Source organism: Sturnira hondurensis, unplaced genomic scaffold (genome assembly GCF_014824575.4).
Source record: "Sturnira hondurensis isolate 20B ecotype Veracruz unplaced genomic scaffold, ASM1482457v3 Scaffold0017436, whole genome shotgun sequence".
NCBI classification, from domain to species: Eukaryota; Metazoa; Chordata; class Mammalia; order Chiroptera; family Phyllostomidae; genus Sturnira; species Sturnira hondurensis.
In genome coordinates this window covers 17,302,843-17,367,709 of record NW_028090067.1, presented here as the reverse complement: position 1 = coordinate 17,367,709, position 64,867 = coordinate 17,302,843, and the positions used below count along the sequence as shown (strand labels likewise).

Below are 64,867 nucleotides of genomic sequence, written 5' to 3'. Positions count from 1 at the left end.
TAGATCGCCTTGTGATTCCAACTGAATATTCAGTAACTGATCTCAACTTAAGATTTCACTCTTTTATACATAGTACGGGGGCAGCTCATTGACCTTCAAAGTTACCACGTTTGTAAGCTCAGTGGATGCGGTTCACAGAATTGCTTAAGTACCTGAGAAGGCTTGTCAGCCATTTATACTTGGGAAATCAAGCAAAGCTATTTTATGTAATAGATAATGAATTGTGAAATGCTTAAGGGGGTTTAAGTTGGTAAATGAAACCAAAATTAACCCAAGCCTCCTTAAAAGTGTTGGCTAAAATTTGTTAGACCTAGAATTAAAATAATTTATTTAAGCTGAAATTAAGAGGTTCAGAATGAACTAGGCTTTTTCCTTTTATGCATAACTTTAATAAATTGAATATTAATTATCAAAGCCCAAGCAAACATCTGAATAATCTTTTCTGCACACACACAAATGAATGTGAAGGGCATCAAAAAACATTCACATTAATGTGTTCATGTGTGTATGGGTTTCAGGTTATTTGAGACGGTCTTGTAACCTCTTATATCTGCTTATGTGGAGCCAAGAATACAACAAATCCCTCACAGGGCCCTGGGCTGGCTACCTGGTCCCTTTAAATTCACACAGGAACTGGGCCTGGGTCACGACGTCCTGCTCTACATGCCCATCACCGGCTGCAGGTCACACAGGACCTGCAGGAGAGAGTGAGTATTCCCAGCCTATATGGGATGAAGGTTGTGGCACACAGGGGCCCCAGAGGGACGTCCCGTCTCCACGTGAGAGACCATGGCAGCATGAAGGCCGCCCCTGTGGTCTGAGGCTGGGGCACACCACGACTCCTGCACCCTCCACGGCTCAGAATGTAAACATCAGGATGCAGTCTTCCCCAGGGAAGTCCTGAGAGCACCTCCTCTGGGTGAAGTCCTGTGCCCCAGGGCAAGACTGCCCCTCGGAGGAGAGGCCACCTCCGGGAAGGCCCAGAGGGAGTGGGGGGGCAGGGTGGGAGTGCAGGGAGACACGCACCCACCCCTGGGAGTCCTGACAGCCCCAGAGGTGGTGACAAGGTCGGGGACAGCCTCCCCAGCAGGGGGCCTCTGCCAGGCTGCTGGCCTCCCAAATAACTACCTAATTAGGCCAACACATTCTTTTATCTGCTGACTGGGGCCTACCTGCTCACCTGAAAACTCTAGACCCCTGGAAGATCCCTCCCAGTAAGGTATGGGGGGTCCCTGGTGCACCCCCAGCCCTGACGCCACTCCCCTCCCCTGGTACCTGGCTGCTTAGTTGGACACAGCACTTTCAGGGCGCTTTCTCCACTGGGTGTACATTTTGGAAGCAGGGCTCCATGAATCCATTAGAAGGACTCTCCCTTTCTGATTGAATCCCTGGAAGTCTGTCTTTTGAAACAGCCCAGAACTGTCCCATGTCAGTAAGATTCTGATTTTTATTATCACTTATTATCACTGATCTTTATTATTCACTCCTTGTCTCCTGCTTCCCTCAGGAGGCAGGAGACAAGGAGAGAAAGGCAAAGGTGATGTGACTGAGTGAAAGTTTCTCCTTCTCCAGCCAGGACTGTGGGCCCCTGGCAGGCGACACTGGTCCCCACTTGTCATCAGGAGCAGGGGATGAAGGCCATGATGCTGGGGAGAGCAGTCAGCAGCAGCGGCAGCCAGGCCTCTCTGCCCCGCTGGCTGGCCCATGGCTGCAGGGCAGGGTCCACACTGCCTGACGGACTCGCAGAACCGACCCAAGGAGCACTCCGTCTGCGCTTCGCTCTTTCTCCGATGCAGCCTCCCCCCACCCACCTGTCGGGCAGCCTAACCTTCCCTTGCAGGGAAAGAGTCTAGAGAGATTAACACCCCCCACCCCCGCCAACTCCTCCCCAAATGAAAAATATTTGTGAAAAAATAAAAAAGTCTTCCCAGCAAAACAGGAAGAGCAGGAAGAGGACAAGTTTGCACAGAACTGGCTCCTCTCCGCTGGGAGATGAAAGCAAACAGCCAGGGACTCTGGGTTTCTTCTCATCTGTTTTACATTCCCTAGAAGAGGGAGGGGTCACCAGTCAAGGGGGCCCACAGGAGACACAACGGTCCCCGGATTTTATCTGTGATTGCTCAGGAGCCGGTTCTCCCAACCATGGCCTTGAGCACTGCCATCTGCCCTGCTGGCCTCATTGGGGGCCACCAGTGTCCACAGCCAGACGACATCAAAGGCAGAAAGAAACCACTGCATTTGGGGGATGTCTCTGTGCAGAAGCTTAACATCTGACTAAGCGCCCAGGGGCGTGTCTTCCTCCTCCTCTGTTGGTCTCTCTGTTAGAGGGCGCCCCGGCTTGGAGATTCTAGACACAGCTCTTTCTACTCTTATTTACAGCTTTCTGCCTCCCTGGACATACCTGGAGGAGCTTTGGCCATGGCAGATTTGAGAAGCAGCCACCTCTAGGCACTCAGGACCTCTCTGACACCCCAAGGCTGCGCCTCTGTATCAAATTCACTCTACCAGGCCCCCTCTCCTCTTGTGGTGAGTCCCCCCACAGAGCTGCCATACTTCACTCAGAGTAAAGCCGACACTCTCCTTCATGACCCGTGGACCTGGCATGTATGCGGCGGCCCCTGCCTTCCTTGCAGACCTCAGGCTCCCAGAGACTCCTTTCCAGCCCCACTGGCCTCCCTTGGATGTGCCGAGCGTGCCCCTGCCTCAGGGTCTTTGCACGTGCTGTTCCTTCTGCTCAGAAAGCTCTTCTCCCAGACCTGTGCGGCTGACTCCTCCTCCTCCTGCAGGTCTCGCCTCGGATGTGGCTCCTCGAGGGACCTGCCCTGACCTAGCTGGGCACCCCGTCCACACCCCACATCCCTCTCTATCGCCCAGCCTGGTTAGTCTTTTTCTAACACTTACCTGGCCCAAAGAGCATCTTTCTGTTTTGCCTACTCATTGCCTGCTGCCCTCAGGAGAATCTACCCTTCCTGAGGACTGGCGTCTGTCTTTTCTCTGCCACATCCCCAGTGCCTAGAATCATGCCAGGCACACAGTTGGCACCCAGTAAATGTTGGGTGACTGGCTGCCCAGTGTCAGGGAATGGAAGGGCATGGGAGTCTCTGCCCTCAGGGAGCTCTTGCTAATCAAGGGGAGAGCAAGGACTGGACCGAACTCTCCTGTGTCACTGGAACTCTGCGAGCACCCAGGTGGGGTGAAAAGAGGCCGGCGAGTTGTGTCTGAGGGGCCAGATGTGAGTTCAACAGCAGAACATCCAGAGGCTGGGCTTGGAAACCCAGGCAGGTGCTTCCCAGGCAAACCAAGGGTGCAAAGGTGTGGAAAAGCTCATTCAGGAAAGAGCAGGTGGTTCCGTGAAGGAAGGGGTTGAGTTGGGGGGGGGGAGGGCGGCGCGGGCAGATGGGGAAAGGAAATGAGACCACCCGGTAGGCCTCCTTCAGGGGAGAAGGAGCTGGAGCTTCCTCCTGGAGTCAGCGGTGAGCCCTGAGAGGTTCTGTCCCCACGTCGGAGTCTTGTCTTGGCCCCTTCCCGTGCTGAAGCACCTCACACAGAGGAGTGACTCGGTCAGAACGTCCTTTCCAAAAGATCCCTCTGCCAAAATTGGAGCTCCCGTGTCCCGTGCCCAATTATGACCAAATTCGGGCACGTTTCCAAAAGACTCCACTGCCTTCCTTCTATAAATAGTCAGCTGTCCCTCGGGCGCACACAGTCTCACAGAGCGACAGTTCAGAGGGCACTGGACGTGGCTCAGTTCTTCGGGACTCGCATTGTCACCAGACTGCATGTCTTCATCCCTCTGTCCCTACTTTCATCAGTCCAATTACATTGCATGGCTGACTGGTGTGGCTCAGTGGGTGGGATGTCGTCCCCTACAGTGAAAGGTTGCTGGTTCGAAACCCAGACGGGGCACCTGCCTGGGTTGTGGGTCCAGCCCCTGTTCGGGGTGTGTGCGGGAGGCAGCCGATGGATGTTTCTCTCCCTCTCTTTGTCTCTCCCTTCCCCTCTCTCTCCAAATAAATAAAATATTTTAAGAAAGAAAGAAACAAGCGGTGTCCGTCAGGAGAAAACGTGAGTGGTGGAGGCAGAGGGATCAGCCAAGGACCTGGGTGGAAACGAGGCTGGAGCTTGCAGAGCCCACAAAGCGCCGTGTATGTGGCCCGGTGGGTCAGCCCTGGACAGCAGTATCTGCTCTCTGCCTAGACCCCCGGGGTCCCTTTGTCATGCCCCCACCTCCACCCCACCTTGTTCTTTTTCCTCCAACAGCCAGTTCCTGCAACTCTCCTCCCCAAGACCACCGGGGCACTGACGCCTCTCTGCACACGGAGGCAGGAAGCAGGCATGTGCCCACCCTCCCCTTGCAGCCTTTGACCAGGGCCTGCGCGTGGGGACAAAGACGGAGCAGTAACTTACACTCCAGAGCTCTCAGCGGGGTTAGGCTGGGTCCCCCAAAAGAACTGCACTGAGATGACACTCTGCTCTCCGCTTGGCTCCTCCCCTTTCTGGTCCTGCCTCACTCACCACTCCTTGTGCTTGTCCTCACTAAGTCGTGTGACAACAAGCACAGAACAGCTGATGTCAGGGTGTGTCGCAGTGAATGCACCTGCAGAACATCACTTTACGTTGTTTGAATGATGGCAACCAACGCAGAGACCTGACCGTCGGATCAAACGCACACTTGATGCCACCTCTGCTGTGTGACGACCCGCGCTCCAGGCCAACAGGACCCCAGACTGGGGGCAGAATGAAGGTCCGTGGCCTGTGCTTCTGAGTTCAAGGCGCTGCCTTTTGGCCTCGGGATGGGGACGGTCCACTTCAAGCCTCGAGACACAGCCTGAGTATGCCGAGAACACCGGGGCTATCATCTAAGCCTGCAACAAAGCCACTTCCCCTATATCCCTAGTCCTTCCCTGCCCCAAGCACAAGCAAATGCTTTCTATCCAAGGCCCCCGCTCCTCCCCCCACCCAGAGCACAGGTTTCAGTGCATTTATTCCTTCCTTCGTCCAGCAGACATTGATTAAACAAGTGCCCAGAATCCCACAGGTGCCCGGATGGAGGGAGCATCTGACCCCGAGGATCCCGTCAGCTCTGAGCATGACCTCTGTCCCTGCTGGAAACCCACTGACGGTACGTTATTCCAATAAAGGCCCTGAGTCCCCTTTTCAGTGTGACCTTGTCATTCCTCCTATCCAAGGTGGAGTCCGCTTCCCCATCCCTGAGTCTGGAACAGCCTTACGAGTTAGTCTTCTGTTGCTCTGCGACCAAGTACCACAAAATTAGTGGCTTAAAACAACACTCATGGATTATTTCCGTTTCTATGGTCAAAAGCCCAGAATAGCTTTCTTGGCCTCCAGTTTGCAGAAGGCTGAATTTTTGGCCTTCATACCCACACGAGCCTATTCCTATAATAAACCTCCCCTTGCGTATCACTATGTACAGGATACCGACTTGGTGCCTCGGGAGAACTCTGACCAGCACACCCAGACTCCCAAGGCACCCTCTACATCCGCTTGTGGTCCACCGAGTGACGCCGCCACCCGAAGACACCCACTTCCTGACCCCCAGAACTAGGAATATGGTACCTTACCCACCTTGTATAAATGTTAGGCTACAACGAAAGGGACCTCACAGAGATGATTAAGGAGAGCGTGTGGAGACCGGGAGATTGCCCTCGATTACCCACAGGGCCGCGTTGTAATCGCAAGGGTGCTTATGGGAGGGAGGCAGGATGTCAGTACGTGGTTCAATCACCAGTTCAAACGGAAACTGCAGCTAAGAGATCAAGAGAAGGCTGAGGCCTGAAAGCGCAGCGATGGAAGAATCAGGAAAGATCATCAAAAGCAAAGATGTGTCATTTGAGACCAAGGCTAAGATCATCCACACCCCCATATTCCCAATTACCATGTATGGAGGTGGAGGTTGAACAGTGAAGGAGGCATATAAAAAAATGTGATTCATTTGAAATAAGGTCCTGAAGGAGGGCCGCACAGAAAGATGAACAGATGGGTCGTAGAGCAAGTGAAACCTGAAACACCGCTGGAGGCAAAAATGACAGAAGCGAAGCCGTCCTGCCTGCTTTGGGCACATCGTGAGCAGGCAGGATTCTTGGGAAAAGACAGGCTGGGAGTAATATAAAGCAGCGGGAAAAGAGGAATACCAAATATGAGATGAATTGGCTCCATTAAAGAAGGCACGGGCATGAGTCCACGGGAGCTGGGGAGGGCTGCTGAGGACAGGACATGGTGGACGTGAGTCCTTCACAGGGTCACTACCAGGAGTCGGAGCTGACCAGACAGCACATCACACACACAATAGGGGTCGGTCAGGGGAAGGCAAAAGTCAAGACTGGAGTGATGCCGCCACGAGACAAGGAACGCCAGCAGCTTCTAGAAGTGGGATGAGGCGAGGAAAGGTTCTCCTCTGAGGCCTGGGAAGGAGCCAGCCCTGAGGATACCTCGACTTTCGCCCAGGGACCCTGATTTTGGACTTCTGACCTCCAGAACTGTAAGATAACAAATTCGTATTGTTTTAAGCCACTGGATTTGTGGGAATGTGTTACAGCAGTCACAGGAAGTTAACACCTCTGTATTCCAGCACTAGTCACCCCAGGTGGCAGGTGTCACCCTCGCTGGACCAGTGGCTCAAGCCTAGGCAACTTTGTTTCTGACCATGTAACACAAAACCTTAAAAAGAGCTCACAAAAGCTACCGAATGAACTAACAAATGGATTAATGCTTCTCAGCCTCATTCAGCCTGTCTCCCTCCGCCTGAAAACACCCACCCACTCAATAGCTACACAGCTCACCTGCCCATTCATTCCCATCACCCCAGGAGGGCAGCTCTATCCTTATGCCCAGGCCCACTCTGGGCTGGCCAGCAAACATCTATTTCTCAAGAGCCTGTTGATTTTCAGGGGTGAGGGGAGGGCAATTTCTTCCAAGGTAAAATAATTGGACAAATCTGCAGAGAGGCAGGAATGAGAATCGGAAATGTTGATATGGTTGACTTGAAACCACAGGAATTGGTGTTGCATCACAGAAATTAAAAATCATCCCGTCTGATAAACAAGGAATGAAAGCAAGAGACAACCCTGGCCCTCCCCACTTCCCTGTTCCGCCAGCAGCCTTCTCCGCCCGACCACAGCCACCAAAACGAGGGCAAAACCTTTATTTAATGACACCAAAAAGAGCTCTATTTTTTGTACCATTGTGGGAGAAAAGCTTATTCCAGATCGTGTGAATCACATGGTCCTATTTTGTTGAAAAGAAATAAATCAAATATATTTACTACTATATATAATGTGTGTGTGTGTGAGCATAGAATGGAGGCTAGAAGAAGCTTCGTGAAGATGTTAACGATTTTATGGAGGTTATGGACAGTTGCTTTTCTTCTTACATTTTTCTAATTTACAAAGAACAAGACTGTTGATGTAATAAAAAATGAAGTTTAAATAATTCAAAATAAAAGAAATGGAGCGTTTTGCGTGGCAGGGCTGCTTTGTGTCCTTTCCCAGACAGCCCAGGTCTCCCAGGCCCTCCCCAAATAGGAAGCTGGGGTCTGGTCTCCCGGTGAGTAATGGCGGAATCATTAGAGAAACTGCAGGCAGCAGGAGAGTGACGTGGCCAGGGGGCCTGGGAATAAGAAAACGCATAGACATGACCGTGAGGGTAGTTTCTGCCGCATAACCCAAGGATGACCCGCTTCGGGCTCAATGTGGAGTGTGGGTAACCCGTTCTTACCCCCGCGCCCTCACTTTCCTTTCCCCTATCACCACACCGATCTCCCTGCGGTCTTCGCCCAGCCTCCGGGGTGAAGGCAGGTGCCGCCCAAGATCTTGGCCTAGGAACAAATGCACCGGCCTTCCCGGGCCCTATTCACTGCATCCCCCACCTTTCCTGCGGTGGCGTTTTTGTTTTAATTCATCTGAACTGGTTACAAAACCACACTCCCACGAATACATAAATAATGGATGGGGCGGTGGCAGCGTTTTAAAGAAATTCCCGCAGGGCTTGGCAAGCAAGCATTTTTGCTGTATCATATTTAACTGTTTGCAAACTTCTGCTGGAAAGATGCGCAGAGGCTGCAGACTCCATTGCCTTCCCCGCCTGGGACCTGGTGAGACTTGCTGGGGTAGAGGGGTGGGTAGGGTTAAAAGGAGAGAGAAGTTGTCAGCTACCGGGGGCCAGGAAGATGGAGAGGGGAGTGGAAAATGTAAGACTGCAATGCCCGACTTCCTACGAGCTCGGAATCCATCCCCTCCCCGCCCTAGGCTCTGGGCCAAGGCTCCCGCCACCAGTGAGGCCCCTTTAAGAACCAGCGCGCGCCCCCGCCCGGCGTGTGCACACTTTCCCTAGCAACGGCCCCAGGGGAGGGGGAGGTCCTAGCAACGGCGCGCTCGCCCGCAGGGTCACGTGATGGCCCACAGCTGGAGCGAGAACGCGCGCTCGCCGCGCGTCCGTCCGTCGGGGCTTGAGCGCTGCGGCGCGTGCGCGAGCGGTGCAGCACCGGCCGCGGGAGCAGGGAGTATTATGGGCTGTGGGTGCCGCTGAGCAAGATGGAGCTGTCTGCAGTGGGCGAGCGGGTCTTCGCGGCTGAATCCATCATCAAACGACGAATCCGAAAGGTGAGCCGCCTCCCCGGACGAGACGCCTTGTCCGGCAGCTGTTGGTCGGGTCCGTGGACCGTCCCAGTGAAGCGGTCCCGCTAACCCCGGGTATCTTGCCACCCCCGCGCCACCGCCTCCTCGCGTCCCCGCATCCTCCCCACCCCCACTCTCCCGTTTTTTTCTTCTGTTTTTCAGGGACGCATCGAGTACCTGGTGAAATGGAAGGGGTGGGCCATCAAGTGAGTGTCCATTTGATGTGGAGTCCAGGGACGAGGGGGGAGGGGAGGCAACGGACACCAGGCCTTTTTTTCTTGGAGGGGGGAAGCGGGGGTGGGGGGAAGCACGTTTGCTCCCTTGCATGTGCCTCTACCTCTCAGGTTTTCATTTTTATTTTCTGCGTGTGTAACTCGGCAGGTACAGCACTTGGGAGCCCGAGGAGAACATCCTGGACTCGAGGCTCATTGCAGCCTTCGAGCAGAAGTGAGTTTGGGAAGCTGACAGGGGTGGCGGGGCCGAGGCTCGGCTGGGGCGCCGCGCGGGGAAACGGGAGAGCCGGGGAGGGCAGCACGGAGTGGGGCCCGGGAAGGGGCTCTTTGTAACCTTTTGCGTTTCTCCTCTGCAGGGAGAGGGAGCGGGAGCTGTATGGGCCCAAGAAGAGGGGACCCAAACCCAAAACTTTCCTCCTGAAGGTAACCTGGCCCAGCCCCAGCAGCCCCCTCTCGGGCCTCTAGCCCCGGCACAGCTCGGGGCCTTCTAGGGAGGGACAGATCAACGGCTACCCAGGCGGGTGGGCCTTTCCAGACGGGCCCCAGCTGGGCAGGGGCTGGTGGTGAGCCCACTAGGAGCCCTTGGCAGCGACCCCGGCCGGCTCCAGCTTCAGCAAGAGGGTTCTGGGAGTCGGAGACTAGGAGGGGGATAATTCTCACTGACAAACCAGGGTTTGGGGAGACCATTAGGGCTCCAGAAAGGGGATGGATGAAGCAGGTGGGGGCTGCCCACCTAGGCGGTGGAGGGGAGGTCGCTTCTGTATCTGAGAGCCCTCATCTCTCCCAGCCTTGAGCCATCTACCCTTGGGCTGTGCCTGGAATTAGGGGAGAGTGAATGTGTCCTCCTTCCTGGCAGGGAACAAGGAGAGGTATTTGGGGGCCACCTGCCTCCCTGCCCCCAGCTTCCTTCTCTCTCTTAGGATTTGTTCTGCATGCCTTCCCTTCTTACTGGAGAGGGATTCCACTTGAATTTAACCTAAATCACTTCACTTGGAGCTTATCACTTAGGCTAGGCCACTGGCTTCAGGACTCTGAGCCTCAGTTTCCCCCTACCTCAGGCTGTCTCTAGAGGCTGTAATGAGGATGGAGAGAGGGGGAGTGAAAGTAGAGCACATTAGCCTTGGCAAGGGAGGGAGACCCAGCTCCTGAGGAAGCCATCTTAGTTTGGGGGAGATTTATTTTATTTTGGTTTTTTTTTTTTTTTTTTGGTGAGAAAAAGCAGAGTCTGGAGAAGGGAGGGTGAGATTGCCGAGGCAGCAGGTAGGGCTGCAGGAGAACTGGGCGGCTGTAGTCTCCTGGTTAGCATTCAGATTGTCTCAGGGCCCTTCCCACCCTGACAGTTTGTGACTTTGTGGCAATTGGTACAGAAAGGGCAGTGAGGGCTCTGCAGGGAAGAGACTGTGCAGAATGCAGAAGCTCAGAATCACCAATGTATCCAAAAGGCTCAAAGCCCAATGAGACTGAGGTGGGCCTCTCCAGCCCCGCCTCCCTACCCAGAAGGACTGTGGATGTGTAAGGGTTTGCTTTGGACTTCAAGCAAAAGTGAAAGAAATTTTGGGTTCCAGAATTACATATTTCTGTGACCCTGACCCCCATCTGCACACATTTTAGGGGATCCATAAAGTAGCCTTAACCCTTGATGCTTTGGCGGGATTAGACGGATTAGCCGGAGGGCGGGTGGGTTGTGTGACAGCCTCTCTGCGTTGCTGGAGCACCCTCTAGCGGCGAAGCGCGTAATGACTCTAAGCATTGATTTCACGAAGTGCCTTTTTTTTTTTTTTTTTTTTTTTTAACGTTTCTAGTTCCTGAGCCTATGGGGCCTAACACAGAGCTGAGCCCCCACACGGATTATCTCCTGTAATCCCCTCAACAACCCTATGAAGTGTGTGGGGGGGGTATTATCCCCATTTCACAAATGAGAAAATCAAGTCCCAGAGAGGGGAATTGACTTACCTTGAGTCCCACCACCCAACTTCATGGCTTCATCCCGTCCTTTTCTTCACCCAATACCTCAGACCATACTCATCAGGTTCAGGGGCAAGGTGGGCAGACACACACAGGAAACCACGGGGTGGGGCTGGGGATAGAGGCAGATGAGAGGACTTTGGGTAGCAGGGATCAGGTTGCTCTCTGAGTCCCCGAGAGGCAATGTGTACAGTTAGTCAGTTGCCCTCAGCTAGCACTTTATGCTGGGAGCTAGTTTGAAGAGAGCAGGAGCCCAGGAAGTCCATTGCATTATTCCCATTTACAGACAGGGAAACAGAGGCCATGGGTGCAATGACTTACCCGCAGTCACAAGGAATCAGCAGCAGAACCCAGGTCTCCCACCTCCCGAGCTGTGTGCAGAGTCAAGTCTGTCACCTGTCGGAGCACCGTGGGCACACTGGCGGGATTAGACAGATTAGCTGGAGGGCGGGTGGGTTGTGTGACAGCCTCTCGGAATTGCTGGAGCACCCTCTAGCGGTGAAGCGCGTAATGACTCTAAGCATTGACCTGTGGGTGGCAGGCATGGGCCTACCTTCAAAGGAGCTTCAGTCAGGAGAAGGGAGGGAAGGAGGAGGGTTAAACCAGTCCCTTTTTAAGAAATAGATTGTACAGGGTGGGGCAAAAGAAGGGTTACAGTTTTTCGTGGGGAAAATAATACAAGAATTAATAAGCAATAAGACAGGAATAAACTCTGTTTCACAGACCCACAACTGTAAGCCTGTTTTTGCCCCACCCTGGATTTCGAGATGTGTGAAGGAAGACAGGTTTCATTGCAGTGAGGAAAGCATACATTAGAAAAAGCTTATTGCTCATAAACCCCCCCAGCCCCACACCATGGACAGATCTGGTATTTATTGAGTACTTGCTGCCTTCCAGGCACTGGGCTTGGCAGGCGCTGGTGGTCTTAGGGGCCCCTGCGGTGGGTCCTACTGTGATGGCACAGGTAGGGGAAGAGGCACAGGAGGCCCACCGAGCTGGGGTTTCATCCAGGATCTGATGTTTGCCCACGCCCCTGGTCCCATCCCCAGGGGCTGTCCATCACTGCTGAACTCTGGCAGGACGATCACGGAGGTCCAAGGACTCAAGCAGTATACAAAGGGAGTCAATGCTGATGCCACTGGGGGGATCAGGAAGAACAAGATCCCCTAAGGTCCAGCAGGGTTGACCCTGCTACCAGCCCTGCTCACCGTGCCAAGGAAGGTCTGGTGGCTTTCTCCTGCCTTTGGGAACAGGTGTAGGGGCACCAGTACCTGGCTGTGCTGGCTGGGAGCAAGAGGAGCTAGTAGCCCTGACAGGGACAGCCTGGGCACTGTGTGCTGCCACCTAGTGGCTGAAAGGGTTGCAGATCAAGCAGCCCCTTAAGTATGTGGGAGGGCCATGTGACATTACAGTGTTCTCCCACATTCTAAATGAAGTCATCCTTGCTTACTCAGGAAGTAAGTCAGCAAACACATCTTCTGGGGGCTGTGGTCAAATTCAGCCTTGTCTTACCTGAGGGACATACAGGCTACTTCCCAGGTACTGCTTAGGCGCCCCAGTGCCATTGTGAGGTAAGGCGAAGAGACCCCAAACCACAGGTGCCTCTCAGGGAGCTCACAGACTAGGGGAAAGTGTCCTTTTCTTGGCCATCATCATCTCCCCCCTGGATGGAAGCAATGGGTCCCTTGCCACACCAGGCGCCAAGGTGTCTGTAGAGTACAGGTCAGCCTCCTACCTCCAGCCGTTGCATTCGGTCCCCTGGCCAAGCAGCATCCTCTCACCGCCAGGTGCTCGGCCTCCACCATTTGTCTCAGCAGCACCCCTTTAGCAGGCCACCTGGGCTTCTGCGGCCACCTGGGGTGTGGTCGGACTCTGGAAGGACCTGGGCTTTGCTACTCCGGCTTCATCCTCCAGGATCTGCGCCCCTATTCGTGCTCCTCAGGCCCCACATTTCCTTTATTGCACCAAGTCCTCCTTCATCCTCACTGCCTGTTACTTGCCTTCCCCCAAGAACCTGTCCCCCTGGGTAGAGTCTGTGTGTTCATAGTTGTGGCCCCAAGCAGCCAGCAGGCCCTCATTAGTACTTTCATAGTGAAGGGCAATTCATAGGAGGAGGGCAATTGATGTGGCCTTGTGCACCTGGGGCCTCTGAGGGCTCTGCCACACCCCGAGTGTCCCCAATGCAGCAGCTGAGATGCTGCCCAGCCTTGGGGCTCTGCAGATTTCATTTCACACCTGGGTGTGCAGCTGGCTCGGGCCCCTGGGACGGTGTGTGGCCACCCACAGGCCTCGGCTGAGCTGCCCTGCCCCCACTGTTTTAGTGGAGAGAATATGAAGTGGTCCCAAAGATGGTGAGCATCTGGGAGGCAAATCCAAGCTGCAGATGCAGCCAGTTCAAAGGTGGAGAGACCGCAGAGCGTTTGGGATCCTGTAAATAAATCACTAGGGCTGAGGTGTGGGGTGGAGTGGGGAGGGGGCTCCCTCTCCTTTCTGTCCCCCAGAATTGGTCTGTGTAGGAGGGCCAGACTGGGCTCCTTCACAGCAGGATTGGTCAGGGGCTTCTGAGCAAAACCCCTGATTCTGCAGTGTCCCAGTGGTTGACACTCCTGTATCAGCAAGGGCAGCCACCGACCAGTCCATCTCCGTGGCCTGTAGCTGAGCTTGGGTAGGTAGTGTGGATCTTGGAGCTGGATTAGGGTCTCATTTTTCTCTGATCTCTTGCACCGTCTGAATCCGTTTCCTTTCCTCTCTAGCATGGGTCAAGAGCAACACTGATTTTCCTAGGTGCACTCAGGATGGTTTAATGAAACCGTTTGTGTGAGTGACTGGCACAGGGTGTCCAGAAGAGGGCAGTGGGAAGCTGAGTTCCCACCAACCCCCCCTCTCCTCCACAGGCCCGAGCCCAGGCTGAGGCCCTCCGCATCAGTGATGTGCATTTCTCTGTCAAGCCAAGCGCCAGCGCCTCCTCACCCAAGCTGCACTCCAGTGCAGCCGTGCACAGGCTCAAAAAAGACATCCGGCGCTGCCACCGCATGTCCCGCCGCCCCCTGCCCCGCCCAGACCCCCAGGGGGGCAGCCCTGGCCTACGCCCACCCATCTCGCCTTTCTCAGAGACTGTGCGCATCATCAATCGCAAGGTAAAGCCTCGGGAGCCCAAGCGGAACCGCATCATCCTGAACCTGAAGGTCATTGACAAGGGCACAGGTGGAGGGGGCCCTGGGCAGGGGGCTGGAAACCTTGCCCGCCCCAAAGTCCCTTCTCGGAACCGCGTCATTGGCAAGAGCAAGAAGTTCAGCGAGAGCATCCTGCGCACACAGATACGCCATATGAAGTTCGGCGCCTTAGCGCTGTACAATAAGCCCCCTCCACCTGGCCCCCTGCCGCCCCCGCAAGCCAGCAAGACCGACATCGCTGCCTCCGCCACTCCAGGGCTGCTTCTGCCTGCGCCTGCTGCCCCCTATGACGCCCGCAGCTCCGGCTCCTCCGGCTGCCCCTCACCAGCACCCCAATCCTCTGACCCCGACGACTCACCCCCCAAGCTGCTCCCTGAAACCATGAGCCCATCTGGCCCCGACTGGAGAGAGCCCGAGGTGCTCGACCTGTCCATCTCTCCCGAGACAGCAGCCACCAGCAAGCGGGTGCCTCCCGATGTCAGCACAGCCGCCAGTCAGGCACTGGCCACAGCCCCCGAGCCTGCCAGCACCTCCTCTGAGCCCGAGACTGGGGACTGGCGCCCGGAGATGTCACCCTGCTCCAATGTGGTTGTCACCGATGTCACCAGCAATCTTCTGACGGTCACTATCAAGGAGTTCTGCAACCCTGAGGATTTCGAGAAGGTGGCTGCTGGGATAGCAGGTGCCGCAGGTGGGGGCGGCGGCAGCGGGATGAGCAAGTGAGGGGGCTCCATCACGGAGGGGGCTTTGGGGGGGCCTCCTGCCCAAGGTCACACTCTTGCTGTCACCCCCACCCTCAGACACCTCCGCCTGTGCTTTGCTTGTTTCAAATGGCTGGTGTTGACCCCGGGGCGGGGCAGTTGGAGCCCTCTGAAGCCCAGTGGGGGTCAGTCCTGGACCAGATTAGGGCTGGGGTGGGACCAGGGCCCTGGGAAGTCCTCCCTCTTGCCATTTGGCGCCCTCCCCGCCATGCGCAGTGGGGCCCACTGGGCGGCTCCTGAGGAGTCTCAGCACCCAGGGTTCAGCTGCCCCTGCCGCGTCCCACCCTGTGCCCCCAGCTTGCTTCCAGCTCTCCCGCACAACATCTGATATCTCGGTGCTGGCCCGGCAGCCTCGGGCCCCCTGGAGGCCCCTCCCAGCCTTCCTGCTGTTCCTTGACTTCCTCCAGAGGCCTGGGCAGGAGGGGCAGGGATGGCAGAGGCCAGCCTTGGCCCCTCTCTGCATATCAATGAGGGTGGTCATGCCCAGAGGCAGGGGTCTTCTGCCCACTGTGGGAGGAGACCCAAGGGCCCCCTTAGGCCCCACCCACCTCTTCACTGGTTTCCATCTGGAAGGGGGGGGATGGGCAGGGAGCTCAGCTGGCCACAGCCTCCCAGCATCAAAAGACCCCCTTCAGTTCCCCAGCAAAGGTGCTACAAGAACCCGCTGTGGACCCCTCTAGCCATTCACCCGTGTCTGCCCCTGCGCGTTTGTACGTGTGTCCTCACGTCTGTGCATTGGGCACTGAGTCCAGGCTTTCCAGGCAGCTCCTTTTGGGGCTCCTCAGCGTGGGGTTGCCGAGGGTCCAGACCCTCCCTTGCTGTGAGTTGGGCCTGTGGAGGCCACCAGGCCAGTCCTCCTGGCCTGGGTGGGCCTGAAGGTTTTGCTGTGGAGGCCACTAGGCCAGTCCTTCCAGACTGGGTATGCCAGGGGCATGGCCCCCATGCCCTTCTCTTTTGGGGTGGTCAGCCTGACTGCCAGGCCTTTGGGGCTGCGCACATGGCATGGTGGGGACTGAGGCAGAGAAGGGACATTCCCACCCTGAGCTTCTGCCTTCCTCCTGCGTGTTTTTAGGGGAAGGAGGAGGCCTGGAAGTGTTCTTGAGGGTCTCCGGCTTCTCTTGCGCCCTCTCTCTTGCTTCTGACCCAAGGCTTTCTCCCAGCCCAGCCTGCTCGAGGCGATGGGAGGCCTCTGGTGCCCTGGGCAGCTTTCCTCCCTGTGCTGCCAGGGAGCGGAGGCATCCATGCCAGTGGCAGAAACCAAAGCCCCAGCTGGAGTCCAGGCACCGGGAGGACAGCCAGGCCGAAGTGGGGCGACTAAGCGGGGGCCTGTGTTCTTAAGGAGAGCGAGCAGGCAGGGCGGGGGTCTGCTGCGCAACAGCCTTGGGCAGCTACCCTAGGCCACCGCTGGTCTGGGTTTGGCATGAGTGGCACGCCCTGCCCGAAGCTCAGCGTGGCCCCCTGGTGTGTGCAGTGAGTGGCTCATCTCAGCCCAGAAGCATGGCCGCAAGAGGGAGGAGAAGACAGAAAGGGAATCCAATTAGGGAGCAGACTCCTTCGTCCTGAGTGTGGAGGGCCTTTCCCGACGGGTCTCCCCACCCCCGGATGAGGAATGAGGACCCTCACAGGGTTTGGGGGGCTGGCACTCCCGAACCCCCCCCCCGCACCTGCCCTTTGTGTTGGCTCTGTGGCCGTCCAAGTGCCAATTGGCTTCCCCCCAAATAAGGGCTGGTGTTTCTCCTCTGTGCCCAGAGGAGATTTCCCCCGACCCCTCGCCCCAGAGGCGTGGCCGCCTGGGTGCCAGTTACAGGTGTTTCCAGAGACCATAGAAATGTGTTTTCCTGAGAGTCCGTGTCAGTCGTGACTTTTTTTGTAAAGAAGTTGTGTTTTCAGAGGTGATTTTATGACAGGAAAGTGAAAGACTTAGTTTTGCAAAAAACAAAAAAAAAGAGGAAAAAAAAGAAATAGAAAAAATATTGTGGGGTTCCTATGGGGTTTGGGGGGAGGGAGAAAGCTATTTAAGAGAAAAAGTAGTGACGCAGTGATTGCACAGGCGAGGTGGCAGCGTCGGGGTGAGGTGGGGGCAGAGCCCAGCCCGGAGGGCGAGTCCGGGGGCTGTGGCCCGTGGCCTTGCTTCTGTGGTTCAGGGCAGCCCTCCTGCCCTGGGCCAACTCCACACCTGCCCTCCTCCCTCAAGGAAAGGGTGACAGCTGGTTCCAAGGGGGCTAGCCAGGAGCTATGGGGACCAAGCCACTGGAGCTAATATTTGGGGAGGCGGGGGGTCAGCAGAGGCCCCACTGGCGCCAGGGTGAGCTGCTGGTAACTCTGTGGGAAGTCTGGTGAAATAGGTGCAGTTGGGTTTCTTGCTCTGCTCCTTCTCCAGCTTGTGGGCCACCTGGTCCCTACAACCGCCACCCCATGGAGGGCTTCTCCCTCCCCATCACCCCAAAGACCATGACACCCCAGGGTTTCCATGGCTGGGTAGTGGATGCAGGCTGCAGGCAGACAGAGCTGTGGACCCTGGGGGACTCTTAGGTGGTGACCCTCTGGACTGGGGGTAACCGTGGGCAGGAGGGAGTCCCTGCCCCAGAGCCCCAGACTTGCAGCCCCTCCTTGGCACTCTCGGAGACAGGCACACTGCTCCTGGATGGGCGGCCCCCTGCAGGGCCTGAGTGGGCACAGTGTCGCCAGCAAGCAGAGCCCCCCCCCTTACCTTTCTCCAGAGTGGCTTGGAGCAGGGGCCCAGAAGCGCCCCTCCACACACACACACTCTTGCACGGATCTGCCTCCCGTGAGCCCTTCCCCCTTGCTGCTTTTCCATTTGCCTAATTACCAAGCAGAAGTTGCAGTCTGGTTTGCTTTATTTTTGTATGTGAAATGCCCCTGCAGCCCAGTCTCCCCCAGGTTCAGCCTTGGGGGCATCAGTCATGTCCCCTTACTGCCGAGCCTCCTCATCCACATGTCATAGGAGACAGGTGAGGTCTGGTGCCTCTGGTTTGAGATGGGAAGGCAGGACCCAACCGTGGCCCGCTCCCGTGACCCTCCCTTGCTCATCTGTGAAATGGGTGCATCGGGCAGCAAGGCCTCTTGGGGAGCACTGCCGGTGTCCAGGCAGCTGCTGCGGGTCAGGTGGTGGGCAAGGTTGGGCCCTGGGCCTCCAACCACCCACCGTTCCCACAGCCCCCTCTGGTTCTCACCCTGCAATGGGATCAGGGTCAAAATGAGCTCCATCCTTCTGCTCTGGAAAGAGGTGACGATCAAGTCCCCAGCCACAGTGTGAGGTGGGCACTGTGGGAGGGATCACCCACGTACAAGACACGAACTCTGGGTCTCAGGCAGAGCTGTCCCCAGGTGAAGAGCCCGGCTGTTTCCAAGCCCTTCTAACCAGTGTGGTCTGGGCCCTGGAGCCACCACAAAGCTGGCAGGCTGCCCCTGAGTCCCACGGTCCTGAGGGAGGGGTCAGCCCAGGGTAGGAAACTAAGGAGGGGTGGAGGGTGAGCCACTGCCAGCCTTTCTAGCCTCTGCTGACCACGTGGACACACCGTCCTTCCCACCTTGTGGGGTTTGGGTTTTGTTGTTGGTTTTTGTTTGTTTTGCACTTGCCCACTTCGGACAGTGGAGCCCCGCCTGGTCAGCTCCACGGGCTCCCATGCACTAGCCTAGGGCAGCCTCTTGGGGGCTTGTATGGTTTAAGGAATCACTTTTAAAAGAAAAAAAAAGAATGTTTAAAGGTTTTTGTTTTTTTCTGTCTGCATCTCCTCACTCAGAAAGCCCAGAATTACAGCCTCCAGCTCCAGGAGTGGGTTCCCCCAGCCTGACCCCCATCTTGCTGATAGTCACCAAGATGCCACAATGGGACAGGCTGGGTGGGGACTGAGGACCCCACCTGCCAGGCCTGCAGGGTTCCCCCCTCCACCTTGAAGGAGTCAGCACCTCACTCCAACAGTGCGTGGGCACCTACTGTGTGCAATGCTTCCGCTAGGCAAAGGGGGGGCTGATGGCCTAATGGGGGACCCTTTGCAAGAGGCCAGGGTGGAAGGAACAGGGAGTTCCAGGGTCTGCCCCTGCTGTTGGCCAGAGTGGAAATGGAGACTTTTTTGTTGTTGGTTTTAATTTAAAAACACAAAGGCCTAAAGAAATGTATCTTATAATTTTTTTTTAATTTTTGAAAAGCTCATTTAATGCATTGTGCACGAATAAATTCTATATATATAAAATATACATATATAGCTCTATATTTGGGGAGGGCACTGTCTCTTTTCTCTTTCTCGTTTTAAAGAGGTGTTGTTGCCTTTGTCTGTGGTTCAACCATCCAGCACCCAGCTGGCTAAACTTTGCCTCCAGTGGTCACGGAGAGGAACCTGGTGGGGTCGGCGGGGGAGCAGACAGGCCACCCCAGTGTGACGGGGCCCCTGTTCTAGAGGCTTCGGGTGGAGAAGGTGGCTTGTTTCGGGTGTGAGTTTTGGTTCCGTTCTGGATTCGGCTGTTTCTGGTCTGGGGGAGGGGGGTTCGTGCCGATTCTCTCGTCTTGTACGTTTCGTTCCGCTGCTCTTCAATATTGTATCGATGCCAGGAAGGGGGGTGAAAAGCCTCTTTTGCTCCCCAAATAAATTGTCACATTCCGAAGCTGAAGCCCAGCCCCTGGGTCGGGGTGTCTGTCTCATTTCTGCCGCCATGATTGGTCTCTAGAAAGCATTGAATCTGCTTCTCCTGCCGCAGGGGACTAGAGGGGCACTGCCCCCTCCGCTGAGGCCGCCCGGTGCTGTGCCCACTCCCACACTCCCTCTGACCCTCTCAGTCACAACCGGTAAGTGGTGGTGAGCACCATCCCTGGTGAGCCGCTTCCTGGGACCTGGAGTGTGTCTACCAGCAGGCACATGGGAGGGTGGGGCCCACCACTGTCTCCCGCCCCGTGGGAATTACATCACACAGTGTGGGGTGCCTCTGGGGCTGGATCCTCAACAGGCTTGTTGCCCCAGGGCCTGAGCAAACAGCCCAGAGGGGGGGCACGGAGTGCCCTTGCCAGCGGTTCTGCAATTGGGCACAACATCTGGGTAACACGGAGCTGCTGCAGGTTTGGAGCAGCGTGTCCTCTGGGCACTCAGGTGCTCTCTCCAGTCAGACCTGACCTGCCCTCTGCCCTGCAGGATGCCCACCAGGCTTCAGATGCCCCCCTTCCTCAGGGGCCCGCCCTGAGCCTCTGGGTGCCCATGCCACCAGGGACCCCAGAGACCACAGGGACCACATACAAAGGCAGAGCCAGGCCTCATTCCGGTGTCACCTTCCTCACTGCCCCCACCCTGGCACTCCCCGTGCCTCACCTTCCCCCAGGGGTCTAGCCTGCTCTCCTTTGCAAAGCCTCACTGGGCAGCCAGGCTCCGGCTGGCCCGCACCACCTCCCGCTCTGCACCCCAGTGTGCTGCCTCGCACCTTCAGAGCCCGCTGTGCCCAGATCGTGTCTCAAGCCCTTGGCCTGCAGGGGCACCCCTCTCCTGCCCCGCCCCCATGTGTGCTCACTCACTCTGTCCCCGGGGCTGACCAGTGGGCTGGCCCTCCCTGTCCCTGGGTTGCCCGCAGCACAGATGGGAGCGTGGCCCTGGCTGTGGCTGGCTCTGGATACAGGGGCTGCAGAATCTGGGCAGGTAGATGGGAAGGTGGGCGAGGGGGCAGTCCCTCTGTGAAGTAGGATGGGCCCTCCTCCATGGCACCTGCTCCAGGTCACCCCTCCTTTGTCTCCACTCTCATCTTGCCCAGCCCTGTCCTGTCCTCCACAAATCCTCATTGGGTGCTTACTGAAAAGTCACATGAGCTGCCAGTGCACGGGCCACGTGCCACTTTACTCTCCCCTGGCCCCCTTTGGCCCCCAGCCCCTGTGCCCCCACCAGTGCCCACTGAGGCCTGGAGTGCAGTGTGAGTGTCCTGGGGGAGGGTCGGAGTGGCACACCCCGGCGGTGGGGGAGCTTCTCTCCAGGCACCTCCCTGCCCCCAGCCCCCATGCTTTCTGGGACTGAGCATGGGGGACGCCCTGGTCAGGTGAATGTGTCCTGAGATTCCAGTCACTAGAGCCCCTGATCACAAGCCCTCCATTACTTTATCAGTTGCTGGTGAAGGTGTGTGATCCTTTGGACTTCCAGAGAAGGAGGGTCCAAGGGTTTGTGATTTGGGTAGTGCGAGACCACACACCTGGGCTGGGGGAGCCGCCGCCCCATCTGAGGTGGGTTCCACGCAGCTGCCTGCCGCTGGTGTCTCACAGTCCGTCTGTCAGGCGGGGCCTGACCTGGCCCCACCCCTTGCCTCTGCCTACTCCTGGGCCTCACCAGGGTGCGGGTCAGCTGAGGGGTGCGGGTCAGCTGAGGGGTGCGGCGCAGGACTGAGGCAGGTGAGGAATGGGGGTTGGTGTGGGGTGAAAATGGCAATTATGCAAAATGACTTGGTCATTGAGAAGCTGAAAATTCTGTCCTTGCCAAGTTGTGCTTGAAGTGAACAGGGAGGCCAGAGTGGCCGCATCAGAATGTGAGCTCCCGCGAGCCAGTGTGCCCACCCCGAGGGCCAGTGTGCCTGCCCCGCACCCTCTTTGCTGAGGCCTTGGGCCTGGAGAGGCGGAGGGGGCACAAGGACACCCAGTCACAGCAACGGGGACACACAGGAAGCGAAGGCAGTGGCAGGTGACACCCCCCTCACCACCAGGCACCCTCGTGCTTGCTCTGAGCACCTGGGAGTCTGAGGAGGTACAAAAGGTGCTAACCAGACAGGAACAACCCTGCGGAGCTGAAAGAGGCCTGGGCCGAGGCAGCGGAGGCAGCAGGGGTGACAGGAAATGACCAGAATCGGGAGATGCTTAGGACACTGAGCATGAGGTGTGTGAGCACTTGCAAGAGGGGCCCTCTGAAAACACCACAGGGACCCGGTGCAGGCAGAGGAGAGGGTGTCCACACCACTCACGGGCTGGGGCACCTGGCAGAGGGGTCAGCTTGGCGGGGAGATGAGTTTGGTTTGGGGCAGCGGGGCTGTGAACAGGCAGAGGGTCCAGGAAGGATTTTCAGCCTTAGATTTGGAGCTGGGTGCAAGTTTGCGCCCACACAGGACTTGCTGGAAAAATCCGTGCCTTTGATGAAGACTCTTTGCCCCAGGCGCACCTCAGCCCTGGCATGACTGGTCACCAGACATCCCAGGAAGACTGCTGGGGACTTAGGTGCTTAGCTCCAGAGGGCACTGAGATATCCCCCAGCCCCTGGCCACCCCCCACCCTCCCAATCATACCCTTTCCTGGTGAGGTGGTGAGGCAGTCAACCCCACCGGACCAACAGGGAGGCAGGGCCAGGTGGGGGCTGTGGGCCACCCAGGGTCACTCAGAGGCAGAAGGAGTAGACCTCAGGTCTGGTGGCTGAAACCTTCTGAAGGGCCCCACAGTACTTAGACGCACTAGATAAAATGTAACAGGCCTTTTAAATACCCAGTGAGCTTCTACAATAGCAAAGAGACCCCAGGGAACACATACAAAGGCAGAGCCAGCTGCAGCGGTGAGCAGATGCCAGTCCTCTGGCTGGGTGGGTCTGGGGCGGGTGGGGGCAAGGGTGCAGAGGTGTCGGCCTTTGCTGATCTTGGGAACCACAGTTTGGGTTTTATGTCTCTATCGGGACGGGAGACCAGGCCCTGGGCCCTTGCCAGGAGGGATTTGGAACCCAGACCCTTGAATAAAGGTGGGTCCATATCCTCAACGAAAGACCAGACGAGAGAGAAAAGCCCTTTTGCAAAAAACAGGAAGGAGTTGTCAAAGAAGTCTCGTTTTGTGGCTCTCTTGGGAAATTTAAATAAAGTCTCTCTTAGGAAATGATAACTCTAGACCTTCCCTACCACAGATTTGAGGTTTGCGTTTTCGTGGCCCCCATGGTCTCAGAACCCCCGAAGGAAATTCGTGTGCGGGCAGCAAACACAAGCCTCCCTGAGGGGTAGTGCCACGTAAAGGCCCCTCGGGGTTCTCGCAAATGAAACTTTTGTGCACACGCGCTCATAACCCAAAGTTACAAAACATGCAGAGACTCGGGCCGCAAAGACCAACAGCTAGACCACAAACGACACCTGCGAGTCCTGCCCCTGCCACCTTACGTCCGAGCGCACAATGGTTACCGAGCACCTCTGGTGGGAGGGCTTGGCAGCACGTCCTGATAAATGCCAAGGAACTGGCACCTCAGATCGGGGACAATTAAATCAAATACCACAGAGGAAAGGCTCGCTGAACGGCCGCCCCTGGCGTCCTCGGACCGTGGCCCAGATCTCCCGTTCCTCTTCACCTCGCTCCCTCCCCAGCCTCGCCTCGTCCCCGGGGCCTCGGGGACAAGGGGGCTCCAGGGTGGACGTGAAAACACTAATAGGCGGCAGACACACAGGAGGCCACAGCACGTCACAGGGAAACTGGATGGGAACAGGTCTCCCTCTGGGCCCGCTGCACGGGATGTCACCTTCGTTAGAGCAAAAGACCGGTCTCCTCTGTCTTTTCCAAAGGATGAGCTCAGGGAGTGACAAAGACATGAGCCTCCATTGAAATGGCAGCCGCCAACCATCAGCCTTTATGAGCCAGCACATCTGGGAGACATCCACGCAGAGCCACAGCGGGCTGGGAAAAGTGGGACAATGCCCAGAGGCAGGGGTTCTCAGTCGTCTGACACAAAGACCAGCACCCTGCCAACCTTCCCCTCCCTGCCTGCCTCGTCTAATGGTCTCGAATTCCAGGATGAGCAATGTGCTCTTTTGGGGCGGCTTTGGAGGCCTCCAGGGGTTCTCTGAGGGCTCACCACTCCCATCTACGCGCAATGAAATGGGACACGATTTGGAAAAGGTTCATGGGGACTCTGTTTTCCACGAGGACTCATTAAACTGGTCATCATTTCACTGGCTCACTGGGCGATCTCTGCGGGCACTCGGGACTCAGTTTCCATGCGGTGGCATCATAGAGGAGGCTCGCGGCCCTCGTCATCCCTGACCCCGTCCCCATTTCCCAACTGCCTGCCTGCCACAACTCAGACACCAGAAGGGCGTCCTTGTCCAGGTTCAGGTGGCCAGGCTTGGCCTGAAACCCAAACTTCCCCTCTCCAGGCTCAGCACTTCTCCTTGGCAGGTGCCTTGGGAGCACTGGAGGTGGTGGGTGTGAAAGGGTTGAAGTTCAAGTTCAATATGGGCAAGAAGGGACGTCTTCTCGATCTCTGCATCCAGACCACCCCTCTAACTTCCAGTCCAGGCGTTCCTGCTGTCCGCTCACCAGTTCTTGGGGCCTTCCTCCCACAAAACCGCCTGAGGACAGTAGAAAACCAGTGGAGGAGTCTCCGCCCTGCCAGCTGTGTGATCTCAGGCCAGTCAATCACCTTCTCTGGGCCTCCGTATCCTCTTCTGTCGAGTGGAAGAGAGGGCCTCTTCCAAGTACCCTTTCCCGCACAGAATTACTCTCAGGAAGACAACTAACGTGTACAGAGTGGACTGAACATGGATTAACTCGTTAAATCCACACAACCCTGAGAGCACAGCACCCACAATGTGGAGATGAGGGAAGTGAGACCCAGGGAAGCAAAGTCACTCGCTCAAAGACCCCAGTGTGGCAGAGGCAGCATTCGAACCCATGCAGTCAAGTCCCACACCCCCACTAGGTCACTGTCCTCCCTGGAGAGCACACTGGGCAGGGGACAGTCACTGGAGTTGGACCGCGTGCCTAGGTAGGACCCTGGGCAAGTCGTTTAGCTCTGCTGTGCCTCAGTTTCCCCATCAATAAAAAGGAGGAAGAGACTAATACCCCCTTCCTCACGGGATTGCCTGCTCAGTGCCCCATGAGCCAGGCTCTTACCTGCACACTGGAGTTTTGCTCCGGTGTGAACCCTCCCGCGGGCAGCCAAGGAAGTGAGAGGTGGAGTCACTTGCTCCAGGTGCCACTGTTAGCAGGAGGTGGTGCTGAGACTGAAACCCAAACCCTGACTTCAAAGTCCACACTTTCAACCATTCTGCTGCACCTGCAGGTGGCGCCCTCAAAGTCCACCTTCAAAACAGACCTCCGCTGCAAATGGGCACTCCCCACTGGCTGCCTGACTCACCGCCTTCCCCTCACGGGGCCTGAGCCCTGGCCTTGACTCTGACTCACCCTCTCACCCGTCACCAGCATCAGTGACTAACTGACCCCTTAATGGGAGTGCCCCTTGGATCCCTCCCTTCCTCCTCGGCCCAGCTGCCCACTCAGTCTAGACCCCCAAAGCTGAAGACATTGTCTCCAGATACGCCCATCACAAAGAGCAGGCTTGTAAAGGGGCTGGGCCCAGACTGCTTCTGGTCCCTCAGCCTCCAGGGCCATGCGGCGGCAGCGTGGAAGCCGGCTGCGTGCCAGGTGGGAGATCAGAGAGGGGGCTGTCTTTAGAGACGGCTGGCTGGTGTTGCTCCCAGCCTCAGCCCAGAGAACCCGAGAACGTGGCACAGGGAACATGTCCACTGGAATTTGGGGGGCGAGGCAACTAGAGCCAAGGTGAGAGGCTGGCTACAGTTACCTGTTTCCACGAGGCAGCGACCCAGCAGCTTTGGGGACAGCCTGGACTCCCAGCGTTCCCGGGGCCCCAGGAGGAACCTGCTGGTGTGGCTGGTCTGAGGTGATTTTGAATGCCCGGAGGAGGCTGGGGTAATGTGCTGCTAGCAGAAGAAGCTGTGTTACGTGGGCCCCTGAAGACAGGCGCTGGAGGGGGGTTGTGGGCCCCTGCCCACCAGGGGCTGCTCCACCCAGGTGGGAACTGCAGGTGGGAGATCTTAAAGCTTTGCCATTAGGCCAGGAGATCTTAGTACCTAAAAAAATAAGGTAAACCCCAAGAGTGACTGAAAAAACTTCGAGATGCCTGAGATGCCGTCCAGAGGTAGGAAGAACTGGGTCAGCAGAACCAGGGAGTCTCGGGGGAAGGGCAGGACGGTCCCCGAGGTCAACCTGCCAAGCATAGTTCTCTCTGCGTGTCCCTGGGCGGCTGCGGCTTCCTACAAGGCGCTCCTCAGTCCCTCCTGCGGTTCCTGCCCTCCCCACCCACCCCAGCCCAGTCCCCACCCCTCCAGCTCAGGCCCTCCAGAACAGCCTTCCCCTCACCATCCAGAGGCATGTATCCTAGTGGTCATGGACTTGACTGTCTGGGTTCATATTTGAACCCAGCTGAGTGACCTGAAGCAAGTTGCTCCTGGACGTGACAGCTGAGTGACCTGAAGCTCCTGGACTTGACAGCTGAGTGACCTGAAGCAAGTTGCTTAACCTCTCTGTGCTTCAGCACTGCTGTCTGTGACCCGGGGGTGGGGAGACAACCCCCTATTCCACTGCGGGTCTGTGAGGCTTTGCCGGATTACATAGCACCTAGGAACACACAAGAACCAGGGTTAGTGTTCACCACTATTTTTTTAAAGATTTTATTTATTTACTTTTAGAGAGAGGGGAAAGGAAAGAGAAAGTGAAGGAAACAGCAGTGTGTGAGAGATGCATTGGATCACTTGCCTCTCGCACACCCCCAGCTGGGGACCTGGCCTGCAACCCAGGCACGTGTCCTGACAGGGAATCAAACCAGCGACCTTTCAATTTGCAGGCTGGCGCTCAATCCACTGAGCCACACAGGCCAGGGCTCATCATTATATGGAACGCCTTTTTGCTGTGTGGTGTTGGGCAAGCCCCTTCCCCCTCAGCCCTCCACTTCTCAGTTTCTGTGTCTGAAAAATAAATTTGAGGGGAGGGGTGGGGAATAATTTGCTGGTGGCTGCAGCCAATGCTGGAGGCAGGCAAACTTCACTGAGAAGAGAGACCCCAGCGCAGGCTCAGCCCAAGGTGGTCCAAGAGGATGACGGGCAGCTCGGCGGGCAGGGCCAGGGCGGGGTTCTGCCGGCAGAACGGCCACTCCTCCTGGTCTCGTGCTTGCCTCTTCTTCCAGCCTCGAGTCTCCCCAGCCTGCCCCCCTCCTCCCCTAGGAGCCCCTTGGGTGCTTGAGCTGGATCAGGAGAGGCTGGTGTTTGAGTACCTGCCACGCACCCTTGGTTCCTTGGTGGTCACATAAGAGCGGCCACCCAGACGAGGCCGCAGGAGCTGCCCTTTCCTCCGGCCACATCACGCACCTCTGCCCTGGCCCTGTGTCCACCCTCCCTGATTCTCCTTCCCGAGGGGACCTTTGCTCTCCCACGGGCCTTGCATCGTGTCCCAGGCAGCCCAGGGCTGCCGGTGCCCGAGGTACAGACTGAGGGAGGAAGGCCCGCAGAGCCCTCACAGTCGGCCTTCCTGCCTCCACGCACAGCGTCTGCAGGTCCTGCGGGCCATCAGGGAGCCGCCTCTTCGGGAGGAGCTGGAGAAATGCCATCCCTTCGGCTTCATCGTGCGTGAGGTAGACGCACCCTGAACACACACCAGGTGCTGGTGACCCAGATCAGAGGCAGACACTGTGCCAGGCCTCAAGGAAGTTCTCGGACTGGGAGGGGGGAGGAGTGACAGATTACTGTGTGGCAGCAGCAGAGGGGGGGGGCGCTGCAGCGGCCTGTGGGTTTAGACCGGCTCCTGGGCTCCAGGAAGGGCCTAGGGAAGGGTGGACTGAGCCCAGGGCAAAGGGAAGGTCCAGGAAGGACTTGGCCGCCGCCTCTGACGAACTCTGAGGGTGAAAACGCTTGGTGAGGAATTGGCAAACATCTGGGTTCAAATCCCGTGCACTCCCACTGAGCACGGGGCCTGGCAAATCACTGCATCTCTCAGAGTTTCCGCTTTCTTCCTGAGAAACAGGGATGGTGACCATGTGGGGCTCCGGGGAGGCCGCAGGGGGGCACCCAGCAGAGGAAGGTGCGGACGGGAACGACAGAAGGGAGACCAGCGCTGTGGCTGGGACGGTCAGACAGTGAGGGCAGCAGGCCCCCCCTACCCCCGCAGCCGCAGAAAGAGGACGTGCTTTGTTAGGCGGCCACTCCTTCTGGTCGTCCTTGGCTGGGCCTGGGCTCCGGCACACGCACTTCAGCCAACTCCCAGCCTGCCCCCCCCCCCCCCCCCCCCCCCCCCCCCCCCCCCCCCCCCCCCCCGCCCCCCCCCCCCCCCCCCCGCAAGGAGGACACCCGCTTCCTCCTGGGCACTCAGCCCCTCCTGAGCTGGGAACAGATGTCCCTGCTTCCTGCCGGAGCCCGCGAGCTGGGTTGGCTCTTGTCGCTGCTTCCAGGGAAGCAGAAACCCTGGATGGAAATCTCAGGGCTTCCCCAGAGCGGAAAGCTCTGTCTCCTCCGGCCTCTGCCCCTCCCCTCTGGCCCGGCTCCTCACCTTGGCATCCACTGATTACACGCAAAGGTTTCTGGGCCCTTCCTGAGCCCTGCTTCCTTTTGGAAGGCCCCAAGCTGGGGTGTGTTGACTGAACACACGGAGGAGACTTGGTCCGCATGATGCCCTGACTCTGCTCAGAAATGGCATGTGGCCCCGCCGGCATGGCTCAGCTGGTTGGGCATCATCCCACAAACCGAAAAGCTGCTGGTTCGATTCTCCGTCAGGGCACATGCCTGGATTGCGGGTTCAGTCCCCAGTCAGGGCACGTACAGAAGATAACCAAACAGTATTTCTCTCTTTTCCTTTCTCCTCCCCTTCCCCTCTATCAGAAAGTTAAAAACTTGAAGAAAGAAAACAGAAACAGTGTGGGAGGGGACAGAGCAACTATGGCGGAAGGCCCTGTAGGTACCTGTAGAACGAAGATACAGAAGTAAAAGGGAAGTTAGCAGGTACTGAGCTCCCGACACATGCTGAGGCCAGCGTGTTGGCTAGTTAGCTGGTATGATAAGGAGGGGGTAGCATGCACTGAGCACCTACTAAGTGCCAGGCACTGCGCCATGCCCTGCATGTGGCACCAATACAGAGCAGCATGTTAAGACACTCTCTCTGCCCCTGAGTCCCTGGGAGATCTTACGTAGGACATCTCATCTGGTCTTACCTAATTGTCACTTCAGTCCTGTGAGGGAAGGACCATGACCCTATTTTGTAGATAAGGCGGCTCCGGTCCCGGAACATTCCATCTCTGGGTGGACACTGGACCCCAGGCTGGAGGTGTCCAGGAAGGACACAGGCAGCCCTTTGTCCCCGCTCCTGGAGAAGGCAGGGTCTTTGGCTCACGAGCACAGCCCAAGAGGGATTGTCTCCACTTGCTGGGAGTCTGAGTGCCCACAGTGCCGGCCCAGAGACACACAGGTGAGGATGACACAGTGGTCCCTGCCCCCGGAGAGCTCACCGTCTTGCAGGACGCAGGTAAAGCAGGAGGTGCCGTTGTCGAGGGAAGCACAGGGCTGAGGAGGCAGGGAGGGAGCGATGTGTGTCTCAGTCTCTGTTACGCCGCAGCAACAACGGAGCGCAGTTTGGAGAGAGTTGGGGTGACAAGCTGGCCAGATCTGCCCAGGACCGAGGCTTTCCTGGGACTCAGGGCTCCAGCACCGAATCGGGGCGGCGTGGTCACCTTAAGCGCTAAGTCCAAACTCTGGCTCTGGCATGTGTCTATGGCAGAGGCCACCAGCTGTCTAACTGATGTCTGTTCTCCCACTCTTCTAGAAATGACTTTATTGTAGTCTGAAGGTTCTCTCTGCCCAATTCTATTCCCCCACTTTTTAAAAAATGTCTCTCGTTTACTGAGCAGATAGGTGTGTTGTACTGTGGACTTTACCGGACTAGGTGACGGAAAGAGCCATCTCCCCCCTTCTTCAGGAGAGGTAACAACGGAAGGCGAGGGGAATTAGAATGGGTAGCGAAGAAGGGGGACGGAGAATACCTCCTGGGGTCCTATGACTAACTGCAGTGACAGGGGCTGTCCCCTCAGGAGGAGAGGCCCAGGGGGACCTTGGAGGAGCAGTTCCCTGACAGCGCGTGGAGGAGTGGACCTTCACGGCGCAAGGTGGGGGGGACTGTGGTGGCCGTGGAGGGGCACCGCTCAGCCTTGGAGAACGAGCTCTCCGCTCTGACGCACGGGGTGCAGGAGGAGGCGCCCTCCAGCTGCAGGGCCTTCGGCACCCACTGCAGCCTCTCAGTTTTCAGAGTGGTTTTAGGCTCACAGCAGTGGTGAGCAGGAGGCTCAGAGATTCCCACACCCCGCGCCCCTGACATGTACAGTCTCCCCACTTCCAGTGCCCTGGGACCAGGTTGCACACTGGTGGCATCTGACAAACCTTCACTGACAACATCGTCGTCGCCACCAAGTCTGCAGCTCACATTCGGGCTCGCTCTCGGCGGCGCTCCTTCCATGGGTTTGAGGAAACCTATAATGACCTGTACCCGCCACTGTGATCTCTCAGAGAACGGCTCCGCTGCCCTAAAAATCCTGTGCTCTGCCCATCCTCCCGCCCCTCGCCCATATCCCCTAGCAACCGCTGCTCTTCGCACGGTCTCCGTGCTTTTTCCTTCTCCAGAGAGTCCTGTTGTTGGAACCGAACAGTGGGCAGCCTTTACAGACGCTCCTTTCACTGAGTGATGTGGATTGAAGGTTCCTGCATGCCTCTTCCTGGCTCGCCGGCTCCTTTCCTTCTGGCACCGAGTAATATTCCATTGTCTGGAGGTACCCCCATTTATCTACCCATTCGGTTTATGGGCATCTTGGCTGCTTCCCAGTTTGGGCGCTTATGAACAAAGCTGCTATAAACATACACGCGCAGGTTTCTCTGCAGACGTCCCCCCAGCCTCTGAGAGGCAGCCACCTCCCTCTGGGCCAGATGCACGGGGGACCGGGCGTTGGTGCCCAGCGCAAAGCTTCCCTAACAGACAGCCCCCGCCCCAGAGCCCCGTGTGGGGTCAGCCATCACTCGGTCAGACCTGCACTGAGGTCTGAGGTGCCCCCTGCCCAGGTCTCCCTCCTCCCCTTTTATCTTTCACAGGACTTAGCGCCCAACCCCATCCCAGGGTCTGCTCCCTGGAGGACCTGACCGACAAACTCTGCCTCTACATTCAGGCCACAGCCCACCTGGTTCTCTCCACCGTCAGGACCTGCAAGCCCCCATTCCTTTCACCTGGAGGCTACATGGCCCCCAGGGGATCTCCCTGCTTCCCCTTCGATCCCTTTGTGACCCAATCTCCATGCACCTGCCACAGTAGCCTTCTACAAACACGGACCCCAAGCTGTCACTTCCCCCAGCTGGGCTGAGAATCAGACAGCCCCTCCCCCCAGCCTGGGCACCCCCACTCGACCTCACTCCGCCTTCCTCTGCAGCTTCCTCTCTTCCCTGCAGTTCACTCTGCTGCAGCCCCATCGGCCTTCTTTCTGTTTCTGAAACACACCAAGTTCATTTCTGCCTGGGGCCTTTGCACCAGCTGTTCCCTCTGCTGGGAACACCTGGTCTTTCCCCAGATACCTGCTTGGCTGGTGTCTCAGAGCGTTTGGGTCTCAGCCCAAGGCAGGTCTTTCCTCCCAACCTCATAAACATTAATGTCCATCTCCCAACCCCTCCCCTGTAATTTTCTATCATATTACTGTTAAATTTTAAACTACTTTAAAATTTCATATTTTCCATTGCAGCTCTCATTACTGTCATCAATTAACTTTTTTGTTTAATTATTCATTTGTTTACTGCCTGCCTCTCCACTAGATTAGAAAGTGGGAGCTAGTCTCATTCCTAGCTCTCCCCGGCTCCTGGCACAAAGTCCATCTCCAAACGTGTATTTTGAATAAATGACTCTGCTTTTTCACTTAGGGCAGAATTCTCTTGCCCTAAGAATGGGGTGAAAGTGGAGAAATAAAACTCTAGGAGACACGAGAATTTAAAGGGAAAATATGGGGACAGTTGCCGCCTATGAAGGTCCCCCTGAGAATCCTTTTCTGACCATCTCTTGAGGAGTTTGGGTTAGGACTGGGGCGGGGTTCTCTCCCAGGGCACCAGCGAGATGGTTTTCAGAAGCCCTGCGCCCCCCGCCCAGCCTCTTGCCTCTGCTCTGGGCAGCAGCAGCACGGCCTGACCTTCGAGGAGACTAACTCAGTCCACATTCGCCAGGTAATTACCGCATTTTTCAGACTATAAAACGCACTCCCTCCAAATTTGGGAGGAAAAGGGGAGGTGTGTCTTATAGTTCGAATGTAGCTTACCTGGCTCGCTGTGTGTGGGGGCGGTGGCCTATGTTATTTATGTTATTAAATATTTTACCACATTTTTTGCTTCAAAAAATTTTTTCCTAAAAAAAAAAATTTTTTTTCCTATTTTCCTCTTCTAAAACCTAGGTGCATCTTATGGTCCGGTGCGTGTTACAGTCCAAAAAATTTGGTACCTGGGGCAGGACCCCTGCTGGATGCTGGGGATGAAATGAACCAAGGAAGGAGGGGTGGCCTTACAAGTGGGAGACAGCATGAACGGAGGCAGGGACAGAGCTTCCGGGATATTTGGGGAATTGTGCACAGTTGATAGGCAGTGAGGGACAGGAAACACTCACTGGAAGGGTGAGCAGTGCCCAAATTACCCACAATCTTACAAACGAAGAGCAGCGAACATAATGAGACCCAGGGCTTATGGAAGCTTTATTCCTTTATTCCCCACGTTATGGCTTGGAAGCCGGGGCAGGAGAGGGCATCGAGAACTGTGAAGGGCCTGGGACTTTGCCCTCCTTGCAAAATAGGTCACATAACTGGAAACAGGTAGGAGCAGGGTTTTGAACTAGACCTTCTGGCTCTGGAATCCATGCCCTTGACCAGGAGGCAGTACTACCTCTTAAGGAGATTGGACTTTATTCCATAGGGACGGGGAGGCACCAACGGCTTTATAAGCAGGAAAGGGACCTGTTCAGATGACGGGTTTATAAAGGCATCCTGGCAGATAAACAGACCAATTCAAACACGATTCGACTCCAGCCTCTGGACCCATTATCCACCTATCCCCAAGGCAGTTCACACAAAGGTAGCACCCCTGGGGGCCCAAGCCACAGCAGCCCCTCTCCCAGCCTCCCCTGCCCTTTCCTGGATTTTCTACAACAGGTTCTCCTTGGGATGCCACACGAGTGCTTCCGTCTTCCCAGAACACGCATGGATGCACCAGGAGTCTCCCTGCCACATGTGCCTTCGGGTCCTCCTGGGCCCCCCCAGAGAGGCCTCCTCCACGCTGGGCTGCCTGGAGGGGCCTGCAGGCCACTGCTCCAAGGAGGACTAACATGTCCACGCGCACTTGGCTCAGGGGTTCACAGTGTGGAGCTCACGTTTGCTTCACTCCCACTTTACAGCTCAGGCGACCCCGAGTCCCAGAGCTCCCCAAGGAGGGTGGGCATCATCCTGGGCTGGAGCATGTGCCCAGTGCCCGAGCAGGATCCCCCAGGCCTGCTGCCTCCCGAGAGATGTCCCGGCCCCTCCCCACACCCAGCCCTGCGTGGAGCCTGCACGATGGCCTTGGTGGTCCAGAGTCCCAATCTGAGTCTCCTTTCGGATCAAGAATGTGAGTTTGGAAGGGAGACAGGCCAGGGTGCAGCCTGGGCTCAGGACCAACCTGGGTCCGGCCCTCACCAGCGAGTCCATGAGCTGCATCCCCTCTTCTCCATCCCGAGATGCAGGGTGAACATCCACAGTCATCCACACCCCTTCCAGCCCTGGGAGCCCACTCTGATAAGGAAATGCCTCGTGGAAAAGTGGAACTGGAGCTGGATTGTGATGGATGGTAGCCCTTTTCTTCCCTTAAGTTTTTAATTGCAAAGTTAATTTGCAACAAAATATATATAGACATTTTTGACAGGCTCCTCCTCCACCCCCACACCACATCCCACTCCCATCCCTTTTCTTCCTCCCAGCACCTGGTCTGCATGCCCACTAGGGTCTGCCTGCAGACTGCCTCCGGGAGAGGGGTCTTCTCTCCCCATGGTCTGTGACTCCAACCAGTCAGAGGAGGACCTCTGGCTGCCCTTTGACATCACAGGAAGACTTTTTTTCTTTGGACAGGTGTGGAGGAAAGTGAACCCTGCTCCTTCAGGAGGGTGGGGGTGGGAGGTGACAGGCGGTGGCCATAATATAAATAGAAATTGGGCAAAATCTACACCTCCGCCCCCCCCCCCCCCCCCCCCCNATACACCTCCCCCCCCCCCCCCCCCCGCACTGGCCTCCTTCCTTCCGCTCCCCACTCCCACCCCAGCTGCACCCTGCGGTCTGCCCCGTCAGACCCGCCCCAGCCCAAATGCTACAACCACATACACTAGCGGTGTGACCTCGGACTGCGACCTAACCTCTGGGAGCCTCAGTTTCCTCATTCGTATCATGAGCATGCCTACGGTGAGGCTTCATGGAGACCAGAGTGTAGCTCACTCAGCGCAGAGCGTGACTGGGGCGTCGGGGGAGGGAAGCTCCCAGAAAGGTAGCTGTTGGCATTACCAGTTTGGGAGGGGGCAACATTGGAGGGGTAGGGTGGGATCACTAAGAGGTCCCGCCGCGCGGCCTTCGAGTCGCAGCCCTCTGTGACCCAGGCAGGATAAAGCTCTCAGTGCCACCACGTGCCTCTCGCCGCAACCCGGGCGGAGCCCCCACCTCTGCGCCCGGCGAGGAACGGGTGCGGGGCTGGGCCAGGGCCGGCCCGGGGGAGCCGGTGGGGCGGGGCCGCCGCGCCTGCTCCCCCTCCCCTCCTGCCCGCAGCCTTCTCCTCCTCGCGACGCCCGGGCTCACAACGGTGGCAGCAGCGGCCGCGGCAACATCTCCAGCTCCTGCTCCGGCTCCTCCCGCTCCGGCCCCGCTCCGCCCCGCGCTCCCGGGCCCCGCGCCCCGACTCCGCCGCTGCGCCTGCCGGGGGCCTCGGGAGCCCCCGCCGCCCGCCTCACGCTGAAGTTCCTGGCGGTGCTGCTGGCCGCGGGCATGCTGGCGTTCCTCGGTGCCGTCATCTGCATCATCGCCAGCGTGCCCCTGGCGGCCAGCCGGGCGCGGGCGCTGCCCGGAGGCGCCGACAACGCCTCGGCCGCCTCAGGTGCTGCCGCCGCGTCCCCGGGCCCGCAGCGCAGCCTGAGCGCACTGCACGGCGCGGGCAGCTCGGCCGGGCCCCCAGCGCTGCCGGGGGCGCCCGCGGCCAGCGCGCACCCGCTGCCGCCCGTGCCCCTCTTCAGCCGCTTCCTGTGCACGCCGCTGGCGGCCGCCTGCCCGTCGGGGGGCGAGCAGGGGGACGCGGCGCTGGGCGAGCGCGAGGAGCTGCTGCTCCTGCAGAGCACGGCCGACCAGCTGCGCCAGACGGCGCTGCAGCAGGAGGCCCGCATCCGCGCGGACCAGGACACCATCCGCGAGCTCACCGGCAAGCTGGGCCGCTGCGAGAGCGGCCTGCCGCGCGGCCTGCAGGACGCCGGGCCCCGCCGCGACACCATGGCCGACGGGCCCCGGGACTCGCCCGCGCTCCTCCTGGAGCTGGAGGACGCCGTGCGTGCCCTCCGGGACCGCATCGACCGCATCGAGGTGAGCGCCACGCCCCGCGCCGCGTCGTCGGGGGCAGGCCGGGGTGGGAGGGGCCGCTCGAGGGCTTTTGTGGGGTCTGGCCACCACCGCCGCGCGGAGGGACTCTGGGGGGACCCCCGCGTGTATCTGGCCCGTGGATCTCCCATCCGTGTGAAGAGGGCGACGGTTCCCTCCTCGCAGGCGAGGAGGAAGAATTCCGTTGGGCGTGCGGGCTGGAGGCTGGTGCCGAGTCTGAGGCGCGGGAAAGGCTGGCTCGCCAGCAGTTTTCCTCCAGGCACTAAGATAAGCCTCGGCTTCGGTGGCTGTGAAGAGGGTGTACCGGCGTCCGTTCGTAGTAAGGACTGACTAAAATGTAGGTGTGTAAAATGTTTGGCACGAATTAGGGTCTCATTAAACGTCCGTGCGTTCCCCTCTTTCAGACCTCTGCACGGCAGCACTCGCCCCCACTCACTTCCTGTGGTCAGAGCACGGGATGCGCTGTCCCAGCGACTCAGTCCCTCTTGGCTCCTGCCAAAAAGCAGGGAACAGAGTGTCCCGTAAGCCAAGCTGGTGTGCTCCTCGCCACCTCCCACCCCGTCCCCGCACCTGGGCTGTAGTGCGACCTGGGTAGGAGCTCAGATGGCGTCCTCCCAGCCAGAATACCTGGAAGCCGGCAGCTCTGGGTGGGGACTGAGTGGAGAACAGAGTTCCACCCAGGGTTCCTCCTCCTTCTTCCAGCCAGCTTTCCAAACATTCCAGGCTCAAGCTAGCAGTCAGACACAAGAGGTCTGACCCAGTAGTCCGCTCTTGGCGGTCCTGTGATCCTGGGTCAGTGATTTCTCCTTTGGAGAAAATCAAGAGGGGAGCTGGACAGACTGGGAAGAATAGGCATTGGGGAAACACTGACCACCCCCAGCCACTTACAATTTCCAGACTGCAGGGAAAGGTGTTAGCGACCAGATTGGATCTGTGAAAGGAAGGGGGACAGAGAGGCCGCCCCCTTTCTACCTCCCCCCAACCCAAGTGTGGCTGGCAAAGGCAGAGAGAGGACAGAGGCTGGAAGGAAGAAAACACAGGGACCCCAGCCCCACCCGGGCTCTCTCTGTGAAATCTCTGGCTCAGTAGCACAGACAATGTGTGGAAGGTTGGCCGACCCCAGGGTCCAGTGACCCTTCAGAAAGCCTGCGCTGGGGCCAGCACCCACCGCACAGGGTGCTGTCGCAGACACCCCTCTTGACTTGGGTCCCCGAGGCCTCCGAAGCTGAGCCCCAGAGGCAGGAGGAAACCCCGGGGGTCTTGTCTGCCAGGCCAGCACCGCCTTCCCCGCTCCAGCTCTAGGGGGTCTCTAGGAGGAGAGCTGAGAGCAGGACATAATAACAATAAACGCGGCAAGGCGGCAGCGAAGGGGAGCCAGTTCCCTCCCTTGTAAAGGGGAACAGCAGCAGCACCCACCTCACTGGCGCGTTGGGAGTGCTAAGTGAGCAGGTCTTTGTGAGGGGCCCAGAACAGAGCCTGGCAGAGGTGTGCTGAGTCAGTCTGAGTGGTTGCTATTTTCATCACTAAGCTATAACATTACTAAATTTATTTATTTATTTATTTATTTATTTATTTATTTATTTATCTTTGTCCTCCCCTGAGGGCATTTTTTCACTGCTTTTTAGAGAGAGAGGAAGGGAGAAAGAGAAACATTGATGCAAGAGAGAAGCATAGATTGGTTGTCTCCGGTATGCGCCCAGGCTGGGATAGAACCCGCAACCTAAGCATGTGCCCTGACTGGGAATTGAACCTGCGACCTTTCAGTTATGGGATGATGCTCCAACCAAGTGAGCCACACCATCCAGGGCACTAATTTTTTAAATAGCCAAAAATAAATGTGGGAAGGACCTCTCCTTTTAGGAATAAATTTTATTAATGTAAGAAAAAAGATTTGGTTTTCAGAACACTTCCTCTTGCCTGCCCTAGCCCCTGCCCCCACCCAGATGGCCTGTGGGTCTTCCCATGTCTGGGGCTGGCAGGGCTCGGCTTGCCCTGGCCCCGTTCCTCCCACACCTGCGCCTTTGGCAAGGTGGGCTCTCCTCCGCGTAGCCTGCTGAGGTCGGGGCTATCCTGGCAGCTGGGCTTTGGCACTAAGTTTGCCTCTCAGGTTGGGGGAGTTCTGGCTTCCCTACACACGCCCCTCCTGCTTTCTGTGTGCAGCGCGCACGGAGAGAGAAAGGCAAGGCTGCGTGCCCTCCAGACCTTTCTGAGCCTGGCTATAGCCGGAGCCAGTCTCTTTGGGGTCATCAAGAGGAGCTGGGGTCTGGGTCCCAAAAGACATCAGGTCAGACTATTGGTCTCAGTGGGACTCCACCCACCCATCAGACACGGTCCGGTTCTCTGTTCTCTTCTCATCCAAAATCCTCGGAGGGATGCCCCCACACGTTCAGGGTCTACCTTCTCTCCACGCATCTTTCTCCCACGGTAGCGGACTGACACTGATGAATTGAACAGAATGTGTCAGTCCTGATCTCGCTGGACCCCTCTCTGACATCAGACCTGGTTAGTCATTTTCCCCTATAAGTCACCAAGCGCTTGGCTCCTGGACACCCCCCACCCCTGCCCCTCCCCTCCTCTGCTTTCCTGCCCCCTTTCGGGGTCCTCTTCCTGTGGCACTTGCACCTCTGCTGGCCCTCCCCTCACTCTCCCTGGGTGAGCTCGGCCACACCCTGAGGCTTCCTGCTCCCATCCCTCGGTGGCACTCCAGACCAGCTGCATCTCCAGCCCAGGTTTCTCTCCTAAGCTCCAGCCAGACCAATGGATCCAACTGCTCCCTGAGCCCTGCGCCCTGGGCGTCCCACCAGCCCCCTGCCCTCGTGGTGTCCCAGCATGAACTCAGGCCCTCTGCCTCTCCGGTGTGCTCTGAGGAGCCATGCTTGGTTCCCCCTCTTCCACTTGGCCTCAGCTCTCCGTGGATACTTGTACAGCCTCTCACTGGTTTCTCACCCCCAGGCACACCCTCCCATCCATCCTCCTCCAGGCAGCCCCAGGGATCGTCCTTCAGGCCACCGTGGGGCTCCCCTGCAGTGCAGACCCCTCAGCCTGCTTCCAGGCTGCCATTGGGCATCTGGCCCCTCTCCCAGGCCCTTCTTGCCTGTGTCTCGATAACCCCTAGCATACCCATCCTCATCACTTTAGAGCATTCTGGGGTCCCCTCCTCCCAGAGACCCTCCCTGACACACTCTGTCCACTTCCTACCCTTCTCGTACTCCCATAATCCTCAGCACATCCCTGCGCGTCCTCGCCTGGCACATTTCTGCATCGCCTCGCTCCCCACCCCCAGGGCCAACTACCGAGAGGGGGCGGGGCAAGGTCACGCTGGCCCAGCCTGTCTCTCCAGCCCTCAAGTGGGGGCCATGACTGAGGGCCTAGGAAAAATTGTCCTCCTTTATATTTTTGTGTTATCATTGCCGTTCGTGTTAATTGGGAAAGAACCCGAAGTTCTTTTGGAGTGGGAAATCACATTTAATTCCACCCCTTTATTCGTTTTGCCACTCCCTGTTGGTCCTTTCTCCAAATGTAGACACAGTTCCCGAGCCGAGACATGGTTCTCTGCTGGTAATTAGCTTACTGACCGCTGCAGTATCCCAGGCCCGTGGCACGCCCCGCCCCTCAGCCCCTGGAGCACCTCTTGCTGATGAAGATGGAGGCCGTTTCTCATTTTTGTTCTCTTCGATGCTCGTTGCAGGATCAATTTCTTGCAGATAATTGGGCTTTTTTTCTTTTTAAGTCTTTTGAATTATTTCTTTAGGCCAAACTCCCAGGAGAGGTATTACTGGGTCAGAGGATATCGCCTTCTCATGGCTGTGGCCAAGAACCCCTTTCCACAAGGGCTGGACCATCCATGTGGCAACAGGCCATGCACATATATTCCAGTGTCCCATTTTTGCTCTAATTTATCTGTAAAATGAAACTTCAGGATGGATTTCAGCGGTAATTCTTTGACATAAACCACATCCTTCGCCCAGCCTAGCAAGGCGGTCGCCTCCTTCCGTCTTGGAGAGCGAGCCATGGTCAGAAGCCCCTGGTGGCAGTCACAGAAGACCCTGCACTCACAGCGACTAGAGCTCCCACCGAGTACTTACTGCCCATCAGACACTGTACATCTTCATTTAATCCTCGTAAAGTCCCCATGAGGGAGGTCCTCGTCTATCCCCTGTCACAGGTGAGAAAAGCACAGTTCAGAGAGGTTAAGAAACTGGCCCAGCGTCACACAGCAGTGGCATCAGGATTTGACCCTGTCGGTGTGTGGCTCCAGAGCACTGTTCTTTGTTACTAACTCTAGACTCATCTGGAGGGGCCAGACCTCAACCACCTTCAGTAGAGTAAGAAAGACAGGGGAGGGCAGGGGCTACTGCTGGATAGCGTCCTGAGCTATTTCTGCCTCAGCGCACCCAGAGCCAGAGCCATGAGGGTGAGGGCCAGTCCTCAAAGGCCGGTCCAGCTGGCTGGCAAGGTAGTCAGGAGGGTCCCGTGGGAGCCTCACTGATAACAATAACCATACCGAGAAGTAACATTTATTAGGCACTTACTGTATATGTATTAGCTGATTCAGTCTTCAGCCCTGTGCAGTAGGGCCAGGGATGTCCAACCTGCAGCCCATCACATCGTAAATTTACTTAAAACGTTATGAGATTTTTGTGTGTGTAATTACACATCGCAATGTATTGAATCTGTGGCCCAAGACAACTCCTCTTCTTCCGGTGTGGCCCAGAGACGCCAAAAGGTTGGACCCCCCTGACTGGGGGGCTGCACACTCACAGATAAGGAAGCGGGGGCTCACAGAGTCTTCAGGAACCAGAGCAGGTGAGCTGGGCGCTCCCAGAACACATTTCAGCTGGAGATGGTCTCAGCGGGAGGAGGAAGGGCAAGCGGTTGAGCGCCCTTGAAGTTGAGTTCTTTTTGTTTGCGGCCTTAGGCCAAGTGCTGGTCCTCTTTGGGCCTCAGTTTTCCTGTCTTTGGAATGGGTTTCCCGTGCTGTCCCAAACATGGTGAACGTTCCCCAAACCCGCTGGCCTTTCTGTAAGAAGTGTGGCGAGCACCAGCCCCACCAAGGAACGCAGTACCAGAAGGGCAAGGATGCTCTGTACGCGCAGGGGAAGCGGCCTTATGTCAGGAAGCTGAGTGGCTGTGGAAGGCAGACTAAGCTGATTTTCCGGGAAAAGGCTAAAACTACAAAGAAGGTTGTGCTGAGGCTCGAATGTGCTGCGCCCGGCTGCAGATCTCGGAGAGCGCTGGCTGCAGAGAGACGTGAGCGGCCGGCCTGGGAGGAGAGAAGAGAAAGGGCCGGGCGATCCCGTTCTAAGCTTCATGTTTTGTTTTATTATATGACAATCAAATCATGAGGATGTGTTCCCCCCAAATGGGGGGAGGGGCTAAGTTTAGTCCAGGCCGTTTAGTCTCTAAATTATGAGTTCTCGGGCAGATGTCCCCTGACTGGGAGTCGCAGAGTGGGGGGACATATGTGTGCAGCCCGAAGCTTCCATTCACCCGCTCCCAGACCTCCGGCTTCTCAGTTATCTGCAGATAAACACAGTGACTTAGAGAATCTGCTGGCACCTTTTCTAAAGTCTACCAGTTGCTTTTACTTTTTTCTTATATTGCTGCCCCTTCTGGAAGTTTCTGCTCTGTGGGGGCTAGTTCCCCTGACCCTGCCTCCTTGTCCACGAAGGGGGCCAGCAGAGTATGGCAAGAGAGGGTCTGCACATCGGTCTTTTGTTTGCGCACATGGAACCTCAGTGCCCACCTGCCACCTGCAAGCCCCGCTGCTCCACCCCCCCATCCCCCCCCCCTNCCCTCCCCCCCCCCCCCCCCCCCCCCCCCCCCCCCCCCCGGCCATCCAGGTGGAGCACCACACGGGGGAGCCCTTAACCCCTACGCCTGCCAGGGTGGCACCTTCGTTCTAGCAGACCAAGAATCAGAACATTTCCAGTGCCCCAGAAGTCTCCTTTGTGGCCCCCCAAATCCATACTTTGCCCCCCCCAAGCGTCCACGATTCTGTTGGTCACCACAGAGCAGCTTTGCCTTGTTTGAGCTTCGTTCAGATGGACTCAGACCGCTGCACCCCTTGTGTCTGGGGTTTCCATTGTGTCCGACACTCCATCCCAGCGCGCGCTCCCGGGCTCTGCAGTTTCCAGCGCCGCGTGATGGTGCGGATGCACTGTCGCTGACTTACCCGCCCCTCCTACGGGTGGGCACGTGGGTTGTTTCTGGTTTGGGGTTAGAACAAGTAAAGCTGCCGTGAAGGTCCCGGTGGGGGATTTTGGTGGCTGTAAGCCCTCCTTTCTCCCGGCTGCGTCCCCAGGAGTGGGATGCCTCGCCCCGGGAGAGGCACGGATTCAGCGTTAGGAGGCGCTGCCAAACACTGTCCCGACGTGGCAGCGAGCGTGCGCACACCCACCCACCTGCGTGGGGATCTCGCCAGTGTTGGTATGGTCATTTTAAAAACCTTCCTCGTTCTGGTGGGTGTGTAGCGCACACATGGTGCTTTCCATTTGTATTTCTCTGATGACTCATGAAATCAAGCATCTTTTCTCTGTTCTTTGGCCATTCTGCGAAGTCCCTGCCGGTGGGAGGTGGTGCGGGTCAGCAGTAGGCGATCCTCAGTGAGTGAGAGGAAAGTGGGGTCTCCCCAGGACAGACTTGGGTGCGTGATCCCCACCGAATTCTGGGGGCAGGAGTTGCAGCAACCAACCCAAAGTGGAAGCACTTACGTATGTACCCCTCAGACACCTCTCATTGGACTCAGGGGAAACTAAGGTTCAGAGCGGCAGAGAGACTTGCTCAAGGCCACACAGCACAGCAGAAGCTGAGCAAAGACCACAGCCAGGACCATCTGTTAAAATGGGCCGAGGGGAGGGGCCTCAGCCTATGCTGCAGATTTTCACCAGGGCCCAGAAGGTGTGTGGGCAGGCAGTGCCTAAGAATTCTGTGGTCTTCTCAACGCATTGGCTTAGCGGGGGGTACTTGGAGGGAGAGGCGAGGGTCCCTGCGGCTGAGGTGTCTGGTCACTTCCTCCGAGGCCCCAGAGCTGCCTCACTCCCAGCCCCAGATGCCCACCCACAAGAGAGGGTCACCACTGTCCTGCACGTGCGTTCACCTCTCCAGGCATTTCTTCCTGTGTTTACAAACACGTGATCTGGTTTTGAATCTTTGTAACTTTATTTTAATGGCATCTAACTGATCTTCTGTAACTTGCTTTTTTTCTCAATATAATGATTAAACAAAAAGATTTATGATTGGAGATGGAGAAGCATCGGTCCCTTCAAGAGATATTTGAGTGTATTATTGGTGATAATTACTGGTGTTTGCCTAGCACTCCATGTGTCGACCCTATCTTGGGGCATTACATCTACTAACTCATTTCATTATCACTACAATGCTGTGAGGTATTATTATTATTACTGATGGGGAAACTGAGGCATGGCAGCTTTTCATGGCAAAGTCCTGGACTGGTGGAGCCAGGGTGCCTGCCTGGGCAGACTCACAGAGGACGCGAGGGATGACGGGATGGGGTGGGTGAGGAGTCTGCTGCTGCCCCAGGAGCTGGACCCGTGCTGTCCTGGGCAGGGGGGCACTGTGCAGAGGGTGGGACCCTGACCCCGAAGCCAGCACCGCCCCTCTGCTCCCTGAAGGAAAGGGGCAGTCCCCACCCAGGGATGAGGTAGCTGGGTCCTCCCCACTCCTCCAGCCTCTGAGCTGCCCTGCGTGGGCAGGTCCTTCCTGTCTGGTCCCTCTGCAAAGCTGCCCCAAATCACCCTCTGACACAGACACCAGACTCTCCCCACCCTCTCGTGGCCACCAGAACCTCTTCTGCGGGCTCTGGAGGTGGAGTAGCCCGCACAGCACCCCCTTGGCAGACCAGCAAACTGAGGGCCAGGGAGAATGGAAGAATGGAAAGACGCTCTGGAATCTGAAGGGCCTGGGCTGGGGTCCCCACTTTGTCACTTCGCAGTATGGGAGCTTCAGCAGGTGTCCTCACGTCCCTGAGCCTCGGTTCCCTCAGCTGGAAAGCGGACTTCATTCCTCCCAGTTGCTGGGGGGCGCTGGGAGGTGTTTGCGCAGTGCTTCCTCACTGCAGGGCTGGCCCACCGTGCGCGGCCATGAGGACAGCCGTCGCGTTCCTGTTGGGCGCTGGCGGCCGGCACATTGGCTCTGAGCCGGACAAAAACCCTGGGCTCTGCGTCCAGACTCCAAACACTTACAGCATGTCCTGCCCTTGGCCCCCAGCACGACACCGGTGGGTTCTGAGCCCCCACTTTCCTGCCTCAGCGGGACCTGAGTGGGGCTGAGGGCTTCATCCTCTCCCCCACCATCTTGGGCTAGGGGCCCGCTTGGCATCAGGCCCGGAGCCCACACGGCACAGCCCGCACCCGCAGCAGATGGGAAAGTGAGAGGGGGCTGTCATGTTCCTCTGATTCAGACGCCGGGGTGGGGAGGGGGCCACACACGATCGGTGAGCCCACCTCCTCCCCGGCCTTCCTGTTGGCGGCAGAGCCGGTGGCTCTGAGAAAAGAACAGCTTGCGCACCCACCTCCGTCGCCTGCACGGTTTCTCGCTGCCACGGCGGCTGTGTAAACAGCACCCTCGTCCTATTCCCTCCTGGCAGGTCTGGCTCCCTCCGCGGGAGGAGGACGCTTTGCTGGAGACAGAAGGCTTTGGCTCCAGAGGCGTCAGCTTTGCCTCGCCCCAGTGTAGAAAATTCAAAAGGGTCTGCCTCAGTTTCCTCACCTGCAAAACGGAACACTAAGAGTACCAACAAAACTGAGTGAGGGGCTCTGAGGGTTCATGAGCAAATACGTGTCGAGTGCCGAGGATGGGCCTGGGACACTCATTCAGAGGTGTGCCCCTCACAGTGAGCGTGGCACAGTGGAAGGAGGGAAACTGAGGACCCCCAGCCTCGGCCCTTCAGCACTGAGCGGGAAACACACTCCATGAGCCCATGCCTCAGGCCAAGGTTTTCTGGCAGTCTGGCCACTGGGACTACAGTGCATGGCTGGCCGTCTGGGGTCAAGGGAAGGTTCTGGAGGCAGCAGCTGCCTGTCAGCCAATGTGTTACAGTTCACGTTCTGCTTTTATAGTGCTGGAGGGCCTTTACTTCCACACATCTATCCTGGGGGTGGGCGGAGTGGGGCCAGTGGTCCATTTTTGCAGGAGGGGAAGCTGAGACTTTGGGTTTAGTCAGCACTGGAATCTGGATTCCTAGAACCCTGGGGAGAGGGAAGGAGCCTTCCGGACAGTGAAGGTCAGTATAGTGGGGTCAAGGTGAGCCCACCCACCCCCATCTCGGGGTGGCGTGGCAAGACGGAGTGTCGGTCCCTCAAGCTCCGCATCCCCAGACAGCAATTGTGGTAACCAGGCTCTGCTCATTGGCATTTACTGCTGAGTCACTCCCCGCCCAAACCTTCTAAATAGGTACAGTTGCCTGTGCTACAGGTGAGTAGCCCGGGGTTCAGAGGGGTAGAGACATTTGCTCAGGGTCACACAGCAGGTTGGCTCTCCAGCTGGATTTGAACCCTGGGCTGTCTGACTCCAGAATCTGTGATCTTACCCACACACCACCCTGGATAGCAGGACTGGAGCGCTATCCCAAAAGCCCCTGGGTCTTCCCGGTACCCAAACAGAGCCCTGCCCTGTCACAGAGAAGCTTGGCGAATGAATGAGGGGAGACTAACCCAGCCAGTGCACACCCTTCTGGTTACAGGGGCATCAGCTGTGGCTGTGGACTTGGACCACCTGTTAGAGCCCCCGAGAGCTTTTCCGGAGCCCCACAGCCAGTCCCCCAGCTACCATTAGCTGAGATGTCCAGAGGGCGGGAGCCAGCTGCTCTCAGCTGACCAGCACACACCTGCCTGACCTCCATCAGTCGGGCTGCATTTGAATCCTGAGCTGTCTGACTCGGTGATCTAAAACTCTGCTAGACACCCAGTTTGCTGCCTGAAGCTGGTATTAGTGCCTTCATTTTTCATATGGGGAATCTGAGGCTCACCGAGGGTCACTCAGGTGGTGGGGTCTCCAAGCCATGTGTCCCTTCCCTGCCTCCCTCCAAGTGGCCTTACATGCCCTGTTCTCTACCCCTTAAGCAGCAGGAGCTCCCAGCCCACGTGAACTTCTCAGCTGCCCCTGCCCCCGCGCCCGCGGTGCCCACGGCCCTGCACTCCAAGATGGATGAACTGGAGGGGCAGCTGCTGGCCAAGGTGCTGGCCCTGGAGAAGGAGCGTGTGGCCCTCAGTCACAGCAGCCACCGGCAGCGGCAGGAGGTGGAGAAGGAGCTGGACGCCCTGCACGACCGTGTCGCTGAACTGGAACACGGTGGGTCCTGGGCCCCGCAGGGGGCGGAGCAGCCAGGCCTGGGTCCTCAGGGTGGCAGACTCACTGGAAAAGCATTTTCATGCTCTCCAGAGGCTAAAGATAGGCCAGTGGGCAGGAGGCTGTGAAACACGAGAGGGCGGGTGTAATTGGTGACTATATTATCATCATTATTCTCATTTTCTAACACATTGTGTGTCAGGAGTGGGCTGAGGACCTGACACATCAGCTGGCTTACCCCTCCCAAACCACTGAGGGATGGTACTGCTGTGTCCCCACTTCACAGATGAGGAATTGGCATTCAGAGGGGTCAAATGACTTACCCAAGGTCACACAGCTGGTAAGGAATGGGTCTAGATTTCAGACCAGGTCTGACTCCAAAGTCTGTACATTTAACCACTCCACAAAATAGCACCTTTAGTGAATGAGAAATCTGTCGTTTAACATCTGGGCCTGGCACCGCCAAGGGGGTCAGGGAAACATGAGGTAATGGCCAGTGAATGGGCGTGACCACCTGGAGACCTAGTTCCTGGTTTCCCAGCTGTCATGGACTTGCTTTGTGACTTTGGATGTTTGCTTCCTTTCCCCAGGGCTCATTTTCCTCATCTGAGAAGGCAGCTTTAGGGCTCATGAGCCCTCAGGGACTTTTCATCTTAGAAACCTTGTGAGGATCACCCTTAAGAGGCTCATTGACAAGATGGGGTGCCAGGGAAAACCATGAGCAATTGGCTGGGACCAGCTTAGATATCAGACAGGAGTTCTGGAGAAAGAAATCCAGGAGGCTTCCTGGAGGAGGGAGGCCTCAAGCTTGTCCGAAAGCAGAAGTGAAGAGTGAATTTTGGAGTGACAGGTCTGTAGCAGGGGCACAGCTGAAGGGAGGTATAGCAGGTCTTAGGGACTAGTAGCCCCCATTCTGAAGTGTGCTCTGCCCATCCCACCCTCACCAGTGTCCACTGACACCCCCTGGTTCAACTTTGCCTGCCCCTTTCAGGGTCCTCCGCCTATAGCCCCCCTGATGCCTTCAAGATCAGCATCCCCATTCGCAACAACTACATGTACGCCCGCGTGCGGAAGGCACTGCCCGAGCTCTATGCCTTCACTGTCTGCGTGTGGCTGCGGTCCAGGTCTGGGGGCACTGGCCAGGGGACCCCCTTCTCCTACTCAGTGCCAGGGCAGGCCAATGAGATTGTGCTGCTGGAGGCGGGCCACGACCCCATGGAGCTGCTGATCAATGACAAGGTCAGTGGGGGCAGGCAAAGGTGGGGACATGGGGGGCAGGGGTCACCCTTCCAGGAACACCACCTTGTACTGGGCCCCACGTGTGTGGGCCATTTACATTCTCCTGCCCACACGCCATGCCATGCTGGCGTCTGGAAACACAGTGACAGGCCAGACCTGGGGCTGGCTGAAGAGGGACTTGTGTCCATGAGGGCTGTAAGTGTGGCGCTCTGCTTACAGGGGAGGCATGTGAAGCTCACAGAAATTCTGGGACTTCCCCAAGGACCTACCTATGAAGAGGCACTTCCCCGAACCCACTGAAATCCTGCTTAGCAGGAGGTGCCTCTTCTGGGTGCCCCGGAAGAGGAGGAAGGAGATGGGTTTTTTCTGCGACTCAGTCGGTCCTGGGAAGACTGGGAAGGTGGACTGCATCTGGATCCCACTAACCCGATTCCCCTCCCACACTCCTGGCCGCTGTCCTTGGCCCCGCCCACAGTCGGCGCTCAGTTCTTAGCAGAAATTCAGCACCCTGGACAGGACACAGGGAACCCATCCTAGGAACCTCTGGAGTCCCAGCACTAAGGCTACTCGCAGCTCCCCTTGTGTTCCAACCTCTAAGCGTTTGCTCCCGCTGTGCTCCCTGCGTGGTTTGCCTTGCAGCGGATGGTCAGAGTCCATTGCCATCCAGATGTGCTTAGTCTCCACGTCTCCTGTTTCCACAGCCCCGCCTGCCTCTGGGCCTTTATCCCCTCTGCGCAGCCCGAATGGCCCCTGTGTTGTTTTGTCCCTAAAGCCCTTCCCTCCTGTGCAGACTCAGCTCCTTTGCAGCTAGGGCCAGATTCATATCCCCAGTGTCAGAACTAGGCCCGACACCAAGTAGGCTTCAGAGAATGTTGCATTATATCGTGATCTCAGAGAGCAGGAGACGGAGGAGCCCTTTGGGAGCTCAAAATCCACAGGCAGCAAGTACCCTTCATCTGACTGGCAAACGCTAACCAATCAGCAGCAGCTTTCGGAAGATTCTAAGGCTGAGTCTGGGCTCATGATTGATTAGCCGTGTCTGCCTTGGGTAGCCGAGCCGGAGATGACTGCACGTTTGCCATCCCTTGCCTGACCTCCTCACTGTACAGATGAGGAAGCCAAGGCCAGGGAGGTAAGTGCAGCCTCCCCTGCTCCCACAGGGGGTCGGTTGGCAGAGCCGGGGCCGGAGGCCAGTGCCCGGCCTGAGTCCAAGGCAAGCTCCGCCCCTGCCGGCGCTTCTGAAGCCAGCTGTGTGCCGGGCACCATGTGAGGTGTCTGGGGGAAGATAGGGTTAGAGACACAGCTCCCGCCCCACGTGATCTGGCCAGCCTGTTAGTGACTAAACTACCTGGAGACAAAGAGAACCAAACCAGCACTGACTAGTCCCTTGTGACCTGAGTAAAGCCTCCTGTCAGGTTGGGCAGAGAGGAGAGAGTGGTGGGGAAGGCACTGGGCTGGGAGGAAGGGGAGGGCCAAGCCTTGGGTCGGTCCCTGGAAGGAAGGACACGGGTCCCCTCACCCCATTGCTCCAGCCTCGGGCCTTGTGACCTCTGATCTGGAGCTGGGGAATCTGTGTCCAGGTGGCCCAGCTGCCCCTGAGCCTGAAGGACAACAGCTGGCACCACATCTGCATTGCCTGGACCACGAGGGACGGCCTGTGGTCTGCCTACCAGGACGGGGAGCTGCGGGGCTCTGGCGAGAACCTGGCTGCCTGGCACCCCATCAAGCCTCATGGGATCCTTATTCTGGGCCAAGAGCAGGTACGGCTCAGGGGTATCGGGGCTCGGGCCCCAAGTGGGTATCCCACCCCGCCCAGGGCCCCTGAGGAGGAAGGGCTAGGCGGAGGGACCCTGAAGGCGCAGCAGTGATCACTCAGTCTGACCCAGCCGTTCTGCAGATGGTCGGGCAGACCCGAGACCCTTGCAGGTCAGAGACACGCCCAAGGGGCTAGAGCTTAGGGGTGGGGCTACAGCTGTGGGGCGGGGCTAGAACCGTGGGGGCGGGACTAGAATCGTGGGGGTGGGGCTTCTGCTAGATAGGGGGATTGGGGAGCCCTGACCCCCTGAGTCTTCCTGCCTATCTGTTCTGCTCTTTCACTCCATGTCTCTCTCCTTTTTCTCTCCTCTCTTCACCCAGGATACCCTGGGAGGCCGGTTTGATGCCACCCAGGCCTTTGTGGGTGACATTGCTCAGTTTAACCTGTGGGACCACGCCCTGACACCTGCCCAGGTCCTGGGCATTGCCAACTGCACTGCGCCGCTGCTGGGCAATGTCCTCCCCTGGGGAGACAAGCTGGTGGAGGCTTTTGGGGGTGCAACGAAGGCCGCCTTTGATGTCTGCAAGGGGAGGGCGAAGGCATGAGGGGCCACCTCCTCCAGGGCCCCTCCCTTGCCTGCCAATCTGGGGACCTTACAGGAGGGGGGTGCCTTCCCTCTCAGCCTACCCACACACTGGCCTCCCCTCCTGCTCCACTCCTGGCCATGCCTCTCATTTCCCAGCCCCCTAAACCCACAGCTCCAGAATGCCCTGCCCCTGTGATGGCTGTCCCCTGATCCCGCCTGGATAGGGACAAACAGCTCAAGTCAATAGGCCAAGCCTGGGCTGGGGAGCAGTGCCCGTGGCTCTGCCCACCGTCCAGGCGTTACACCCCAACCATCCCCTACCCCCACCACGCTCCACTAACCACATCTGATTCCACCGATGCCAACAGCATCCCCGTGGGGCTGCATGTGAGGGAGCAGCCACTATCTCAGTGGCAGGGAGGCCACCCCCCCCCCGTCCCCCATGTACCCTCCTCTTCAGGGCCACAGCAGGCTGTAGAGCAGCCCCTCCAGCAGAGAAGGGGATGACGGAGACGTGGGAGACTCAGACTCATCCCTCCTCCATCTTCCCACCAGCTGACAGTCAAGGGTAGTGGGATCTTAATGGACCCTCTCCCGCACAGCCCCCACCCACACCCACACCTCTCTCTTCCTCCTCTTTCCTCGTTTCATTGTGGGCAGTGGGTTGAATGTAGGTTCCATGCCTGTCCCAACCCCACCTCAGTTTCCAGGGCATTTCTTCCCGAGCTCTGGCCTGGAGGGTTAGGGACTACGACCCCCGCACAGCTGTGTCCACTGCTGGCACGGTCACTTCTCCCCCTTTTGTGGATGGGACAGGGTCTGGGCCACTTCGGCCTGAGCTGGAAGCAGCATGAGGCAGAGGCTCTGTGCCCCAGGGGACCCACCTTCCCCTCAGCATAGCCCTGCAGCCTCTGAGGAAGGAATGAAGGAGCTGAGTGAGCGGGGAGAAGCATGGAGGGGCATGCCGTGCTGCATGAGGAGCAGCTCTGGTCCCAGCCAGCTTTGCTGTGTGGCCTTCTCCAAGTCCCTGCCCTCTCTGGGCTAGCCTTCCTCCTTTGTGAGAAAACGTGAGACAGCTTGTGATTTCAGGTGGATAGAGTGGATCAAACCTGACAACTTCCCTGGTGACCAAAAGGCATCACAGGGGCAGGTCCTGGGACTGGGCAGCACATAGTGTCTGGCCAGGCAAGGGTCAGGGTCAGCAGCTGGCTCCAGAGGGTTAGAGGAGACCAAGGCAGACCAACCTCACATGCAGATTATGAAAAGCAGTTCTTCTGGATATGCCCCCCAGCCTGGCACTGTTGCCTGAGTGTGTCTCAACGGGCTAGTGGCTACCTGTCCCTACCCTTGAGTCCTCGCCAGCTTCACCAAGAGAGTAGAAGAATGTCAGAGTTGAGAAAGCCACCCAGTCTGATCCCTACTTGTGCAGCTAGGGAAGAGCTCAGAGAGGGCAAGTGACTTACACAGGATCACCCAGCACTATGGGGCAGAGCCAGGACTAGGACCCAGCGCTCCGACTCCCTCTTCAGTGCTCTTCCCCCCACACCGTACTGCCTGCCCACGAGGGTCTGAGTGTGGCCCACACCTGGTGGGCAGGCATCAGAGAGATCGGAATGCTTTCAAAAATGACCACTGGGACATCTCCCTTTATGGAATACATCTTGGCACCCCCACCCCCTGGGAGGCATGATCCCAGGCACCCTGGCAGGAATGGAGAGCTGAGAATGCAGGGGCCCCTTTGCTGCCAGCCACTGACCCGGTCTGGACAGCTGCAAGCTCCCTGACTCGGTGGGCGCGGGTGCCTTTTGCCCAGTTTTGTTCCCTTTATCTGCACCCCACTGCCACCCAGCCTGAGGCCGGTGTAAGAGCTGGGGCACTGGAGGCTTTTCCGAGACTGTGGCCTCCAGCCCCCAGATCCTTGCTTCCGTTTCAAGAGCCCAAGCAGACCTTTCAGCACCTCGGGCCCATCTCCCTTCAGAAGGACGTAGGAGAATGAGCCATGGCGCCACAGCCAGAACCTGCTGAGATCTTGGTTGTCCTGGTAACAGCCAATGACATCAGCCCTCATGCTGGGTCAAGTGTCTCACAGTGACATCCCCTGTTGCTGGGGTGATGGCGGTATTTAGAACTTAGATTTCAGGGACACTGGATGCTGGGCTTTGTCGGGTCTCTCTTTTTGTTTTTAAGGAAGCAGCTTTTGTGGAGGGCGTGGGGGCAAGAAAGGGTCTTAGGATAGAGGTGGCAGAAGGTGCGTGATCACTTGAGCCCACCCAGAGAATGCCCCAAGGCCTTTATGCTCTGTCATGGTCATGACGAGACACCTGATACACCTGGTCAGCCCTCCGGAAGGAACAGGAGCAAACTGGAGGTGTCGGGGTGCGGGCTCTGAGTCTGGGCCGTGGTGAGTGGCCTGGGTGCCCATTTCTATCCCAGAAAACTGAAAGCTCTATAGGCCCCGCCCCTTCACACGTGGCCGTGTGCCTGCTGTTTGGGCTCCAGCTTTGGTCCTCAGCTGCTCCCAGACACAGTGGAGGAGGCAGGGGAAGAGGATGTGGAAGTGGGGCCCGATTGCGTCCCCCAGCTGCTCTCGTCGCACAGCGATGCTGGCGCTGCGTTTGTGACGTCCTTTGTCAGGGTCAGGCGCCGTGCTGAGCGTCCATCCTCCCCCTGCTGGGGCTGTTCTTAGCCCCATCACACACGCGAGGAAGCAGGAGCACAGAGAGGTTAAGTAACCTGCCCAGGGCCCATCAGCCAGCCCAGAGTTCAGACTAAAAGCAGGTTACTCTGAGAGCCCACCCTCAGCCCAAGGGGATAGTCACCCCCACACTCTGGAGTGGGATTCAGGCATCATTGCTCCTGGTGGGTTTTTGCCTGAAGGGATGTGCCTGACCCTCTTCACCTCCCCGGAGAGTTTGTGGTGGAGGAACAGAGGCCCCAGGGCCAGGGTCCTTTAGAGGGAGGTCTCAGTCCCTTTAGGGAACTCTTTCCTCTGCAGTGCCCCCTGCCTCTGCTCCACCAGCAGGAGAAGGAGAGCTGCAAGGTGACCCGTCTCCGAGAGCCCCCCGCAGGGGAGGGGAGGAAGCGTCTCTCAGACCCCCCCCTCGGGCCAGGCCCTGCTCCAGGTGCCCCACAGCTGTCACCTGCCAGGTTTTCCCACCTCTGTGGCATGTCACGCCTCTGGTCCACCTCCCAAGGGGACAGGCCACCTTGCCACAATTGTGCGAGACCTCAGTCCACAGATTCGGACAGAAGGGCTCTTAGAGGGGGTTGAAGCCCTCACCTTACTGGTGAGGACAGCAGGGCCACCCAGCTGGGCCCCCAGAAGCCCTGAACCCAGCTTTCCGACTCCACATTGAGTTCTCTCTCCACAACAGAGAGGCCCCCTGTCTCCAAAACTGGCCCCCTCTTTTCTGTTTCCCTGAACCCTTGCCCTGAACAAACTGGGGAAGGGGCCCCCTCCCAGAGATGGGATCACTTTCTTTACCTCCTTTGTCCCAGCTGCCAGCTACCCCAAGGCCTCCCTCCCCCCTGACCCCTGACCTCTGACCCTGCTGCGTGGAGAAGAGGCACACGTGGGCCCAGGCTGAGCAGTGAGCGAGCACGCCAAGCTGTTGGACACTGTGAAATTAGTGCACCCTACCAGTGACCTGCCCCCTCCCGTCCTCCTGGCCCAGTTTTGTACATAAAGTGACATGAGATGCAATGTGTGTGTATGTGTGTGTGATACATCATGGATATTTGTTACTTCTATGTTTTTGTAAATTTGAATGTTCAAAATAAACACAATGTTAACTCTGAGGCTCTTCTCCCAGGCTGGGGCTACCCTGGGAGGGGGCAGTGCAGGGCAGGAAGGAGGCAGCTACTTGGGGCAGGGCTGTGGGCAAAGACAGGAGGTGCCACCTCAGTGTCCCACAGCCTACCGAACCCCACCTGCCCCCCCACAACTTGACAGGTTCTGCCAGGACCCAGGTGCAGACGTTCCCGCTGCCCAGGATTTATGCAGCAAGGATGTAAAGAACACAAGTCCCACGTGGAACGTGTCCCAGTTCTGATAACTGGCCTCGTTCCTAACGCCCCATCCCACCTCGTGCCCCAGTTCTGGGGACAGGTCCCGGACTTGTTCCCTGAGACCCGATCTGCCAGAGTCACTTGCTGGACCCCCAGGAGTGGTGCCTCCCCAGGAGTCCTGGGCGGGTGGGGGAGGGGAAAGGAAGTTGGCCCTGGTGTACAAGGTCAATCCAGAAAGTATCCAGCCATGTATATGAAAAACAGAGACATTTATTGAAGAAGATACGAGATACAAGAAACACCGTACACAGTGGCACCTCCGTCCCACCTCAGTCCCGGGCACCTCAGTCCCTTCCAAAGTAGGCACCTTGGGACCTCACGCAGTTCTCCCATCAGCTGCCCGGTTGTATTTTCCTGAATCTCACTGACAGTCTGAAATCTTTTCCTTTTCAAAGGTGATTTCAGTTTTGGGGAAAGCCCGAAGTGGCAGGGCACCAGATCTGGGCTGTAGAGGGCTGAGTCACCTGGGTGATTCGATGTTTCGCCAAAACACTCGGCACAAGACAAGATGCAGGAGTGAGCGTGGTGGTGTGCTGAAGCCGCCAATCACCAGTCGCCGTAGCAGCGGCCTTCTGGATCATCCGAATAGTTTCCATGGAGGGATGGTCCAGCCTAACATAAAATCTGATGCAGATTCATTGCTCTACTTGCTCAGTCATTTTGAATGTGATGGCCACACAGTGCCCATGCTCACTCAAGGGTGTCTACCACCCCCACCGACTAGTAAGTACAGTGAAGTCTTCATGGCTCACACATGACCATTCCAGTCCTCTCTCCTTGGCTGCCAGGTTACATTCATGTCACGCAAACCATTCTCATTCGTTATATTAACAGTGGCTGGACTTTCTCCGGAAAGACCTCGTATTTCAACCCTTTCCCTCCCCATGGTCTACCTGGACACCTCTGACTCCCTGGCCTCTAAACTGGACTCTCTGACAGTCCCGACCCCCCCCCCAGCACCACCCATCCCTGGGAGGCCTCGATCACGTCCCAAGCCCCCCCCCCACCGTCCACGCCATCTGAGGGACACAGACCCACCCTCCCGCTCCATCATAGTGCCACCGGACCTTGCCCTCGGCCGGCCCCTGTGAACTGCCAGGGGCCCAGTCAGCAGTCAAGGGGACACACCAGCAAGACAAGTCTTCCCAGACTTTTCCAAAGCTTCCCAACTTTCAGCAAGAGCGAATTCACCCACGACGACCAGGGGAAAGGCTGGAAGTGCTCTTCAAACAGGGCAACCGGGCCGAGTGATCCGAGGAATCATGTGCTTTCTTCACTCTATTCCAGAATGAACCCAGATTTGTTTGTAGATATTGTTTTTAATTACTTGCCACTGAGCTTCAGGCCACTGTGCCTTGTTTATCCTCACGTCAAGCTTGACATGCAGAAGTTCGCTGACCCTCCCACCTTACGGAGCTGCCTGGTCACTCTCTGCCAGTCACCACATCTTCTCATGACCCCAGAACTGGGAACGAAGCTCTTCCTACTCATCCAGGACCCAAACCTGTCGGGGTCACCTGCTCCATCAGCCTTTTTAATTTTCTCCACAGCACACCCCTCTCTTTCATAATAAACTTGCTTGTTTACTTTGAACTGTAAGTCACTCAGCATGTCAGCTTTATGACGGAAGGGACCATATTTGCCTTTTTCGCCACCGTGTATATCCAGCACCCAGCACGGGGCAGGGCTTAACATGCATGTGCTGAATACTAATAACTGATACATTTTGGGTACCGATTATGTGCCAGCCATTCGCTGCTCTGATCACTTGATATACATGTATTAGTTTAATTGAATCCTGTGAGGGTCCCTTGTCTAAGGTCACGTGGCTGGGAAGCGGCAACACTGGGGTTCTAACCCGGTCGGACTCCAGAACCAGAACAAGCACTCAGACGCTGCGCTACATAGTCTGAGGTTTCGAATTCCCCTTGGCCCTTCGGGGACGTCAAAACAGGAGTTTGAGAAAGGGCCCTGGCTGGTGTGGCTCAGTGAATTGGCACGGGCCTGCGAACCAAAGGGTCGCCAGTTTGAGTCCTTGTCAGGGCACGTACAGGGTTTGCAGGCCAGGTCCCTGGTGTGGGCGTGCGAGAGACACAAAAGCTGACGTAGGAGATTTCCGTGGCTGGCCCACTCTCCCACCGAGAAAACCTAGAGAAACCAAACACCATATTGAAAACCTCCAAGGAAGCCATCAGAGAGGCGCCCAGATGGCTGAGGAACAACCAAGAGCCCGTAGAGAAGAGGAGTTCAGAGAGGTGAACCTGACTTTGGGGCTCCATTTTCCTCTGGAGGCGTCTGTTTACTCACACCATGTGTCTAAGCGGAGCAGAGAGCACTGCCCCCGAGCAGCCGGTAATATGTTCAAGAAATTATATGGCAAAGAGAAGCCCAGAGTCCGGTCAGAAACTGAAGTTCAGGATAAGGGACTGGAGGCAGATGACCCTGACTCCCAGTGGGACCCCAAAGGGCTACAGCCTCGGAGCAGGGTGAGTTGGAAACGTCCCCCAAGAAACCAAATCCCAGCTCCCAATCCTCTCATTTACTGATGGCACTGAAGTGTCTGCCCCTTGACCAAGACCCCGCCAAAAGCAAAAGGAAATTCTCTCCAGAGGAAGATAATGGCATCATTCCAACCCTCATTGTGTTTGTGGTACACGAGGTTCGGCGAAGGAAGAAATTATCAGACATACCTGGGGCCAAAACGGAATGACTGCAAACTATGAGAGAAAAAAACTGAAGGCCAGTAGGCCTACACACATGTTAAAATTGCACAGAAATAAACAAACACACACACACACGAGTCATTCAGGGAAATCCGAATAATAAGGCATCGACGTTGGTATCCAGGGTGTGACGCTGTGCTCCTTGCGCAGGCTGCTGCCCGGGGGGGACTGGGTAATGAGCACGTGGCACTGCTCTGCCTTAGTTTCGTAACTGAATGCGAACCTGTGAGCATCTCAAAATTAAAAGTCAAATTCTAGAAAGATCCTTGTAGGAGATCCATATGGTGGAGTTAAAAGATCCAGACTTAAAAATTGTTACGGTGAATATATTCAAGAATTTAGATGGCAAATAGAATTTCAACAGAACTGTGAACTATAAAAAATAATCAAATGAAAGCTCTAAAACTGAAAAAATACATTAACTGCACTTGTGAACTCAGTAAGTAGGTTTAACGGCAGATTAGACACAGCTGAGGAATGAATTTATGAACTCTATTAGAGAGACCAAGAGAAACGATCCAGAATAAAGAATGAGGGAAAAGAACAGAAAGTACAGGGGAAATGTAAGATTAAAATTAATACATGACATAGAGGAAAGGTCTAACGGGTATAAGGGGCTCCAGAGGAAGTGAAGAGAGCAAATAGAACGGAAATAATATTGGAATAAAAACTGTCTGAGAATTTTCCAAAAACCATTGAAAGACATAATTAGGTCACAGGTTAAAGAATCTCAGGGAGCTCCAGACATGAGAAATGCAAAAGAAAAGAAAAAACACATGACTAGGACTTTGATAGTGAAACAGCTATAAATCAAAGACAAACAAACAAAAACTCAAACAGTGCCCTGGCCGATGTGGCTCAGTGAAAAGAGTGCCAGCCTGTGAACCAAAGGGTCACTGGTTCGATTCCCAGTCAGGGCACATGCCTGAGTTGCAGGCCAGATCCCCAAGTGGGGGCTCACAAGAAGCATACCACGCATTGATGTTGCTCTCTCTCACTTCCTCTCTTTCTGAAAATAAGTAAATTAAAAATATTTTTTAAAAAACTCAAAAGGTCTCAAAGAAAAAGGAGGCGTTACTTTCCAAGCAGTGATGACAAGACGGACAGCTGACTTCTCAGTAAGAGGATGGAAGAAGGAAGACAATGAAATAGCATCTTCAGAGCGCTGAAAGGAAACAACAGCCACCCCACAAACCGATATACATTGAAAACGCTTCAAACATAAAGATGAGCCCTAACAGGTGTGACCCAGTTGGTTGGACATCATCCTGCAAAGCGAAAGGTCACCAGTTCAAGGTCAGGCACACGCCCAGGTTGCTGGTTCGACCTCCAGTCAGGGAACATATGAGAGGCAACCGGTTGATGTTTCTCTCTCACATGGATGATTCTCCTCCTCTCTTCCTCCCTCCCTCCCTTCTCTTCTCTCTCAACATAAATAAATACAATATTTTTAAATGAAGTGAAGTAAAGACGTTTCAAACAAAGCAAAACCAGGATCATCATCCACAGATTCTGTTACCAGCAGAGCTTCTCTAAAGGACAGAGGACGCCACTGGGAAAGCGAGCACAGAAAGCCCGGCGGGGAGCAGCGAAAAGCACGGACATGTGATGAAGCTAAGTTAACAGTGATTAAAAAGACTAATAACAATTATGTCTTGTGAGGTTTAAAGTTCACAACAGCGACAGAATAAAAGGTCAGAAGAGGTGAATGCAGTTAAAATGCTCTAATGTTCCTGCTGGCCCTGGTGGCAGTAAATGTATTAATAATTCATCAGACTTTAATAAGCCTGGGATCAATGTGACATTTTCCTAAGGGAATCACTGAGAGGGTTATAAAAGAGTAGGTAACTAACAAGTTACTGTAGGAGAAATAAATGGAATAATAAAAATAATTCAAAAGAAGGCCAAAGAAGAAAGAACGAAAAAGGAACACAGGATGTGATAAACAAAAAATAGAGAGGAAGTTAATTCATTTAAACCTCAATTTAATGTAAGTGGGAAACTATGTTCAATATAAATAAAAATTTCAATTAAAATGTTAACGTTATCAACTGGATTTTAAAATCATTATATAGAAAGGTAAAATTTAAAGGATAAAAAATACATACTATGCAACCTCTACTTCAAAGAAAGTTAGTATAGTCATACTTAGTTTAAAATGGACTTCAAGCCCTGGCTGGTGTAGCTCAGTGGATTGAGCATGGGCCTGTGAAGCAAAGGGTTGCTGGTTCAATTCCCAGTCAGGGCACATGCCTCAGTTGCAGGCCAGGTCCCCAGTAGGGGCCACATGAGAGGCAACCACACATTGATGTTTCTCTCCCACTCTTTCTCCTTCCCTTCCCCTCTCTCTAAAAATAAATAAAAATAAAATAGACTTCAAGACAAGAAGCACTGTCAGAGATAAAAGGGACATTTTATGGTGATAAAGAGTCAATTTTGTGGGAAGATAGAACAATTATAAATTTGTGTACATGTATTAACACAGCTTCCTAATATGTAAAGTAAACATAAAACCAAAACTGAGAAGTCCACAAATGTAGTGGGGTGTCCTAACACATCTCTCTCAATAACTGATGGGAACAGTGGATAAAAAATTTAGTACGAATATAGAAAATTAAGACAAAATGATTCACAAACTGAACCTGACAGAGCAGTTAGAGAATAGACAGTCTTTTCAACTCTGTGCGAGAAGCTCACCCACACTGACTACGGGGGGTAGAACGATGGCCCCCAAAGGTGCCTACATCTGGAACCCGTGAATATGTAATATCACATGGCAAAGGGGAATAATGTCACAGGAGGGACTGAAAATTACGTATTGGCAGTTACAAAGCAGTCACGGGATGTAAAGTACAGCGTGGGGAATACAGTCCATAATATTGCAATAACTGTGTGTGGTGCCAGGTGGGGACAGGAAATATCAGGGGGGACACTTTGTAGGTGAAACAAACGTCTAACCACCATGCATGACACCTGGAACTAGTATAATATTGAACAGCCACTGTAATTGAAAAATTAAACAAGTGAGTTACAAGGTAAAAAAGGTTGCTAATCAGAACAACCACAAGATAAGAAGATTAACCTGGGTTGTGCGGATGGACCCAAAGTATAACCACCTGTCCTTGGACATGGAAGAGGGAGATGGAGGAGTTCCCGTCAGGGGAGGCGGGAAGTCTTGAAATGCGGGAAGAGGGAGGGAGGAAGTTTTCCCTGGAGCCTCTGGAGGGACAGAAGAATCCTGGGGGCACCCCAACATTAGCCCAGGGACACCCATTTCAGACTTCTGACTCCAGGAGGGTAAGATAATACATTTAGGCTGCCGTAAATCAGGTGTTTTTCCCATCTCTGTGACTTGCAGCTGACTGCAATCGCTGGCTGACGCCAGGGTATCCCCTGTGAGCAGCTGTAAACAGCAGGAGCCACGCGTGACAGGATGTTGCTGGAGCATAGGCTAAGTCTTGGGGATGACAAGGGCTGAGTCTGAAGAAGTAGGGCAGGCCCCTATCCACCTCATGCATTCACTCACACATTCATTCATGAAACATTTACCGATTCTCTGCGAGATCCAGTGTGGACCCCAGGGATGTAGAAATGAATGGGACAAAGCCCCTCCTCTCATGGAGCTACCAGAAGAAGACAGAGAATTAAACTCAGGGAGGCCCATTAGAAAGCGGTCGCAGTAATACAGGTGGGATCATGGTTCTGTGTCCATATGGGGGGGCCATGACCGTGACCAGAGGGGCTGTAATCAGGACAGAGTCACAACTGAGTCAGAATTGGCAGACTTGTAAATGACTGGAGGTGGGTCACAGTGGGGAAAGTTGAAGGATGAGACCCTGGTTTCTGATGGAGACGACTGGTGGGGGTACCCCTCACGGTGGTGGGGAGCAGGGAGAGCAGGTTGGAGGGAGATGATCAATTCTGTTTGGGACTTACAGAGTTTGAAGGGCTTCTGGGACATTCTGGTGGAGACGGCTAGAAGACAGTGGATGTGCGGGTTTGGAGCTCCAGTAAGAGGTCTGATCTGGAGAGAGAAATCCCAGCGCTATCAGAATCCAGGGCATGGACTAAGGAACACCAGCCTGGATGAGGTCCCGGAGGGACAGTGCTTAAGGCAGCAGTTCTCAACAAGGTGTGCAGGGGGGGTGGGGCACAGCTCCCGGGGAGAGTATTTGGAATCACCAGAAGGGCTTCTGTTGTTTTAAAGATTTTATTTATTTTTAGAGACAGGGGAAGGGAGGGAGAAACAGAGGGAGAGAAATATTGATGTGCAAGAGAAACATTGATCCGCTGCTTCTCACACACCCCCATCAGGGGGCTTGGCCCACAACCCAGGCCAGTGCCTTGAGTGGGATGGAAGTGGTGACCTTTCAGTCCCACTGAGCCACACAGGCCAAGGCTCCTGAGGGGCTTTCCCAAAATACACATCCAACCCTCGATTCCAGTAAATACCCAGGAAGTGTGACCAAGGAAAGTTTTCACTGATGAGGAGGCGACCTCGGGTAGGAAGAATTTTGAGGCCACTGGTGAGAAGGAAAGAAGGCCAAGGCAGGCACAGAGGCAGAGGAAGAAACGCCCAAGAAAATGGGTAAGGAAGAGGTTCTAGGAGACCCAGGAGAGTGGGGCGCCCCCACATTAGGACGGAGCAGTGACGCCCAGCCGTGAGTGTGTGCAGGGGCTTGTGAAAAATGCAGTTCCTACCCCTGACCATTCTGGTGCTGTGGGGCCCTGGAACCTGCGTTGTAAAGAGTTCTGGCCATGGCCAGGTGGCTCAGTTGTTTGGAGTGTCAGCCTGTACACCAAAAGGGTGTGGGTTTGATTCCCGGTCAGGGTACATACCTGGATTTTGGATGCCATCCCCGGTCGGAGTGTGTATGGGAGGCAACCAATCAGTGTTTCTCTCTCACATCAATGTTTCTGTCCCTCTCTTTCTCTTCCTTCCTCTTTCTCTAAAATCATTAAAATATATATAGCCTTGGATGAGGATTAAAAATATACTTTATTTAAAAAATTCTGAAGGCACTACCTCTGGGGTACAGAATTTCAAGAAGAGGGGTATGGTCCAGGAAGATAAAGCCTAAATTGGTCTATTGGGTTCCACTCCTCAGGGGTCATTGGTAACCATGGGAGAGAGAATTTTGGTGGCGTCGTGGGAGTGGAAGCCAGATTGCAGTGGGCTGAACAGTGAATGGGAGGTGAGAAAAGGGAGACAGTGAATGTGGACCCCCTTCAGAGAAATATGGATGAGAGGCGGAGGCAAGAGCTTCGTCCCCCTCAAAGGCCACCTTCCATCTCCTGCAGAAAGTCAGCAGAGATTTCCGGAAATGTGGAAGCTGAGTCAGACATGCCCAGACCCTCGGGATGCTAGGAGGGGAGGGCCTAGCACACCCCTAGCTGCCAAGTCTCAAACCAAACTGTGCCTGCCTTCTGTCTAGCCCCTCCAAGCCCAGGCCACTATCATGGCCATCCAAGTGGTCTTTCCACAGCCTAAATCCAGCGTGTCACTGCTGGCCTTGAAACCCTCTGACGGCTAACTGTCCCCAACACTCACCTCCCCCCAGGGAACACCCAAATCCCTGAACCTGGCATTCAAAACCCTTCTAACTTTTTTTTAAATCCTCACCCGAGGATATGTTTATTGATTTTAGAGAGAGAAGAGAGAGAAACGTTGATGAGTTGCCGCCTGTATGCACCCTGCACCAGGGATCCAAACCACAACCTAGGTATGTGCTCTGACTGGGCGTTGAACCTGCAGCCTTTTGGTGTGGGGGATGACACTCCAACCAGTTGAGGCACCAGGCCAGGGCCCTTCTGACTTCTGTGTCCCCACTTCACTCTGCTTCTTCACCTCTTCTCTCCCGCCATCACTTCCCACGTGAACCACATTCACCCTCCACACAAGCCTCAAGGAGCCACCAAGAAGTTCCACAGAGAACTGTGCTCTCCACCCCCATTAGCTCACAAGTCCTGTACAGGCTCAGCCAACTGAAGCAGCACCTTCTCCGAGAGTTAGTTACTCCCTCCCCGGAGAGAACCAGCGCCTTGCTCACTCCTCTCCAGTGCACAGGTAGAATGAATTATTCTGTGTCTCTTTTGTTGACACGTTGGTCCCCTCACTGGACTGTGCCTTCTCTGGGACCAAGGTCCTCATCTGATTCCTCTCTGAGTCTCCAGAACCTGCCTGGGGCTGGGTGCCCAGTAAGTGCTAGTGAATAGGTTTCACCTGAGTACCCACCATGAGAAGAAAATGTTTAAATTGTCAGTACCCCTTGAACCTTTGATCCACCAATCAAATACCCGAATCTGCAGGTTCTTGTCCCGTCCAGAGCTGTATCAATACCCTCAGATTAATTTCCCTCCTAAGGGGAAGAAAGGCAGGCGCTGGACAGCGTGTAGTGGATTAGATGGTAGAGTGTCGCCTAGAGACTAGGGTTAGGCAGCTACAGGAGGGTGTGCTCCAGTGAAAATGTGTAGTTCATTCTCGAGGAGCTTTCCTTGATTCTTCCCTGTAACAAGTTACTTAGCCTCTTTGTACCGCAGTTCGGGTGGGGTTACGAATCCTATTACCTAAAGAGTTGTAAAGCCCTACATAAATGCTAGTTATTGTTAGGCTTTTGAGAGCCTAATAAAGTAGCACCTCAGTGTCACGACACCAACAAAATGCATTTATTACTTCAAGTAATTAGAAGAAACTTCCAAGGCAATACTGCTTTAAAAGTTTGTTTCTCTAAAACCATAACTTCCATTTGTCCCTGGCTCCTCAGGCCCACTTAAGACGACTATAAACGAAGCCACGCCCCCTGGCCCCTAGGCCCCGCCCCTTTCGGTACCAACCTCTACGTTGTAGGGCCCTTCAATATTGAAGGACATTTCTATTCACCAATAAGAAGTGAAGTTTTTGTCAACGTCCGGTGAAGGGTAGGACTTCCTTGCTGTTGCTAAGACACTCTTGTTTTGCTTCTTGACAACACTGGCGGGGGCAAGCTAGCCGCGGCCCGGGCTCCAGCCCCCGCGGGAGCAGGTGAGGCCGCGGGGCTCGGCGGGAGCCGGGTGGGGAGGGCCGGCCCAAAGGGGAGCCGGGAAGCACTGTGGGGCTGGCAGAGCCTCGCCCACCGCGGAGGCCCCACCCCAGTCTCCTCCCTGCTGGTCCTCAGCCCCCGGTCCTCCCAATACCCATCCTCCCACTTAGGAGACCTGCGAGCTCTGTGGGTGACGAATTCGCGGTCGCGATGTCGGCAGGCCGTTTCTGCCTTCCTCCTCCGTTGAGGCCCAGTCCACCGTTGCGTTCCCTCATACTCTCCGACCCGAACCCTGCCCCCAGCACCTGATCTCCCCCACCTTTCGCGGGGTAATTCCTCCTACCCGAGGCTGGGCCTGTGGTCGCCAGAACCTTGGCCCAGACCTGTTGACTTGGAAAGTAGGTGACGTGCTGGGATTCCAGGCTGGTCATTTCCTTCCTTGAGCCTCAGTTTCCCCATCTGTAAACTAGAAGTTGGGCTGAATGATCTCTAAGGCCTCTTCTACTCCGACGTTCAAGGATGTGGTTCTCTGACCCAGCTGTAGGCCTCCCTGAGGACGTGCTTCCCATTGGAGGAATCGGGTGAACTTAACAGACCTGGTTGGGATTCCCAGTGGCAGGACCCGAGCAAGTTACTCAACCTCCCTGGGCTCGTATATACGATCAGGATGCAACAGAGCATCTCCTCTGGGAGTTCTCGGGATGCTATGAAGTATAAAGAGCCCAGTGCAGTATAGAGCCAGTATTTGTTACTTTCCTTCCTTTGTCTCGTCCCCACATTTTCCCCCTCAGAAGTGCCACCAGCTCCTAGTGTGAACGGCCATTGCTCCCTTTGACCCTCCAATCCAGATCTCCAGCTCTGATCTTTCTGCTGGGTTTCCCTGTGAGGGATACTGTGGGCGGGGGTGGGGTAGAGATGGACTGGTGCACTGATGTGGTGGTTGGACTCCACGGCTTCCCTTCTGCCCGCGATGATCCCTGGTTTTGTGATTGCACACTTCTGATGAGACACCTCCATTTGCGTGTTTTGCCAGCAACTTAAACTCAGCAGTTCTGAAATCAAACTGGCCTGCCCTCTCCCTATCCGTCTGTTACACGGATGCTGTTCCATCTACTCCACTCTAGGCGAGGCGTCCTGCGTCTCCCAGGGCCGGCACCACCCTCCTGGGGCATGGCGCTGTCGTGGTCATTCTGCAATGCCCGTCCCACTCAGTCCGTTCCCAAGTTGCTTTGATTCTGCCTCAGCAAGGATCTCACGTCCCTTCATTTCGGAAGCCACCACTGGGTTCAAGGCTTTAATGTCTGTCACCTGGACCATTGCTGTAGCTTCCTAACTGGTGTCCCTACCTCTCATCCTCCCTCCTCCTCCTAACTCAGTTATATTGACAGAGTAAGTTTTCCCCAAACACAAGGACGTCACCAGCCCCAAAGAGACTCCAAAGGGCTTCTCATTCCCCACTAAAAATATGCACACTTCTTAGGCCTGGGTTTTCAGGCCCTTCCACACCTCCGCAACCTGACCCTGCCGTCTTCCCCTGGCCTTCTTCCTCTCGTCTCCTTTTCCAGCTTCTGTCCTCCAGCCTCGTTGGACTCTGGACTCCAACAGAAAATGCTTGGAGTTTCTACTTTGTTCCTCTCTCTGCCCAGAAGGTCTCCCTCACCTTGTCCACCTGTCAACATCCCTACTCACTCACCTTGTAAGGCCTGACTCAAACACCGCCCCTGCGTCCAAGCTGTTCTTGCTACCCTCTCTCTGCCCCTCTAGAATCCTCCTTTTTCCTCTGTGCGTGCACCTGTCTGTGCCACGTACTGCTTTCTCCTCGAGCCACAGTCAGTTCCTCACGTGCGTGTGCCGCTCTCTCCAACTGTACGCTCCTCGACAGCAGGGACTGGCTCTTGCCCAGAGAGAAGTAGATGGAAAAGCATAAGCTCAAGTCATACATAGCTGATCGGACCCCAGCTCTTCCACGTGTTAGCCAAGTGCAATGTCACTTCCCTTGTCTCAGCCTGCACGGCCATCAGA

At 56.1% G+C, this 64,867-nt stretch overlaps 3 protein-coding genes and 1 pseudogene across 4 annotated transcripts in view; all 4 read left to right on the top strand.

Moving 5' to 3' along the window:
• Positions 1 to 8,422: 8,422 nt before the first annotated feature.
• Positions 8,423 to 19,388, top strand: CBX6 (chromobox 6). The gene is made up of 5 exons (XM_037068489.1): positions 8,423 to 8,618; positions 8,796 to 8,839; positions 9,015 to 9,080; positions 9,223 to 9,289; positions 13,726 to 19,388. Exons 1-5 carry the CDS (start codon positions 8,550 to 8,552, stop codon positions 14,725 to 14,727), a joined length of 1,248 nt encoding a protein of 415 aa, XP_036924384.1. The 5' UTR covers positions 8,423 to 8,549; the 3' UTR covers positions 14,728 to 19,388.
• Positions 19,389 to 25,617: 6,229 nt separating this feature from the next.
• NPTXR (neuronal pentraxin receptor) lies at positions 25,618 to 52,833 on the top strand. Its single transcript, XM_037068363.1, has 9 exons — positions 25,618 to 25,639; positions 26,721 to 26,794; positions 27,041 to 27,127; positions 29,570 to 29,808; positions 34,165 to 35,131; positions 45,229 to 45,457; positions 46,446 to 46,693; positions 48,274 to 48,453; positions 48,830 to 52,833. Exons 1-9 carry the CDS (start codon positions 25,618 to 25,620, stop codon positions 49,052 to 49,054), a joined length of 2,271 nt encoding a protein of 756 aa, XP_036924258.1. The 3' UTR covers positions 49,055 to 52,833.
• On the top strand, positions 40,129 to 40,451 carry LOC119002532 (60S ribosomal protein L36a-like; annotated as a pseudogene).
• Positions 52,834 to 62,750: 9,917 nt separating the features above from the next.
• The window catches only part of DNAL4 (dynein axonemal light chain 4), an 11,068-nt gene continuing 8,951 nt past the window's right edge, over positions 62,751 to 64,867 (top strand). For both annotated transcript variants that reach the window (XM_037068491.1, XM_037068492.1), the window contains exon 1: positions 62,751 to 62,847. The gene's annotated coding sequence lies outside the window, so the exon portion shown is untranslated. The remainder of the gene's footprint in view (positions 62,848 to 64,867) is intronic.

Coding starts and splice junctions, on each gene's coding strand:
- CBX6 (XM_037068489.1), top strand. CDS start 8,550: ATGGAGCTGTCTGCAGTGGGCGAGCGGGTCTTCGCGGCTGAATCCATC. Junction 9,081..9,222: donor ATTGCAGCCTTCGAGCAGAA/GTGAGTTTGGGA, acceptor TCTCCTCTGCAG/GGAGAGGGAGCGGGAGCTGT. Junction 9,290..13,725: donor CCAAAACTTTCCTCCTGAAG/GTAACCTGGCCC, acceptor TCTCCTCCACAG/GCCCGAGCCCAGGCTGAGGC.
- NPTXR (XM_037068363.1), top strand. CDS start 25,618: ATGCCTGAGATGCCGTCCAGAG. Junction 35,132..45,228: donor ACCGCATCGACCGCATCGAG/GTGAGCGCCACG, acceptor CTACCCCTTAAG/CAGCAGGAGCTCCCAGCCCA. Junction 46,694..48,273: donor AGCTGCTGATCAATGACAAG/GTCAGTGGGGGC, acceptor ATCTGTGTCCAG/GTGGCCCAGCTGCCCCTGAG.